Source organism: Chanodichthys erythropterus, chromosome 16, assembly GCF_024489055.1.
Source record: "Chanodichthys erythropterus isolate Z2021 chromosome 16, ASM2448905v1, whole genome shotgun sequence".
Taxonomy (NCBI): Eukaryota; Metazoa; Chordata; class Actinopteri; order Cypriniformes; family Xenocyprididae; genus Chanodichthys; species Chanodichthys erythropterus.
Genome location: NC_090236.1, coordinates 38122556 through 38194644, shown reverse-complemented (window position 1 = coordinate 38194644; position 72089 = coordinate 38122556). Strand labels below are relative to the sequence as shown.

Below are 72089 nucleotides of genomic sequence, written 5' to 3'. Positions count from 1 at the left end.
TATCGGTGACGTCATGAGGAGAGGAGAGGAGAGGAGAGGAGAGGAGAGGAGAGGAGAGGAGAGGAGAGGAGAGGAGAGGAGAGGAGAGGAGAGGAGAGGAGAGGAGAGGAGAGGAGAGGAGAGGAGAGGAGAGGAGAGGAGAGGAGAGGAGAGGAGAGCCTCACTTGCATTCATCTGGGAGCCTCGAGCACACTGGCACAGGTGTTCAGACAGGGACAATTCAGCTCCAAACATGAGTAATGAGCACTCAGGGGGAGTGTGTGCAGGTACACAACACACACACACACACACACAAGCGCTGAGATGGCAACACACTTGTGTTGTTTTCATACTTCTGTTCTTTCGGTGCGGTGCTGCCGAGAGTCACTGCAGATCCCTGCAGGTTCACCCTGAGCAAACGCGGCCTGTATATATTTACCAAAACAGCAAGACTGAGTCAGATTACAAAGCCAAAATCATTTCTAAAACTTTCATGAAAACGCTTTCTTTTTGTGAGGTTGTCCTACACAGCTCTTTTTTAGTGTAAATGGCAAAAAAAAAAAAAAAAGTGAACAAGACGAGCCGGTCGACATGAAAACATTGTGGACAGCAGAGAGGAAATAAAGGGCACCTGCGATTGTATGTGTGATCCGAAAGAGAAAGGCGAGGCGACAGATTGCTCCCAAATCCAATTAGGCCTGTGCTCCTTTTCCCCGTGAGTCTAGCGCACCGTGCTCTCGCTGAGAGGGAAGAGAGGAGGGTGGAGGAAAGAGGGGTTTTGGAGAGATAATGACTCAGACTGGAGAAAGACAGGAGAGTTAGAGAGAGGCTCTGTGTCAGCACCGAAAACCTTCACGCCTAGTAGCCCTGAAAAACCTCTTCAACGCCTGCAAGAGGAGCAGCTGGCTTCAAGTTCGGTCAGCACAAAAGCTGGGATCACTCTGGCTTTTACACAGACAAAGTGAGAGCGAGAAGGAGCAAAGAACAAGTCAGGCACCTATCAAAGCCCTTTACAAGGTGATGGCTACGGAAGTGCATGTTTGGATTCAGAGGCTCCAGAGGTAGATTGTTTTTTGCAGAAAACAATCATCATATTGAGCTTTGGTTCTCAGATAGCAGGAGTTAAAGGTGCCCTAGAATTTTTTTAAAAGATGTAATATAAATCTAAGGTGTCCCCGGAATGTGTCTGTGAAGTTTCAGCTCAAAATATCCCATAGATTTTTCTTCAATTAATTTTTTTAACTGCCTATTTTGGGGCATCATTATAAATGAGCAGATTCAGGGTGTGTGGCCCTTTAAATGCTGACGCTCCCCGCCCCAAGAGCTCGCGCTTGCCTTAAACAACATAAAAAAAGTTCACACAGCTAATAGGCTTGTTTGTGATGAGCAAATTCTGCGCAGAACCGATCACCGCGAGATGCATGCCGGTTATAAATGTGTCCGAGGGTGGTCCGCCTTGCTTTGATGTCATGCTGACATGTGTCAAAAACCTCTCGCGAGGGCGAGGCGGACGTGTCGGATTCTGCAGTCGAGCGCAGTTCCTCTCCACCGACTGGGTGGGGACGGGCGTCTGATATGAAAAATGACACATTCGTACAAATAAAAAAATATTTATTTAATTCAGCATTTTTGTGTGTATGTGAGTGAGTGAGTGAGTGTGAGAGATAGATAATGGTAATATAATCATACACATTATATTGTTGTTTTTCCTCAACATTTTAATGTGAAACAATATAAACATGGTAACCATATTCCGACTCTAGTGTACCTTATATGTACGTTACGTTCGGCACGATAACTGGCGCGCTCTGCTTTACTAGTGTTTTTTCCCGCTCGCTGCTTGAGCCTATAATGCTTTTGTTCTTTAGGCCTATATTTTTGTTTACACATATTGTTTAATGTTTTAAACTGAATGAAAACCTTAAGATATACACAACAAGTTTGTGTTTTATTACCTAATCATAAGTTTGTTCAGAAATGGTGACGACAACTTGAATAAAAAATAAAAATAAAAAACGTCTCTCATTTTCTCAAAATAATTGTAATTTAAAGCTGCTGTCTGCGATTTTTGGCCCTCTAGCAGTTAATAAACAGAACTGCACGCGTCTTGTGGAGGAACATTCTAGCCGGAGCTACTTTTCTCCGTGTATGTCTCATGGTATGTCTATGGCGAGTCACGAAGTTACATACTCTGCGGCGAGTCCTACCAGTCCGGTCTGAAATAGTCCGAATATAAACACTTATTATAGGTGTACCATAATGATTCAGGATAAGACAGAAACGCAGTTTGGAAAATGGATTCATGTTGTATATTCTCATTATATAATTTTTGTACATTTTTAACACAAAAAAAGTTGCGGACTGCAGCTTTAAATACATGAACATTCGTTTTTTTACTAGCCCAAATATTCGAATACAATATTTTGGAAAAATGCCCATCACTACTAGCCAGGCAAGTTCACGTAAAAGTACTCTGGACAAACTGTTAACTAACCTACCAGCTGCCTGGACACAAATATTCCCCAGCAATTTGATGAGATGACTTACACTTCGGTAAAGTTGGTTTTATATTCGCACATTCGGACATCCGTATTCAATAGTCTTGTTAATCACACTACATTCAGTGGACATTCACAAGTAAATATGCCATTAAAACAATACTTGCCTATTTTGATCGACTGTGAAAAATGTTGTAAGTTGTCAATCGTTGGTTGGCACTATCATGTCGCTGCTTAAAATTCCAAACATTAATTTATTGCACATTTATCGGAAAGTCTGAATTTATCAGAAGTCCGAATGTGCGAATATAAAACCAATTTTACCCAAGTATGACTTACTGTACTCATAGGATATGGTCCCACATGGATCACGATCAGTCTGTAGCCAGATGTGAGTGACTGACAGATGTCCTCCTCTGTAGCTAACTACTTCAGCGAGCATCTGAATTAGTGCGTGAGCCCGTGAATCACAGAATGTGTCGTTGGAATCAGAACATAAATATTTTTTGTGGCGGGAATATCTAAATCTTACCCGGATACAGTAATTCTATTTTCTGATTGGCTGTTCGGTAGCTATATTTTTTTTTATTAGATTAACTGGTGCGTGGCAGGGCCTTCTGAACTCTATGGGGAACTCGCTTGATTCCTCTAATAGCGGCGCAGCTTGTTGTGCATTATCCTGGAGATTTCTCTGCGTGAGAAATACAAGGTGTGGCGTGTGAGCGTGTGAACGGGATGAAAACCCTCAAAATGGATCATTACAAAGCGTTCATCATGCAGCATGTCTAATCACATAAGTACAGTGTTTATTTTGATGTTTACATTGATTCTGAATGAGTTTGATAGTGCTCCGTGGCTAACGGCTAATGCTACACTGTTGGAGAGATTTATAAAGAATGAAGTTGTGTTTATGAATTATACAGACTGCAAGTGTTTAATAATGAAAATGCGACGGCTCTTGTCTCTGTGAATACAGTAAGAAACTATGGTAACTTTAACCACATTTAGCAGTACATTAGCAACATGCTAATGAAACATTTAGAAAGACAATTTACAAATATCACTAAAAATATCATGTTATCATGGATCATGTCAGTTATTATCGCTCCATCTGCCATTTTTCGCTATTGTCCTTGCTTGCTTACCTAGTCTGATGATTCGGCTGTGCACAGATGCCAATATGATATCACACTATTTAAAGATAGTAAATAACATGTTGCAGTTAAATTTATGTTTATTTTACATAATATTTACAAAACGAGAAATAATTTGAAAATGAATCAACATGAAAAATAATTTGAACTTGAAAAATAAACACTCATTTTAAATATCAATTTCTTTATTCTGTTAATGTATTATAGTTTTTCTTATAAAAAAAATGTTTAAAAACATGACTAAATAGGAAGTAAACACCGTAACCAACAGTGCACTTAGTAATCTGACTTTTGCACTGAGAATCACAATTTCTCAAACTGTGTCTGTGCTCAGGTGCTGTCAAAATAAAAGTCCAGATTCTGACACTTATCAGCCAATGCAAATCATTAAAAATGCCAAATATTGGCCGATATTAGCGTTCTCAAAAGTCAAAATACCATCATTTCCCTCAAGCATTTTGAGTGCTGTTGAGCAAATTCTTCTGATTGGACCTCTGATTGGTCAATGTGTTCACACACTCAACAGATACACATGGCAGCATTTGAAAGCAGGCACCTATCAAGGGATCTGCTGCTTATAAATGTTCCCGTGTGTATCTGTGTAAGTGTTTGGTGAACAACATGTTTTTGAAGCGTTAATCATTGTAGCCAATCAGTGGTTGTTTAAGAATCCATGCAACAGCACTCAAAATGCTAGGGGGGAATGCTGATATCGTAATGTTTTTTTTTAAAATTTCAGTACAGACTTGGTATCAAAGTCAACACTAGACATATATTGGCCTTGGTTATATGTATCGGATGACCACTAGTTCATCTGATCTCGTCTTCTCCCCACTATTTCCTCTCCACTGTATTGTTAAATAAAACTCTATGATTTATTTGGTCCTGTTTGTTAACATGAGCATCTCACACTCCAAAGTAATTCACTCATCATGGGTTGTTGAGTCGTAGATAGAATAGTGTTGCTCATTAAATCTTTTAATGCCCCAACATTAATATTAATGTCTATCTGTCCCTTTTGTGCACTTTGGTAATAAGTCCAAATAAATGGTCAGCATATCGCTACGACATGGTGTGAAAAACCCCTCTAAGGTCAGCAATAACTCAAGCCTGACATCTGTGAGGGGTCCAGAGGATTCATATAGCTCCTCTCCATATTTCTCTAACAGATCATCGACTTCAGTTGGGATGTCATCCTGAGTGACTTACAACCCTTCAACAAAGCCCTGGGATTCACACGAACGCTTTAGATCTTGTTTTATTATTTCTGTGTTCCATAAAGACATGGAGAATTTGTTGGAGTTGTCAGAAAAGAGAAGCAGCTCTGAGATCAGATCCAAAATGTTGCGTTTTGCACAACTTTTCATTAAACATATATAGAGCATTTCCTACACAACTGTTTTTGCACCATCAACACTTGTATATAAAATATCGTAAAAGGTGGGTGCTGCAAATTTTTAATGGTAACACCTGAGTTTAAATGATTAGTCCACTTTCAAATAAAATGTTTCTGATAATTTACTCACCCCCATGTCATCCATGTCTTTCTTCAGTCGAAAAGAAATGAAGGTTTTTGATGAAAACATTCCAGGATTTTTCTCCATATAGTGGACTTCAATGGGCACCAAACGGTTGAAGGTCAAAATTACAGTTTCAGTGCAGCTTCAAAGAGCTTTAAATGATACCAGACGAGGAATAAGGGTCTTATCTAGCGTCATTTTCGAAAAAAAATGTAGATATAAACAAATGATCGCCTTCCAAGTAGTTCCGCCAAAACCGCACTTTCGCATTCGTTGCGTAAGTAGAATAAGGAAGGTGTAGGACATGCAGTGTAAGCTTTTTGAAGAATACAAAAGTGCGGTTTGGGTGGAACCACTTGGAAGCCAATCATTTGTTTATATCTACATTTTTTTTTTCCAAAATGACGCTTGATAAGACCCTTATTCCTCGTCTGGTATCATTTAAAGCCCTTTGAAGCTGCACTGAAACTGTAATTTTGACCTTCCACCGTCTGGAGGCCATTGTAGTCCACTATAAGGAGAATAATCCTGGAATGTTTTCATCAAAAACCTTCATTTCTTTTCGACTGAAGAAAGAAAAACATGAATATCTTGGATGACATCGGGGTGAGTAAATTATCAGGAAAGTTTTATTTGAAAGTGGACTAATCCTTTAAGTATCTTTTGGAATGATTGATTAATCAGGCTAAGCTGGTCAGGTGATGGTCCTTTTAGCGTGCAACCTGTGGGGACAACTCAAAATACAAAGACATGCTTCCCTGCCATTATTTTGCAGCACACTGCATTTATGCTGTCATCACATTCAAAACTTTATTTTTATTCTGCCATGGCGCTGGTGATTCAGCAGCATATAAAAAAGCAGTGCAGGAAAGACTGTATATATTTTTTTTGTCAATATGACAAAGGAATCATTCGTTGTAGCCATTTCTCCCTTGCCTATGTGCATCAAACAGCACAAACCATTTATCACTCACACCATCATATAGCCAGCCTCTCCGTGTCTCGTCATCGGTGAAATGTCACCTCTCACAAAAACAACCACTTCAATTTTAATCCTCATAATGTAATGGATTTCTGGAGTTCCAACCAGGTAAAACTGATTAGAAGATGCACAAAATAGCCAACCAATTTTTATCCGACTGTAGCAACTTTTCGTCTTGGATTGGCTCACATTGTGCGGAACATTCTCACACTGCAATTTACTAAATTACTAAAATTACTAAAAACATAATTCAACCATAATTTACTTCTCAAATAAGAGTCAATTTTACTTGATGCCTGTTAATTTTGAACCCTGGCTGAGATCTTTCTAAAAACCCTCTTATTACTCCTACAAAAACTGCTACACAGTAAACACATGAGATGAAAACACCCACAAAAAAAAGAACAAAGAGCATGATGGTGAGAGGGAACAAGGTTGCGGTTGTTAGTGGAAGTTCTGAGGCCAGGTGACTGAAAGCACCATTTTCAGCTCAGTTGCTAGGAATCTTCCCTATTTTTTCCTTTTATCTTCAATATCCCTATCTTCCTCTAACAGAGGAGAACATATTTTAACGGACATACTAAAAGCGAATCAAGTGTATCACTGCAGGCGAGAAGGAAAGATAATGCCTTTGACTGCAAGACGCACCATGAAAATTAATAACTGCTTTCATGTGGACAAGCTTCCACTTCCTCCGTTCTCGCAGGGCGGCACTGCTTGCCACTGAAGTGGGACTGCTCGCGGACAGCATCCGACTCCACGGGAAATCAAGCACTGAGGAGAGAGACATATCATATACAGCCCTACAAATACACCCCAAAAACACCCATTTGCTCTCTGCTTGTGCCTTTGTTGCACGACGTAGCATTTTACATTCCTGCAGCGGTGGCGAGAGGACCATGGCATGCACTATTGATTTCAGCTTCAGTCAGCACAGTCATATGACAGGCACCACACGTATGAAAACACTCAGACGGATAGTGGCTGTCTCTTTTTCATCTCTCTTTGTGCCAGTGTGCTCTCTCTCTCTCTCTCTCTCTCTCTCTCTCATCCCCAACAACTCACTCACACTGATCCGTTGAAACACAGAGAGATGTCGCACCTGCATTAATATTTTACGCTGATGTGTGCAGATCCTGGCTGTAATTAAAACTACCCAGCAAAGTGAATTCACATTATCTCTGTTTGAGTCCCAACAGTCACCGCATGTGTGTTTTCGCAAGCGAGAGAAAAGATCAGGAGCCACGCGCCCCGACGCTGCGCTTTTCCACCTGGGAGGAAGGAGGGGGCGGTACCGCAGCTGCTCCTATCTAAAACAAACACCTGCAGTTTGACAGCCCGGGTGTCTCCTGCACCCGCAGAACATTAACATCCTCCTAACTCATTTATGAGCCGAAGATAAAACTCCAAGCCTTCTCGGAGCATCCGAACAGCACAAAGGGCAGCACCTGCGTCTTGCATTCCCCCAGCGCGTTACAAGAATATCTACCAACGGCTCAATTAAAATTGGCTCTGTTGGTATCAGATCGGCACAGCACAACCTAGCCAGACAAACGAAGAAGATCAAATGGCCATTAGTTTGCAGCGTAGAAACTGCTGTTTTTAGTTCAGCTAGAAATAAAATAGAAAAGGCACGATTTGTAAAAGCATCAAATTTAGCCATATCCTCCACTGCAGCCTAACCACGCAAACAGTGACATAACTTCTGAGGAAATGCTTTGGGGGAAAGCTGAGCACTGCAATTTCATGGAAACCTCTCAAAATTGTCACATGTTTAGCTATAGCAACTAAATAATACATCTGCAAGGCATGCAATTGAGGGCACATGTTCATAGGCATCGTGTAATGGTTTAGACAAGGAATTACAGAAGGAACACATTGTACACTTCAAAATCAAAAGAAAATAGTTTAGAAATTGGGGTTTGAACAACTATGGAAGACCTAATCTTCACGCTACGCCACTGACATAGAACTGAGATTGTCAAAGATGCTAAAAGTCACATTCAATTTGGTAGGGTGTTTCTCTGTAATAGTAGCAAAAATCAAAAATCTGTTCAGTAATTTTTGTGCAGACTAGTCCAACAATCATCTGTGCCAATTTCAGTGAGAATTGGACAAAAGTAGGAGTAGCAGTGGGAAAGAAAACAATTACATGTTCCAAAATAGCAGCCAATAATAAAAAGAACTTTGTTTCCAAACAAAAAGGTTTAAAAAATTATAAACTGAAGAAGAAAAAAGGGTAAAACTAGCCTATTAAACTATTAAATTGGTGGTGGTGCTATGGGGTTTGTTCTGAAGACCCCAAAGTTGGTCAAGGGCTTTTCAGGACCAATCCAATTATCATTTTCTTATGTATGGGTAATAGGCCTGCAATAGACTAACACCTAGAAAAATAAGAAAACTAACAGATCAGTGCTCTTCAACTCCAGTCCTCCAGGCCAGATTCTCCAAGACTAATCTAAGCATGGCCTTGGTGATCTAGACCTTCAAAGTGGAGTCTTGGCAGTGCTCGGTACCCAGCTCAGAGATCTATTAAAGCCACTGATTTGCTCTCTCGTTTGGACTCTCTCGGCTGTCCTGTCACCATGGAAGGTCAGAGAGAGTATTTCCACAGATCAATCCGGAAAGATGAGATGTCGGTGCTTCTTTCCAAGATGCAGAGGGAATCTGCCAGCAGCTTGCGGCATGATCCAATCATCGCAGGTCATCAGACAATGCTTTTACTGCAAGTTGTACAAATGGCAAGCAGACTGAGAAAAGGTTCAACTTCAATGAAACATGGAGTATAGCACTGCCCTACAACGGCAAAAAGGTCAGAGCAGCATATACTGGGAAGATGTTGCCCTTAAAAAGGTGCTATGGTAAGGTGTAACTAAAGGAGGACAGGAATGAGTTATGTTTGCTGCTTCCATGCGGTTAGCTTGTTTTCAGCACAGCGTGTTCAGTGCGGCACAAAACCTGGGGTCAGTGAGTGACAGCGCTGCAAGGTCTTGACAATAAGTCTTGTTTAATAATAACAGCACGGCATAGATGTTTCAGAGACTTCTCTGGGTTTTCAAAACTGAGAATGTTCAGAAAAATGGAGGACAGGATCCGAACACTGACTACGCTACATTCAATCTCTCACACAGAGAGGCGGGTTCTGTCTCGCGGTCTACTGGAAATAATCCATCTTAAAGCGCGCCATTGTAAACACTGTGATTACATCCATTCACTCACATTCACTTCTAAAGAAAGACATGCATCATACTGGGAAACAGTCATGATCCGTCGCTCTGTAACATACAGCCATGTAAACGCCTACGCACACACTTGTATCCAATCACCATGGACTCCCTTTTCACCCAATAGCAAGTTGTCAGCTCACCGGCACCCAGTGCAGGCAATTAGAAGGAAAGCTGGAGGACAACGTCCCAGAATCCCTCTCTCTGGAACTAGAGCAATTTAATTGAGACTGAATCTCAGGGACTAGCCCACTTCTCAGAGACGGTCAGCAAATACGAGCAGGGTCCCAGTGCTCCACCAACAGCACCAGGCAATCAGCCGCAGCGAGGAGAGAAAATACACTCTATTTGTGGGTGGGAGTGTCCGTGTGTAACTATGACTTTGCAAATAAGTTAAAGGGATAGTTCACAATACTGTCATCATTTACTCTGCAGTCTTCTGTTAAACACAAAAGATTTTGAAGTGCATTTTCATCCTAAATATGGACATTTTTCAATAAATCTTCTGTGCTCCACAGAAGAAAAATAGTCGTACATGACATGAGGGTGCCCACACAGCAGGAGACTCCTAGACGGATCCGCATTCAAGTCGCCAAACCCGCGTGACTGTCTCATGCGTTTTGGCACTGCCCAGAGGATCAGCTCCGCCTCCAGGCGGCGCCGTAAATTCTACTGTCAATCAGCGAATCCTGAGCGGACCCATGTTGGATCCGCAGACACGCACGCACCTTTACTGTAATGGTTGTATCAATTTGCAGGTCCCAAATGGACCCGCCGTGGAGGTAAGGTTTTAATCGCGGATGCAGCCTTCGTTGCGGATCCGTCACTGCGTGCAAGTAACCGATACGGGTCCGTTCACGGATACGTTCCAGAAGCCGTGATACATCCGCGGCCGATCCGCCCCGTTCTTTTGCTGTGAGGGTGAGTAAAGGACAAAACCTTAAATTTTTATAGCACCCTTTATAGATGGGGTTCTCAACTCTGGCCCTTGAAGTCCACTTTCCTGCAGAGTTTGGAAATGTTTACACGACAACGATGTACTAAAAACTGAAAAGTTTTTCCTTTGTGTTGTTCGCGTACAGGTGACTACATTGTCGAAATAATCCCCGTTCACACAGATCAAAGAAAACGACTAAAAACACTGTGTTCTGCTGCCAGACCAGTAGATGGCGATGTCACTTTGTAAAGAAACACTATAAGCCTACAGACTGAACCAAGCATGCCACACGAGTCCTGAAAAGTGAGGCCAAAGCAGGTGGCTGGATACAGTATAGGTCATAAACCTCACCCTCTCCATGTAATGTAATGATGCAATGTTTTTCAAAGATGGCTTCTGTCATTTTAGGCAGTTATCACACTGATGTTAGTTAAACTGTTCTTTAAAAAGTTTGTTTTTAGTTAGTTATTTGATGATATAAAAACACGGGTTTTGACGTCAAGATTGACAGCTGAGATTACAGCTTTTTCCTGGATTTTCAGGAGGAGATTGGAGCTTTAACTTTAATTTATACATTTCCAGAACTGTTTACCTTACACCAGGGGTGTCCAAACTCATTAATGGAGGGCCACAGTCCAGCAAAGTTTAGCTTCAACCCCAATAAAACACACCTGAACCAGCTAATCAAGGTCTAACTAGGTGTACTAGAAACTTACAGGAAGGTGTTTTGGAGCTGGTTGGAGCAAAACTCTACAGGACAGTAGCCCTCCAGGACCGAGTCTGGACACTCCTGCCATACACCACATTATGAGTTGTTCTGCAGTATTAACCGATTCTTCTTCACTTACTACAATGGAAGAGAGTGAAGGTGAGTCATCCATCTTTTTTTACAGTCTACTCCTGTTTACATGTGGATAAAAACAGTATCGTTTTCAAAAACTTGCAATTTGAAACCAAGTTTTCAGGCCCCCAAAAAGCTGTTATCGTGTAAATGAACAGCCAAAACGCATGAAAAGTTTTTCGTTTTTAGTTTAAAGATGGTGTAGTGCAGGAGTGGGCAAACTCGGTCCTGGAGGGCCACTGTCCTACAGAGTTTAGCTGCAACCCTGATAAAACCTGCATGTATTCATGAATACCTTGCTGGTTCAGGTGTGTTTGATTAGGGTTGGAGCAAAACTCTGCAGAGACAGCGGCCCTCCAGGACCGAGTTTGCCCACCCCTGGTGTAGTGTAAATGGCCCCTTTAGCTCCAACTCTAATCAAACAAACCTGAACAAACTAATCAAGGTCTTCAGGATTCCTAGACAGCTACAAGCAGGTGAGTTTGATCAAGGTTTGAGCTAAACTCTGCAGGAATTGAGTTGAAAACCTGTGCTTTATAGTGCACACGCTTGCTTTGATCTTCATGATTTGGAAATGCATCCGAGCGGAATTACAGTTGTGCGAGTGTGTGTGTGGAAGAGCATCCAGTGTTATTCCTGTGCAGATTGGCCAGAGCTGACCCCTGGGAGAGACTGGTGCCATCTGACCAGCTGGCGGGAGAGCGCCACTGACAGGGCCCATCTTACCTCCAAATGCAGCTCTTTCCTGTCGTTCCCTCCCTTTCTTTTTCCCTCATCCCTCCCTGCCGCTCATCACGCCGACGCTAATGATGCATGCTGGGTAATTAAAGTTTAAATTAAGTTGAGCATTTGCATGGCATTCTGGCTTGAAGATTGGCATGCTCCTTGAGAAACCACATCGTGACAAAAAAAAAAGCTAGATCTCTCGAAACAAGAGACTAAGACAGATCTAACAGCTGCGGTCCACTTAGCAGAGTGTTTTCAATACTCTGCTTTGCTTCCTGAACAACGGCAGTGATGCAAAAAAAGAGAATGCCTTTGCTTTCCCACAAGCTTGATGTACTTAGGTAAGTTATGCATCTATTCCAGATCAGCAACCCAATTTATTTAGCTCTGGGATAACACTGTGCTTTCTCTGAAAAGGCCAGCATAAATCTCAGCCTGCTTTTACAGACCTACCCTTATTTGTCACTGCTGTCTTTCCGTTTTATCCCTTTCTTGTGTACTCCAGTGTGCTGAAGCCAAACTCAGAATCTCTCTTTTTCTCTAAGCCTCTGAGTTTTAGAAATGCTCTCCAATTCTCAGACACAATAACACACGGCCTTGCCAACATCAAAACAAGCCGATTGTTAATTAAAGCGGTCAAGCTCTGCATGTTACGAAATCCATCTGGTAGCACATGGCACTAACTACGCCAAGGTCGTTGCTTTGGTTCTCATACACACATACTGACAAAATGCATACTCTGAATGCGCGATCATAAGAGTAAGAACCAGTAATTCAACTGTATGATGCACTAACACTGACATTATAATATACTGATGTGAATGCGTCTAAAATAAAATAAACTGTTTTGCACCCAGAGATAAGCCAGGCTGCTAGTGAATTCAGTATTACAATAGCATTCTGATGTAATTTTGATGAAATCCTTCTCTTTTTTTTGGAGAGGCAGAGTTTTGAAGGCAATCTGCCAGACATATCACAAGGTTTGGAAGGTTTTCATCTGTCATATCATGCCTATGAAAGTGTTGAGTCATAATGTGAAAGGCTTGGATTTAATGACTGGTTTATAGTTTGCGATTCTGCCTCATATTTCTATTCTGTTCCTTCTCTTCTAATGGCATGCTCACCTTGTGCAGTTCTTCATGCATAAAGGAGTTTAATTTTCAACTCGTATTCATTGCGTTCAAAATTTTATGGAGTGCTAGAATCCAGAAAATTGATATGCAAATATTCAAGGTTCCGATTCCCTGATTCGCCAATCTGTTACACTGAAAGAGCCAAATATCAAGCAAGAAGTTACTTCTAAGGAAAGTAAATCAGGGCATGCAGGTAGGCCTACTGACAGACATTTCACTTGTGTGCTGACGAATAATTGAACTGCTCCATATTCATCACTGCCCCAGAGACACAATTAGACCTCTTATCTCAATGTTTGTGTTCGTACAAACACATTAGCAGCTTTTTCCATGAAAAAAAAATCCACTGCTTTACGCTCTTGAAGTCTTAAGGACTATGCAGCCATTGAATGCCTCATTGAACCTTCTGGTGAAGATTAAGAAGAAATGCAGTTACTACAAGTGTCGTAAATTAAACTGATCAAGCAGATAGATCACTAGAAATGTGCTATGAAGGTCAATGAAATATTGATGAGGGGAAATATCTATATTAAGGCTCATGCTGGGAAAAATCGCAGACTGTATTGGTTAGTGATTTAGCAAGGCATCACTTTTAATATTATTATTATTCTTTCACCCAAAACCTAAGTGCATAACCCATTGTGCTATAAACATGAATGATGGCTTATTGAGGAAAGGTGACTTTTGTTAAGGATTGGGTGTACGATGTATGCCTGGCTGGTGGCAAAATGGTCGGAACAATTGCTTTAGACTTGAAATAGGGGTCAGAGGGTTCATGTGTCCATATCAAAATGTCATAGAGACTTAGGAGGACTCAGACCAGAAGGGCAACATTTAGAAACACCCTAGCAACTTCATACACTCTAATAAAAGCTGGGTTAAAAACAACCCAAGTTGGGTTGAAAAATGGACAAATCTGTATTTCTCGCTTAAAATGAATCCAAAATATGCTGGGAATGAGCATTTATTAATAAATGTAATTAATAATAATTAAACATTTATTAAACTGCTTATTAATAAATGTTCACCTTTTGATTATTGTTGTTGCTTCTAGTAATTATGTGTCTGATTTTTAATTCCCAACCTATTTTGGGTTCGTTTTAAGCCAGCAATAGTCATTTTTAAACAATTGGGTTAAATAAAACTACCCAGCAAGTTGGTCAAACATTTAACCCAACTGCTGGGTTTGTCCATTTTTAACCCAGCAACCCTCGGAAACCAAATAGCAACATTCCCTAACAAAATCTCTTCTTGGGGCACCTGCCATATCACAACACCAAAATACAAACATATGGGGACAAGGTCTTTTGATTCATGTCCCCTTACAGAGGCGCATTAAGAAAATCTAGTCCCAACAGATTTAGGTGTCCTAAAAGAAGGGTCATCATGCATGTTAAACTCATACTGATAGAAAAAGAAATGGATAAACATGTACTCGATACGGGAAGACTCATTGCCACCCAGAAACGACACTCTCAGCCTTTCATTGCCAGTCCACATGATCCAATCCGTCTGTAATTTATCACACATCATCTAAAGCGTTGCACTCGTGCACTAACAAATAACTGAGCTGCTCCATATTCATTACTGCCCCAGAGACACAATTAGATCTCTTATCTCAATGTTTGTGCTCCCAAAACACAGTTTTTTCATGGGAGCAATGGAAAAGCTACTGCTTTATGCTCTTAAGCATGAACAGAACAGATAAGATCAGTAGAAATGTGCCTTAAAGGTCAATGAAATATTGATGATGGAAAATAGCTGTAATATGGATCATGCTGAGAAAGCGTAAATATATGATTCGCAGTCTGTATTGTGGTGAAAAATAGTAATCAAAACATCTAGACTGTTTGATCATCTCGTTGATCATTAAGAAAACGGGGAGAAGAAAGACAAACTTGTACTACATAAGGACACATTGCCAACCTAATAGAAGACACTCGTTGATGCTGTGAATTCCACAAACTGATAGTAATTGATCACATCTGATCTAAGACACTGATCCAGGTGTGTCTTTTCACGCGGTGACATTCCAAGTTGTCCGATCTGCCTTACCTTTCCCAGCCAGGATGCCGCACTGCCCGGAGAGCACCAGGAAAAGCATCGCTGTTATCACGCACATCTTCATGATGAGCCCAACACTTCGAACAGAATGCGATGACCTAATTCTTCCTCTGTTACTCTAAAAAAGAAAAAACACCACTCTCTCGCTTTATCTGTCCTTGAGCGACGGGGAACTGAAGTCTCGCTAGTGAACTCCCAGCAGCGCGCGACGCGGTCCGAGCGCACGAGGTAACGCGGTCTGTGTGTCTGCGCGTTGCGCGAGTTAAACCCCCAGGATCAGGCTGCTACGTCACTCCCCGAGCAATTAATCTTGACCTATGATAAGGCATTTATTCACGCCCTGTATAAATGCTACGCTGGAGAATTTAATATTTTATATTTTGATGTGATATTAGAAACTAATTTACATTTGCGCTTATTGATCGATTTGAAATGAGTTTTTTAATATTTCTATTTTATCAGACTGAGGCAGCACAGTGTAAACACACAGCATGATTTTGTCCAAACATCCTTCTCATTTATTATTGATATCATCATTATCTTAATCTAATGACAAGGCTTCTCCCAAGGTGGGCAGCTGTTGTCCTGTGCCTTCCAGGCACATTAAAAATTACTAACAATAACACAAACAAGAGTGCTGGGAATTTTTTATTTTTTTTATTTTATGGTTTATAATGTTTGCATTTCATTGGCTATGATTAAAAAATAATTGTTGTTCTAGGTGATTGTACAATATGAAACACTTTCATATACAGTAAAAATACAACAAAAACACACACATTTGATAGATAGATAGATAGATAGATAGATAGATAGATAGATAGATAGATAGATAGATAGATAGATAGATAGATAGATAGATAGATAGATAGATAGATAGATAGATAGATAGATAGATAGATAGATAGATAGATAGATAGATAGGTGTGTGTGTGTGTGTGTGTGTGTGTGTGTGTGTGTGTGTGTGTGTGTGTGTGTGTGTGTGTGTGTGTGTGTGTGTGTGTGTGTGTGTGTGTGTGTGTGTGTGTGTTCCTTCACTTTTTTATTAGTTATGTGCATTAGTGTTTTATGTTATTTTTATGTTTAATTAGCATTTATTGCATTATTTAGCCATACTTAAAAGGCCAATTTTTTATAGACATTGATTTTTCATGTAGGCTTCCATTTTATCACCTGTATTTGGTGTTTATCAATGGGTCATTGACGAATACGTTTTTTAAAAGTGTAAAAAACGATTTATTAAGTGTTAACATTGAGATTATGTGTTTTTTATAATCAATTAACACTGCCTTTGTCATTTTTTACAAGATGGACAAAATTTGTCACCAAAAAAGTCATATGGTTTAACCAAAATTTCAGTTTTACTGAATGACAATATTTTTAAACAATGCTAACAGGCTGATCTCTAGCTAGCTAGCAAAATAATAATAAAACATTTTATATTTAGTACAAGTTTTTAAAATATTACAACATTTTCAATGTTTTATAGCGATTGAACCGAATGACCTGATGTTTCGGGACATGGTCATGAAATTTTGTTACTTTCATGACCATGTGGTCCTTTGCAGGTGTCTGAATGATGTCACATCCTGTCACATGATATTGACCGCATGACTTGATCCAAAATGGTCTCTTTATATTGGTTATTCCGAATGACATCAATGAAATTTATTTTTCCGGACATTCTTTCTCATAACAAAGCAACGACTTCTACACATAATTTTAATGCCCTTTTGCACTATGTTGATATGATGTTATAAAATCATGCTGGTATAAAAAATATATACATTTATTACATTTTAAGATATTTTAATCTCAAATGAAGTGGCTGTATTGGCCTTTGGACGGTTAAACCGAATGACCTTTTGACACTTCAAAATCTTTAAAATATCGTTAAATGTAGCAAAATATAATTAAAACCTTTTGGATTCAATGAAAGAGATCTAGTTGTACTACCTTACATACTTTGGATGTCATATCTTTGTTTTTTATTATTATTATTAATGCCTTTGGACAAAACGAATGACCCGTCACATCATTGGCCCCAATATATTTAGGTACAAAAGCATCAAATGCTGGAAACCAAAGTTGTAAAATTCTCACGCTCGGAATTTAACAGAATTTATTCTGATTATGTTACATGTTGAAAAGTCACACTGATTTGAAATGCAGTCTTTTGAGCTGCAGTAATCCATTTTCTCTAGGACCATTTTCAATCCATATTAATTTCCTTTTTTTTTCATGGTTGTCCTTGAAAATTACCTGTCGTCTGTATCCTCCCATGCATTAACCATATGTGTACTAAATCACAACTTCTTTTCTGTAAAAAAAAAAAAACAGCCACTTCACATGCAGAGTGTATTCTCGACATCAAACGTTTTCATTTCTAATGGCGACTCGTGCCCTACCTAAGTCTTCCCCTCAGGTGAAGTGAGATTTGTCGGCTGCGGTGAAGAAGAGCACGTGTACTGTGGACTTCCCATGTGGCCAGGTTGACTGGAAAAGCTTTTAATGAGCGTTCAGCCATGAACTGAAGGTCTTCTCATTTCCACCCAGTACTACCTAGGTTCAATGGAAGATATCAAAACACTGTAAATAAAACCTTCCTTTAGGTAAAGTATTAAAACAGTTCAAATACACACAAATCGTGATAAAAAATATAATGTTTAGACACTGAGAAATGCAGAACACTTAAATAGGAATAGATTAAGATCTGCATTATGTAAATATGACAATATTTAGTGGGAAGTACTATAAATACTTGTATAAAAGTCAGTCTTTAAGATGCAGCTTCATCACAATTGAGAAAGAAAACTTTCAGGAATCCATTTAAAATTCTAACCCACAACTCATTTTATTCCCTATTTTTTCTTAGTTAAATGTCAATTTCGCCAAAGCCTGTGGGAATTTCTGATAATCGTTTTAGTTGCTTGAAAAAAAATGAGCTGGTTTAAAATGCCATATTATTTCCCCAGTCTTCCTGAAACCTAATTTACCTGCACAGCTGATAGATTGGAAAAACCATTTGCGCTCATTCATTCCAATCGTTTGGCTTGTTGCATTTCAGGGGATGCATTCTGTTGAGTAAATTTGCTCTAGGTGAAAGCTTCTTCACTCTTTTATCAACGCATCTGCAAGTCTAAACATCCAGCACAGAGCAGACATGAGAGGAAGGAGCCGCGTTCTCTAAGTTATATGAGAGGAAGCTGCTCACGCTCATGCCTGAAGCAGGTTAAGCTGCCAGTGTATTATGGATGATGTACACAGTTTCGCAGAAGTTTTGCAGCAATATCCTCGGCTTCGGATTGCGATCTTTAATTACTCCACCAGCAGGATCTTAATACATCAACAGAAGCAACAACATTGTATTGTCACTGCTTTGTTCACTGTTCCAAAGCTTTGATTTTAGGGCGATAAGTTCTGCACCACTGAGGAGCCCTGGCGATTATGCCATTAATGACTTATGATGACCTTACAAAACTGGAGGCAGCAATGATACAAGGAAAAAACTGAACTTTTACAATGGGCTAAATGTGGAAAGTACCAACGACTATAGATATAGAAAGATGGTTCACTATTATGAATGGGAGAAACTCAAAGTCCCTTTAAGACAAGTAATTTCACTCAGTGGCCATCTTTGCAGGCATGCAAGTGCAGCTCCTATCTCTTGGGGAAACATCAAATTCTCCAAAGCTGTTTGCCAAGCTTTTGATTATATTTCATATTTGAAATCACCAATGAAATCTAACAAAAACTGTCTCATTAATGTAGTTTTAGGGTTTCAGGCTGGATCAAGCTAATGCGCATGCACAGTCCTAAATGCGCATCTATTCCGCGGACTTATTCCGCAATATTGCGCGTTGCACTTTCTCCCATTCAAAACAATACGAGATTGACGCATCTTGTATTATTAGTATTATTTTTATTTACTATATTATTATTATTTGATTTTAATAATGCTTATTATAGCATTATTATTACTATTATTGTCTTTGGAGAAACTGCAATGCGCAAAATGGCAGAATATATCCCCGCCTTCTGAGTAAAAGAGCCAGTCACTGATTGATAAAGTCATTGTGTCACTGCAGCTGCCGTTAGAAGCTCCGGTTCCCATAGAAAACATGAGACTCGCACTTGTCTAGCCTGAAAAATAAGCTTTTTAACGCCATTTGAGCATAAGAAACAACATTTATGGGACGGTTCATGTAAGATTTTGTTGCTGATTTGAAATATGTTATTTAATTGATTCAATGACTCACTACTGCGCTTCGTTCCTGAATGAATCACTTGCTGCATTACAATTCACATACTATCCGTACTAAATAGTATTCAAAATTAGAATGAGTGCATCCCAAATCGTAGTATGTTGAAATGAGTATTCCAAAGATATCCGGATGGTCTACTTTTTACGGTTAGAATCCGAAGTGGAGATCCGTGCAGGACTACCACGCTTCCACAACAAAACCTGCCTAATTGCTAATTGCTTGGCAGTGTTGCCAAGAATTGGGCTACTTTTACACTGTTGCTGCTGGTTGTTGTTCATGTCCACAGGTTGAATCAACCTAAATTAATATGATATTTAGCTCTTGGAATGCAACTTTATCCCCCTGGGAACGCGATTTTTACCATGGGACCCCCTGAAATGCGATTGGGCTAGTTTTGGGCTAGTAATTGGGCGGGTTTTGTTGTGAAAACCTGGCAACCCTGTTAAAATTCACATTTTTGGAGGGGCTCCCCTGGTAAATTTTGCATTCCAGGGACTAAATATCACATTTTTTTGGGTTGATTCAACCTGCGGACATGAAAAACATCCCACGGCAACAGTGTAAAAGTAGCCCAATTCTGTGGGAAAACCGCAGACTTGGCAACACTGATCCGTGCCCACTCAAACGGCTAATATTGCCCACAACCCACTGCGCGTCGACTACAAACACGAATAAAAATTGTTAAAAACTACAAACATGGCGGATATATTCTTGTCTGACGGTTAAGAAGAGAAGGGATTTGAGTGATTATCAGTATCTAACCTGACAAAATGATATTTATTCAATGTTATCTACATTATATTTCATCTGCAACAGCATTGTGAACTTTTGCAATGATACATTTGGCCATTAACTTTTAAATGCATCATTATGCAAATTGCAAACACATGACAAGGGTTCTCTGCACATCTCCACACATTAATCTTAAACATTTTGTTTAATTGCATAGTTCCCAGATAACACCAGCTGTCTAAGTGATAAATTTAATAAAAAGCCGTTTTAAAAAAAACACTAATCCAAAACGAAAAGTCTTAAGAAAATGTGTAGCCTAACATTTCTATATAAATATAATTCATCTGTTTTAGTTTAGTAATTTTAGGCTACTTCAGCCTAAACCAATTTATTGCAGATTAAGGTTAAGTTTTTCATCGAATATTTATATTTTATTTTATTTCAGCTTTATTTTATTTACCAAAAACTATTTTTAATAGTTTGACACAGTGAATTCCCAGCGCGCCGGACTAATCAGATGCAAAGACCGTAAGTAGTTGTTGTATTAAATTCTAAACATATGTACATACATTGATAACAACATTCCAAGACACCTGACACAAAGATTAATACCTGTTTTCATTAATGATATTCAATCTTTGTGTCTTATTACCCACATCTCTCCACTCCCATAATATTCTACAGACATAGCTGTAATATGTCTTAGCTGTGTCTTTTGCTATTATGAAGCTCTCTAAATAATTAATTCCAATTCTATTTAAAATCTTATGAGAGCAATCTGTTCAAATGAAGTCTGAACTCCTCTCTTGCAGGAATCACTTATTTAGGATTCTCAGTAGAGGTGATGCATCATCCACAGATATTACATTTTTTATTTGCTTTATGTGTTTTTCACTGCCTCGGTTAGACTCAGAATCCATCATTTGCTCATGGAGTCAATCTTTTTAGCACCTTGGAGAGTTCTCAGTATTTGTGGCAGTACTACTACCTCCCAAGAGGGGTCACCCTATGCGTTTAATTACTGCCTACTTGAGATCACAAACGAGTGAGTCAGTAATAGAAATTAAAAGAGAGACATTCTCTTTTAAACAGCAGTGATTTGTGCTCTCAAATGTTCTTGTTTAATATTGTATCTGTAGCCACACGTGATGCAAAAATGCAGGCTCAAAAGGAATAGATGGTATCGACAAGGCCAAACAGTCTGCATGATGTAATACAAAGAATATGACTCCATTAGTGTGGCACAACATTAGTCACATTAGCTCAAAGTATAGATCTTTACAGCCCATTTCCTCTTTAGTAGCTATAATTAGGGTAGTTTTGTGCAAAGTGCCTTTTTGAAGGGCAACAGAAAGTCTCCTTGAAGGGTGATTAGAAAAGGGTTTTTCTCTCTCCCGCAGGTTAGATATTTATGTTAAAAAGGTAATACATAATGCATGAAGGGCTAAGAAAGGAAAAAGAGAAGGTGGATGACGATGTATATCCATATCCTTAGAGACTATGTTCCAATAGAGTCGTTATCAATGTCTTTTGTGGCCCATTAGAGTCTGTGATGTACAGAATGAATATAATTCACTTCACATTAGGTCTTTAAACGGATAATGGAGACTTGCTTTGAGAATTGTGCCCATTGAAAACTTTAATCATCCTCAAGACGCTCCATCAGATAAACTGTTCATATCATTTGACTTTGAACGAGTCCTTGTCATTAAAGGTACAGCTAGAGCGAAGGAGGTCGGTCATTATGATTAAATACAGTGTGAAATCAATAGTCTCTCTCTTATTATTGAATGTAGGCCTGACCCTTTGGCAAGCCGTTTTGACATTTATTCATTCTCAGGATATGAATTGTTGACATCAAGAACTTAATTGTTGACATCAAGAACTTAATTGTTGATATCAAGAACTTAATTGTTGACATCAAGAACTTAATTGTTGACATCAAGAACTTAATTGTTGATATCAAGAACTTAATTGTTGACATCAAGAACTTAATTGTTGACATCAAGAACTCTATTGTTGATATCAAGAACTTAATTGTTGACATCAAGAACTCTATTGTTGATATCAAGAACTTAATTGTTGACATCAAGAACTTAATTGTTGAAATCAAGAACTTAATTGTTGACATCAAGAACTTAATTGTTAATATCAAGAACTTAATTGTTGACATCAAGAACTTAATTGTTGACATCAAGAACTTAATTGTTGACATCAAGAACTTAATTGTTGATATCAAGAACTTAATTGTTGATATCAAGAACTTAATTGTTGACATCAAGAACTGTATTGTTGATATCAAGAACTTAATTGTTGACATCAAGAACTTAATTGTTGACATCAAGAACTTAATTGTTGATATCAAGAACTTAATTGTTGATATCAAGTACTTAATTGTTGACATCAAGAACTTAATTGTTGACATCAAGAACTTAATTGTTGATATCAAGAACTTAATTGTTGATATCAAGTACTTAATTGTTGACATCAAGAACTTAATTGTTGACATCAAGAACTTAATTGTTGACATCAAGAACTTAATTGTTGACATCAAGAACTTAATTGTTGACATCAAGAACTTAATTGTTGATATCAAGAACTTAATTGTTGACATCAAGAACTTAATTGTTGACATCAAGAACTTAATTGTTGATATCAAGAACTTAATTGTTGACATCAAGAACTTAATTGTTGACATCAAGAACTCTATTGTTGATATCAAGAACTTAATTGTTGACATCAAGAACTCTATTGTTGATATCAAGAACTTAATTGTTGACATCAAGAACTTAATTGTTGAAATCAAGAACTTAATTGTTGACATCAAGAACTTAATTGTTAATATCAAGAACTTAATTGTTGACATCAAGAACTTAATTGTTGACATCAAGAACTTAATTGTTGACATCAAGAACTTAATTGTTGATATCAAGAACTTAATTGTTGATATCAAGAACTTAATTGTTGACATCAAGAACTGTATTGTTGATATCAAGAACTTAATTGTTGACATCAAGAACTTAATTGTTGACATCAAGAACTTAATTGTTGATATCAAGAACTTAATTGTTGATATCAAGTACTTAATTGTTGACATCAAGAACTTAATTGTTGACATCAAGAACTTAATTGTTGACATCAAGAACTTAATTGTTGACATCAAGAACTTAATTGTTGACATCAAGAACTTAATTGTTGATATCAAGAACTTAATTGTTGACATCAAGAACTTAATTGTTGATATCAGGAATTACATTTCCACTAGTAAAATCTAGAATTCTTGATATCTGTAATTGTATTTTCACTAGTGAAATGTCACCATAGGCTGCCATTCAAATTCAATTGTTGATATCAATAATTGATTTCTTACTTGTTGAAATTCCAATTTCACATATCAGAAATACAATTAAGTAAAGTAAAAATGCTATTTTATTATAATTAATTACTTCGTTACTAGTGCAAATATCTAAGAATATCAAGAATGTGATTGTTACAAGTAAGAAAGCCATTTTAGATATCTGAAATTATATTGATATCAGAAATGCATTTTCAGATATCAAAAATATCTAGGCCTACTATTATTACTAGTATCAATTCAATTGTTGATATCAAGAATAGACATTTCAACTAGTGACAACTGAATATTGATATCAAAAATTAGCATTTTTACTAGTAAGAATTGTATTTCTGATATGTGAAATTGGAATTTCAACTAGTAAGAAATCAGTTATTGATATCAACAATTGAATTTGAATGGCAGTCTATGGTGACATTCACTAGTGAAAATACAATTACAGATATCAAGAATTGAATTGTTGATATCAAAAACTGCCAATGTCACTAGTGGAAATGTAATTCCTGATATCAAGAACTGAATTGCTGATATCAAGAATTCATATCCTGAGAATGAATAAAAGTAAAACGGCTTGCCATATGACCCCTTCTGTCATCGCCACTAGTGGCCGCTGACGCACTATAGATAGGAACTGTGTTTTCAATCTCAATGTTCTGGGGGACGTTAATAGTGAAACATTCTGCTAACGATATAGCATGTAACATTTGCGTAAACTTGGAAGAAATCTTTGGATAAGGTACACATTTACCTTAAATATTTTGTTTAATTGCATATTCGTCGGATATCGGCAGCTGTCTAAGTCATGAATTAAATTAAAGCTGTGTTAACTGTTTACTAGAAGCTCTCAAGTTTACTGTTAGTGATTTTGCTGATATCCAAACTGTACTGACCTTATGTTTTTGATGTGGTAGTGCTATTGAAGTGCCCTTGAGTGTTAACTAAATTAGAGTAATATCATTCAGTATCAAAGTACATCAATATAGCGTCTAATATCATCAATGCCCTATGATTGTATCATACATGCCACAACTGCTACAGTTTTCCATTGTATCTTTTCATTCACATGGCCAGCTTTTACAGATTTCTTTTATTCATGTGTTTTTAAGTCACTTTATGTGTTCTTGTTTGGTCATTCTGACCTGTTCACAGTGTTATGTCCTATTTTTTCCCCTATTTTGTAACCCCTACATCATTAAACACACATACACATATCTTTGTTGTCAGGAATTTACACAATATGTATTCTGCATCCATCTGTTTACCTATTATTTTAATAAATAATAGTTGTATGTTTACAGGGTATGGTTTAGACAGTGTAATTTTGTCATCAAAGAGTGGCTTGTCCAGTGTGTAATTTGCACTTGTTGCTCTGTATACCTTGGCTTGACTTGACAAACAAAGTGAAGGAGTCCAATGCTTACAGAACAGTCTATTTTTACACTATTTAAGTAACTAAAGCTTTTCAGTGTGCGATGAGGGCTTCCTCAGGTATTAAAGATAGAAATGTGGTTGACAGCATCATTAACATACATCACATATGTACAAAAAAAGTCATAATTATTAGTCACACGCTTCACATTTAAACATGAAATCAAAGTCATGATGTTGTTATACTGTTTTGCTTTTTGCAATAGTTTCTATTATATGATATTTGTACAGGAATTTGACCTGCAAGCATAATCATAATTAATATAATAATAGTATAGGAGCCAAAACAATTAAAAAAAACATTTTTATTCATACATAATTCATTGCAAAGAGAGTAAAGTCCATGCTACTGTAGCATATTTGGTATTAAGTATTGTGCTTTATGTCATCTCTTCATTAATCCTGCTTGATTGTCTCAAATATGCATAGATTACATAATTTGGTCCTAAATAGTTTTCCCATTTCACTGCAAACCATTTAGTTCTGTGCTCATATTCCAAATGTTAGCTGCTTATTGATTAAGATTTTTCTTTATTGTAGTGTTCTCCAGTATAATATGGTGTGAGACACTGAAATGGCTGGCCGTATTCCTCTGGTTTTGCTGGCCTGTGGCTCTTTCAATCCCATTACCCACCAGCACATGCGGCTATTTGAGCTGGCCAGAGACCACATGCACCAGACGGGTTGGTTCCACCTGTTCATTTACTTGAAACTGGCCATCATCTGTTATCAGGCCAAAACTGGCCTCCTTTCAACTGTCCCTCTGGGCCTGTCGCATTGAAGTGATTTCTGTTGTTATATTACTGCATTTTGAATTATTTTTGTTTAATTGTAGTCTGAAGTATGTCTAAAGTGTTAATTTAGTTTTTATTTGAGTTTATTATACTTTTTTAATTAGCTTTTATTTTTTTATTAGTAGTTTTCATGTTAATTTTAGTTTACATTTTAGTCACTTAGTTATAATTCTGACTTTGTAGGAAAAAAATCAGAATTGCGAGTGAGATATAAACTCACAAAAGGGGATTTATAAAGTCAGAATTGCGAGAAAATGTCAGAATTGAGGGCTGACTTTTTAAATATTTTTTTTTTTTGTTAAAAATATTAATTGAGCTTTATAACTTGCAGTTGCGAGTTGAAAATAGTTAGAATTGCAAGATGTAAACTTACAATTGCGAAAAGTCTGAATTATGAGATAAAAACGCAATTTTCTATTTTTTATTCAGTGGTGGAAACAAGCTTCCACACTTTTGTCATTTTTATTAGTATTTTATTTTTATATTTCTATTTTTGTTTCATTTATTTTTATTTCAGTTTTAGTTATTTACAGTTAAGTTAGTGCTTCAACTTAAACTTATTCCAGTTAAAGGTCATGGCAACATTTTTAATTTTAGTTTAGTTTACGTTTTTCAACTAATATTTATTATTTATTTTATTTTGGCTTAATTTGAATTAACAAAAACATATTTTTGCTATAACAACCCTTGTCTAAACCTGTTATTGAATACATATTTATTTTATGCAGAGGCTTTTTTTGTATAAGGCTGTAAGGAATGATCGACAAATGCAAAATGTAAATGTTTAATGCTCTTAGCAGTGCTTTTGCATTAGATACATCAGCTGACCTGTGAAAATGTACTTGCATAAGCTCATACCCAACGTTTACAAGCAAGAGGATTTGTAGCTGTTCAAACACTGAATCTACACTGCAAGCAAGCATTTTAAGTTAGATTAGAGTTGGAACATTTTGTTGTGTTGCACTGCTAGCTTGCAGTGCAGACATGATGTAACTGCACCTCTCAACGGCCTCAACATGGTGCTGGCACACTGATTTTTTTGCTTGTGTTTATTTACTGTACAAAGTGTACTCCAATACTTTCAGAAATAGCATGACAAGTTGCCAAATAGCTTGCATATTATATTACCTCAAGAGTGTCTGGAGACTTGTTTTTGGTTCGTTGCCATTTTTATGAAAAATTAAAACAGACTTTTAAAACTTAATTTTATTAATAAATTCTGTTTTATAATTTTTTGCATGAGCAGCTAAATGAGAAAATGCAAACAATTGCTGTGTGATGTGAATTCATCTTGACTATGCAAAATTAGAACATTATTTGGCAAAAACATTAAGCATTCAGCTACTCATTAGAGTCTGCCTGTGTATGCAAAGCCTGTGTTAATTTGTGTGCGGTGACTTGGAAACTTTTGTAGGGCTGTTGCACTTAAGGAATCAATGTCTATTTAATAAGCCACTTATTTACATTCAAAGCAGATGCTTTAAAGGTGCAGTAAGTGATTGATATTTGCAGTAAGAGATTGATACACTTGATAAAGAGTGCCCCAGGGATGACGCGTTTTTGTAGGCCAACCCGGAAGTTAGCAGCGCACGGGTTCCCTCGACTGAAAGCCTATTCATTTTTCCCATAGACTTTTGGAAAATCGCAAAAAATAAGCTCTGTGTTTAACAAAGGGTTATGACACTTACATGTTTTGTCTATCAAGATAATCTTTACAAGTGAACACAACATTTATACATTTTGAAGCCTAAATAAAGTTGTCAGATATAAAAGGCTAACAGTAGGCTATAAACGTACTACAGCACACAATGGTTGCGGATCAACGTCGTCACCACCAAGCTTCCTCAAACTTTATTTAGAAAACAACTCTATTTAAAAACATGCTCACTGATTATATATGCGCTGTGTATGAATACTTATCCACTTTTTCATGAGAAATGCTGTCCAAATGTCCTGTTTGTCATGATGATGTCTAAAGTCCCCGCCAAAGGAAGTAGTCCCTTTTAGCAATTTGTTAGCAACCGCCGAATTTAAGACACAGTAAAAGTTTAAAAAATCACAAGTGGGTTATAACTGGTGTGTTTTATGTCATAGATCAAAACGTAAAAGTATTTAGATGCTTTGTTTACCACAGACCTTATTTCAGGCGGTTTAGCAAAAACCCATTCAAAAAACCCATAGACTTTACGCGTTGGAACCGGAAGTCCTAAAATGCTAACTCGCTTCCGGGTTTTGCCTACAAAAACGCGTCATCCCTGGTGCACTCTATTTCAAATCAACCCAAACGAACTCCCTCCCTTCATTGCCCCGCCCCCAAAAGGCACAAACATGCAATGCAAGAATTGATGTCTCTTTATCATAGCTGAAACCAATCAAAATAATGCTTGAGCGAACAACAAGGAAAAACAATGACACTCAAAATTGTTCATACAGCTAACATTACAACAACAGCATCTCTTGCCTGGTTCTGTGAAAGAGCAAAACCAGTGTTATTCACATATGGATCAGAAACAACACAACCTCAGAGTCTGTTTTCAGGCCTTCCCGCTCAGGTTTCTCCAGCACTGGAAAGCTTTTCTTATATTAACACTGGTCTTAAAGGAACACTCCACTTTTTTTGAAAATAGGCTCATTTTCCAACTCCCCTAGAGTTAAACAGTTGAGTTTTACCGTTTTCGAATCCATTCAGCCGATCTCCGGTTCTGGCGGTACCACTTTTAGCATAGCTTAGCATAGTTCATTGAATCTGATTAGACCGTTAGCATCGCGCTTAAAAATGACCAAAGAGTTTTGATATTTTTCCTATTTAAAACTTGACTCTTCTGTAGTTAAATCGTGTACTAATGCTGTGTGCACACCAGACGCGACTTGCGCGAATAAATCGCGCTATTCGCGCGTAGTTGGGCGCTTGAACATTTTGAGTTTACTCGCTTCATTCGCGCGTGAAAATCCCTTCACAACAGACGCGAATTCGCATCATGAGAGGGGCTCTCCCGCTCCTTTATGTGTCCCAGACTCTCCAACTGCTTTCTGCACACTTCCTCTGAATAAACACAACTTGTCAGTGGGGAAATAATTGTAAAATACAGCGAATAAGCTCAATTGGTCGTCTTTAGTTGGCTTGTAGTCTTAATATGTATGTATATATATGTATATATAGCTCAAATTGAGTAAAGACAGTTTTTAAAATAAGTTTTTTACAACTTATCAGATTGTCCGACCTCCTCACTCACTTTCTTTCAAACACGATCCTTTTTATTTCTGTTTCTATAAATGTATGAAGATGTACAGCGACGATGATTTTGTCCTCCATTGTTGTTTCAAATTTCTGCCTCAGCTCGCTACGTCACGTCACTACTAGAGCAAGCTCCTGATTGGTTAACGCGGCGTGGAAATTCGCCAAAGTTCAGATTTTTCAACTTGCAGAACAACTAGAACAACTAGAAAATCAACTAGAACAACTAGAAACAACTAGAAAATCGCAACTTTTCATTTTCTGTCGGTCTTATGGTGCGTTCACACCGGACACGAATGAAGCGGTAAGCGCGAGTGATTTACATGTTAAGTCAATGCAAAGATGCGACTTGCAAAAAAGTTTTTTGCGAGTTGCAAAAAATCGCAACTTTTTATTTTCCGTCGGTCTTAGTACACGATTTAACTACAGAAGAGTCAAGTTTTAAATAGGAAAAATATCAAAACTCTTTGGTCTAATCAGATTCAATGAACTATGCTAAGCTATGCTAAAAGTGGTACCGCCAGAACCGGAGATCGGCTGAATGGATTCGAAAACGGTAAAACTCAACTGTTTAACTCTAGGGGAGTTGGAAAATGAGCCTATTTTCAAAAAAAGTGGAGTGTTCCTTTAAAGCTCTTGTCTGATCATAACCCTTCTTCACTCTCTCCTCCCCACATCATGAGTGGACACACCCCTCACTGCTGATTGGCTCACTCTCTCTCCTCCCCCATCATGAGTGGATACGCCCCCTACTGCTGACTGGCTCACTTTCCTCCTCATCATGAGTGGACATGCCCCCCACTGCTGACTGGCTCACTTTCCTCCATCATAAGTGGACACACCCCTACTGCTGATTGACTCACTCTCCTCGCCCATCATAAGTGGATACGCCCTAGGGGTGTCACGATTCTCCAAATCCTCGATTCGATTACATTTTCGATTCTAAGGTCACGGTTCGATTTGATTCTCGATTTTTACATTTATTTTTTTTAAAGCACAGGTTGCTATGCCATTTTTCAGACTAGACTTTTATGCAATATAATCACCGTAGCTGTGAGATGCGTTCTACTTGGGATTGGAGTTTTCCACCACCGAATAAGGTCGCATGTCTGCGGCTATGAATACTCCTAACGCACATAAGCATAGCTTGCAAACTGTTGTTTTTTTTTTTTGTCGACAACGCAAACTTTGTCAACATAACTCACTGGAAATCCAAAATACTTCCACACCAGCGACTTCAGTGAAAGAGGAGGGGGTTCGAGTTCTGTCGATGATGGGTCTCCTGCATCTGCAGTTGCCATGCTATCTTTTGAGTGGCTGTTAGAGGAGGTTGACTGGCAGTGTTTTTTTTCCGCTTGGCAAGCAACCGGACGCGACATGGGGGCGCGGCAGCATCGACAATTCCATTTTTTAATTCGAAGTTCGAGATTGTGACTTAATTTCGGTGTATTTCGATTTAAAATAATAATACTTAATACGCCCCCTACTGCTGATTGACTCACTCTCTCTCCTCCCCCATCATGAGTGGACACACCTCCTACTGCTGATTGGCTCACTCTCCTCCTCATCATGAGTGGACATGCCCCCCACTGCTGACTGGCTCACTTTCCTCCATCATAAGTGGACACACCCCTACTGCTGATCGGTGCTCTCTCCTCCCCATCATGAGTGGACACACCTCCTACTGCCGATTGGCTCACTCTCTTTCCTCCCCCATCATGAGTGGACACGCCCCCTACTGCTGACTGGCTCACTTTCCTCCATCATAAGTGGACACACCCCTACTGCTGATCGGTGCTCTCTCCTCCCCCATCATGAGTGGACACGCCCCCTACTGCTGACTGGCTCACTCTCTCTCCTCCCCCATCATGAGTGGACACGCCCCCTACTGCTGACTGGCTCACTTTCCTCCATCATAAGTGGACACACCCCTACTGCTGATCGGTGCTCTCTCCTCCCCCATCATGAGTGGACATGCCCCCTACTGCTGACTGGCTCACTTTCCTCCATCATAAGTGGACACACCCCTACTGCTGATCGGTGCTCTCTCCTCCCCCATCATGAGTGGACATGCCCCCTACTGCTGACTGGCTCACTTTCCTCCATCATAAGTGGACACACCCCTACTGCTGATCGGTGCTCTCTCCTCCCCCATCATGAGTGGACATGCCCCCTACTGCTGACTGGCTCACTTTCCCCCATCATGAGTGGACACACCCCTACTGCTGATTGACTCACTCTCCTCCCACATCATGAGTGGACACACCCCTACTGATGATCGGAGCTCTCTCCTCCCCATCATGAGTGGACACACCCCCTACTACTGATTGGCTCACTCTCTCTCCTTCCCCACCATGAGTGGACATGCCCCCTACTGCTGATTGGCTCACTCTCTCTCCTCCCCCATCATGAGTGGACACACCCCTACTGCTGATCGGTGCTCTCTCCTCCCCATCATGAGTGGACACGCCCCCTACTACTGATTGGCTCACTCTCTCTCCTCCCCCATCATGAGTGGACACGCCCCCTACTGCTGATTGGCTCACTCTCTCTCTCCTCCCCATCATGAGTGGACACGCCCCCTACTGCTGATTGGCTCACTCTCTCTCTCCTCCCCATCATGAGTGGACACGCCCCCTACTGCTGATTGGCTCACTCTCTCTCTCCTCCCCATCATGAGTGGACACGCCCCCTACTGCTGATTGGCTCACTCTCCTCCCCATCATGATTGGACACGCCCACTCCTACTGCTGATTGGCTCACTCTCCTCCCCATCATAAGTGGGCACGCCCCCTACTGCTGATTGGCTACAATTGTGTTGGGCAGCTCAGTCCGATCCACTTTCAACAGTGTTTCTCAGAAATCGCATACTGCACCTTTAATCCAAAAGAGGTGTATTACATTCATGGTTTACATTTTATCATTTCATGCATTTCCCAGGAATCGAGCCTATGTGGTTGGCATTGCTATACTGTTTGAGCTACAGGAACTGTGGCATGCTTTATATTTGACATCTGATAATGATGTATTTGACTCAATTTGGGTCAGATATTTTGTCTTTTTCCATCTCGCAGGTCTGTATCGTGTGGTGGGTGGCATTGTATCTCCTGTCGGTGATAGTTATGGTAAACAGGGTCTTGTTGCTTCGAAACACAGACTTGCTATGGCCAGACTGGCCCTGCAGAGCTCTGACTGGGTTTCCGTAGATGACTGGGAGAGCCAGCAGGTGGATTGGACAGAGACTGCGGTGGCCATGAGGTGAATATGCAGTATCTTCATTGGCTTCTTACCATGACTAATGTGAATCCTTTATCCCGTCAAAAGTTTGATGAGACAAGAAACTTTTTGGAGTCTTTTAACACAACTGGGACACTGACTGTAAAGGAAACATTAACTGGTTTTGACAGATAGGGTGCTAAATCCTGATTGCATCTCCATTATCGCAGGAAATGCTCTGAGGTTCAGAGCTAGAGTCATCTTTGATGAAAAGCACTTCAAAAGCACTGTTCAAATTTTTTTTCTGGTGTTATTAATATGAAATAATATTATGCGCCATATAGTTACGGCTGATGTTGAGTTATCCTTCACTTCAATGAACTGATGTAAAGAGTCTTCTATCTCACATGAATTCTCATTTATATAGTGCATTATATACAAGAAAAGCAGGTATAGAATATAGGTATTTGCTCTTTACTGTAGAAATATTCCACATTGCCATTATATCTGTGAATTCACCTTGCATCACCTTTTATGAAAGACTTTACAAACTCACTGTCATCTTAGAAATGTCAGAGCTGAGCTAAAGCCAAAACTTTATAGGAGCCGAATCCTTAAATTCCCGGTGTATGAGATATCAAATAGCCAGGCGCTGACGTGACTCATTCCAGTCCTTTTATCCATCATAAGATCCACGGTTTCCATTCTCCTCGGATTCTGCCTCAGAAAATACGAAACACCCTGTCATCCTCCAGTATTTGGCTGCTAGTGGTTTTCATTTTTCGCCCATGCCAAATTCTTGTCCCCTCTTTTTGCCTTGATGGGCCTTTCCTCCTCTTGAATCCCTTAAGTGAGAACAAGAGACTGTTTAAGACCCCTCTGAGCTCTCAAATATTTTTAACTGCTAGCTATACCCTTAGGTGGCTAATTAATACTCCGATGCCAGGAAAGAGGATGGCTGCTTTTGCGCCAGGGGCCCGTGCCAGGGCTTTGTCTTTCTAGTTTCGTAATTTACTTCTTGGCACAACTGGACGAAATTCACAATTGCTTGGGTGCCCTTGCAGTTGACCTATGTGTTGAATTACCAAGTTGAGTTTTTGCGATTTTAAAGGACATAAGTTGCATCCCAAATGACGCACTATACACTATGTACTCATCCATGTAGTGCGTGAATTGTATAAGCTTATTTTGTCATTTAACATCAGAGTCTGACAGTGCATGAAGTGTTCAACATTCCACACTTCGTTTTTTTCAGTTAATGTAGTGCATCATCCAGGAATTTAAAGTTTACTTTTTCTTTTTGGAATATTCAGTGTGAACACTACTTGCACTATTTATACTTAAAAATGTCATAGAATAGTGCATAAGTACGCAAATTGGGACGCACCTATTGTTGCATACAGGCTCTGTTCTAAACCTCAGTGAGCACTGTAGGCTATGTAGGCAGCATTTTAAGGTGCACTCATTAAGAAATTGCAAAAAGTAGACATCTTATAAGATACCTTCTTTTGGCCAAGTTCTTCCAGCATTGCTTGTGCAGAAATGTTTCTTGAGCAGCAAATCATCATATCAGAATGATTTCTGAAGGATCATGTGACACTGAAGACTGGAGTAATGATGCTGAAAATTCAGCTTTGACATCACAGGAAAACTGTCCATGCATCCGTACATCCATCCATCCATCCATCCATCCATCCATCTGCCCTATAAACACTCAAGTTTTCAATGCATTTCTTAAAATAAAAAAAATAAAAATCTTTTCAGCTACCTTAAAGATTCTTTAAGATTCTTTCACCCTTTCATGCTCTTATACCCTAATGTCCACTGTTCACTTTATACATTAAACACTCACATACATTACCAGTTAAATGTTTGGAAACATTACTATTTTTAATGTTTTTGAATGAACTCTTATGCTCATCAAGGCTGCATTTATTTCATAATAAATACAGAAAAAACAATAATATTGTGAAATATTATTAAAATTTTAAATTATGGTTTTCTATTGTAAAATACTTTAAAGTATAATTTATTACTGTGATCAAAGCTGAATTTTCAGCATCATTACTCCAGTCTTCAGTGTCATACTCAGTTATTATCAATGTTGGACACAGTTGTGTTGCTTAATATTTTTTTTGGAACCTGTGATACTTTTTCAGGATTCACTGATTAATAAAAAGTTAAAAAGAACAGCATTTATTCAAAATATAAATCTTTTCTAACAATATAAATCTTTACTATAACTTTTGATTAATTTAACACATCCGTGCTGAATAAAAGTATTAATTTAAATTACTGAACCCAAACTTTTGAACGGTAGTGTATATTGTTACAAAAGATTTCTATTTTAAATAAATGTTGATATCTTTTAACTTTTTATTCATCAAAGAATCATGAAATAATATTAAGCAGCACAACTGTTTCCAACAATGATAATAAATCATATTAGAATGATTTCTGAAGGATCATGTGACTCTGAAGACTGGAGTAATAATGCTGAAAATTCAGCTGTGCATCACAGAAATAAATTATATTTTAAAGTATATTCAAATAGAAAACCATAATTTTAAATTGTAATAATATTTCACAATATTGTCGTTTTTCTGTATTTATTATGAAATAAATGCAGCCTTAATGAGCATAAGAGACTTTGTTAAAAAAAAAAAAAAGTAGTAATGTTTCCAACTTTTGACTGGTAGTGTACGTGTGTGTGTGTGTGTGTGTGTGTGTGTGTGTGTGTATATATATATATATATATTTAACAACTGTTGTACTCAGTAAGTATCTCCCTGTAATAGTTACACACTCCTACGCAACACCAAAGCTGATTACAGTCTCTTGTGAGAGATTGGAGAAGTTAAGATGTAAATCTTTAGGTTCATGTAATTCAGAGAGAATGTAAAGCTTCTCCCATGTTCATAAGCTGATTATTTAAACAGTATAGTCATTCATGCTCACTGTTGCTTATCTCTCTAAACACAGGTACCACTATGGCCGCATAGCTGCTCAGTACCACCACAGCAAGGCCCCGCCCACAAATGAGCGACCATCCTCTGGTAAGCCCCGCCCACCTCTCAGTATGTCTTTGTAAATTGCCACAGAAACCTCTCAACACAATTCGGTTTCCTCTGAGCCTCTTCTCCGGCCCAACAGAGCATTTTCTGTCTTTGCTAATCGCTTTAGATAAGTCCGGTGCATTTAAAACAGGCTGTTGTCTTCTCTCTGGCCAGCACAAGCGCTCTTTTTTTAACAGTGCTTTTATTTGGGGGTGTTGTAGAGGAGCATGCTAATGAAGTCTAATACCCTCCACAGGGTGACTGGGCTTAAGACGAGCGTGCTCGGACTATTAATGAAGCTGAGATTAATAGCCAGGACAACTTTAAAACAAGACAAGTGCCAAGAATGATAGAACACATGCACACGAAAACCCTGTTATCTTAAAACCTTTCACAGGATGCCTTGATTCTTTGCAAACCCCTTGTTTTGACTAAGTAAACTGAAGATAACATAAAGGAACTCCTCCTCATCCTTCTATTAGAATGATAAATAAACATATCCATTGGAATTAACCTAAAAGATGTTGAAAATCATCGACTTTTTCAGAAAGGGATCCGTTTAATCTTATATTTCATGTTGAATTATCACAAGGATTATTTTTTATTCAAATAATAGAACAAAAACAGAGAAATTTGGCGCTTGCTAAATTAAGCCATTTATGTTTGTCTGGAAATATTAGTGTTTGTATTGAAATGTGCACAATGCTTTTAATTACTGTGTTTTCATGAATGTATCCATTATTAGAGTAAGTCTGAAGAGGGTGGTGTTTCTCCAGCTCCTTGCAGTGTGCACATACATCGCTTTAGGTCTATGTTTAGTCACACGGAGGAGAAATAAAGAGCTTTAGTGGGCCTGCAAGGTTCATTCCCTGCCCCCTGCAATTCATGTCTGATTAAACAAAAGCCAGCTCAGAGACATATGTTATAGCAAGAGAATTAGAGTTAAAAGCATACTATTGATTCTTTCATATGCTGTAAATATCACCGCTGAGGTCGAGCCCTAGCATTGCTGGCCATGAAATGATTTCTAATGAAGCGTTGAGAAAAGAACAAGAGAGTTTTTGCAGGTTTTCATGCGAGTGTCAAATATATCATTTTGTGTGTGGGATGTTTTGAGCCACCATAACGTTTTAAAAAAGACTGGGAAAGCATTGTTTTTTTTTTTGGTTTTTTTTATTGTATTAGCAAATGATACATTAAAGGAAATATGCAAATCAGTTAACAGGCACAAAATAAGTGCTGAACACAATTTCCACAATGCATTTTCCAGTATTCCAGAGTTAGGGAGGATGCAGAAGGTTATGATAATTTGGCATACTTTGTTGGTTGGTACAGTATCGCTCTAACACTGCAGATACTATTATACTTATTGCTTATGTGCTATTAAAGGATTAGTTCACTTCTGAATTAAAATTTCATGATAATTTCCTCACCCCCATGTCATCCAAGATGTTCATGTCTTTCTTTCTTCAGTCGGAAAGAAATGAAGGTTTTTGATGAAAACATTCAGGATTTTCTCCATATATTGGACTTCACAACGGGTTGAAGTTTCAGTGCAACTTCAAAGAGCTCCACACGATCCCAGACGAGGAATAAGTGTCTTATCTAGAGAAACAATTGGTAATTAAAAAAATAAGAAAAGAAAAATGTATACACTTTTTAACCACAATATACGTCACGCGTGACCTTTGCAATGTGATTACGTCATGCGTTGTGCATCGTAGAGCAGTCCAAGATGAGCATTTGTGGTTAAAAAGTGTATACATTTTTATTTATTTTTTTTATAAAATGACTGATTGTTTCTCTAGATCAGACCCTTATTCCTCGTCTGGGATCATGTAGAGATCTTTGAAGCTGCAATGAAACTGACATACAGACCTTCAACCCTTTGAGCCCCAGTGAAAATGTCTTTTCGACTGAAGAAATACATAAACATGACATGGGGGTATCACTATTGACACTGCATTAAGATTAATATTGACACTATTGTCTTTTGTAAAGCTGCTTTACAGCTGAAATTGAAGTTGTTTCAAAGTTGATGAATTTTTGCAATATTAACATTTGTTTTTTTACTGTGAAGCTGCTATGAAACGATCTGTATTGTATAAAGCGCTGTATAAATAAATTTGGCTTGTTTTGACTTCTAGCTTTTATTTGTATATTTTCATTTTTTCTTTTTTAGTAAGTTTGTTATTTGTTATTGTCATTTTCTAAAATAATTTTAATAATATTTCTGTATAGCTTTAATACATTAAGTTTCAGCTAATATATTTTATTTTGATTTGAAAATATTTTTTAATAGTTTTAGTTAACATTAACAACACTGTCTGTAACAAAATTATAGTGTTGGGGGTAACGCATTACAAGTAATCAGATTACTTTTCCCAAGTAACTAGTAAAGTAACACATTACTTTTAAATTTACAACAAAATATCTGAGTTAGTTTTTCAAATAATTTATTGCTGTCATTTATTGACTGACAGCTCTCCTGGGAGTAAGTGCGGAAGCGTTGTGTGTGCTGTGTGAACATGATGGTTATTCTAGACTAAATGTGATTTACTTCTCCTGCATCCTATTCTTCTGTATTCCAGAATGGCAGCACAGCTGAAAGACTTGTTTGAGCTGCGCCCTCTACTGTACAGAAGTGAATTTGCATTTCCTTCAGCCTGAGGCTTATTCTTTTCACTTTTGGTGTGAAAGGACCTTTACATTTGCCACAAATAGAACTTTTTTGTTGTCATAGTAGTCCAGCCATGATGAGAAAAGTTATAATTAGTTATTTATTTATTTTATTATTTTATTCAATATTGTAATGCATTACTTTTAAAACTTTCCCCAACACTGATAGTAATACAGGTCTTGTAAGATACGAGGGTAAATAAATTATGACATTGAAAATTGAAAGCTGTGAATGAGCAATCACATTTATATTGTTCAGAAACACTTGGTTTCTTTTATTACAGACTCATTAAAAAGGTGCTGTAAGCGATTTTGTATGAATTGGCACTTAGAAAAAATCTCTTTTTAGATATCACTGATTTAGATCTTCTAAATGATGGTTTCCGTCTCTGTGAAAGCCCTAGGCTCTGTACACTGCTATCATTCAAGTTAAGCACTATATTCAGATTCATAAGCAGTTGTCAGTTTGTTACCGCTTCTTTTGACAACCTTGACAGTTCTGTGATGAAGTGCTGCTGCTGCCCTTCTGCCCCATCTTTGATAACAGCAAATAGTACTTATATATAACCATTGAAAAGATGAAAATGACAATAATATACAATCAGTAATGTGACCGATTTCCCCCCCTACAGACGTGCCACAGTTGAAGCTGCTTTGTGGAGCGGATTTCCTGGACACGTTTAAGGTGCCTGGTTTGTGGAGGGACGATCATGTCGAGGAGGTGGTGGGCCGCTTCGGACTGGTCTGCGTGAGCCGTGGTAGCCTGCAGCCAGACCGGGCTATACATGAGTCCGACTTGTTGTCCAGGCACCGGCAGAGAATTTTCCTGGTTCGGGAGTGGGTACACAATGAGATCAGTGCTACAGAGATCCGACGAGCCCTACGGAGGGGCCACAGTGTTAAATATCTCTTACCAGACTCTGTCATTGATTACATACGAGAGCACAACCTTTATACCCAAGACAGTGAGATGAAGAACAAAGACATTAAACTAAGACCTCTTACCAAGCAAGCAATACAAGACTGATGTAAGCTGTCGGGAACCCATAGCCTGAGGTGGTGTAAAGACCAATTTGCACTGAACCGACAAACGCCGACCAATGGGACAGACACTGTCGGGTTTTGTCGGATCAATGTGTTACCCCTGTCAGCATCTGTTGCTGTTGGTTGGTGCTTGTTTTCGCTGATTGAACATGTTCAATCCATGTCTGTCAGTGCAGTGTGAATTGGCCTTTAAGCATGGTTGCAGGAAATGGGGGTGCTGTAGGAATTTAAGACGACACTACTTGAAATAAAGTTTTGCCTTCCAACATTTTATTAATTTTCCACCTTTATTTATAAAATTACTCTAAAGATTATTTTGTTTTTATATGCTGTTAAATCTGGTGTCCTGAAAAGTGAAGCAAAAATTATTTGATCACCCCAAGTGGCTGGTCCCAGTATAGGTCCAACACGATCACATGAGAATGCATATCAATAATACGTGTGTGTAATCTCGTAGAATGTATACGCCAAAATGAGTTTTGGCGTGCATATGATATGCACTTTATGGCGTGTATATGACATGCTCTTGGGTATGATGGGGGTAGGGGGGTTCATGCGTATAACACGCCATAAAGTGCTATTGATATTATTATTGATGCGCATTTACGTGTGATCTGGCTCTATTGGTCACAAACCCCACCCTCTAATGTAATCTAAAGGGACGTGAGGCAAACTAAACAATCAAATTACACAATTCCAAAGATGGTTTCTGCCATTTTAGGTAGTTTTTATCAGGCTGATGTAAGTTCAAGTGTTCCTTCTTTTAAACAAGTTTGGTTTTATTTAATTATTTGATGCTATAAAAACGGGAGTGTGACGTCATGATTGACAGCTGAGATTGACAGTTTCTCTGAGTGAAATAGTCACTGAGGCACCAAAAGAATTTTTTTTGGAGCTTTAATGGGAATTTCTACATTTCCGTAATTGTTTATTTCAGACCGACATTGTTCTGCAGTAAACTGTACTAACTGATTCTGCGGGAGTGTGGGCGGGACCTTGATATCGCGACTCCACGTTCACTAATGCGCAAATTCAATACTGCACAGATTCGAGTAATGAATCGGCGCAAAATGTTAGCGCCATATTGGGACATTGGCGGCTTCACTTTTTGTGCTAAGAGCACCCCCTAGTGGTCATTATATAAAACACAAAGGAAAAACTTGCGTGAGATATTGCTTAATAACTTAACAGCTTTAACAAAAAAAAAATACACAAAATTCTGATAAAAGTGTTTTCCAACAGTATTTTTGTTGGATCTGACAGGTTTAATCAGGATGTTATCCATGTGTCTAGAACACGTCCTAGCTGGTGTATTTAATGAGTTATGTCATTATCAGCAGAAAAAAACCTCTCTACAAATGCATGTTAATGGCTGCTTATTTCCCCACTCTAGCTAGAAAATTACAGCTGCGCAAATGGATTTTTAAACGGCAATCGCATTTTTTAGTATTATAAAATAAATAGATAAATAAATAGTCTACAGACAAATGAAATCAGGGACACTGCTTACGTCTTACAGGACAAAGCTCCCTGTTTCACGACTGTTTCGCAAAAATTCATTTGTGCACCCTGTCTGACAAGAAGTGTTGTTTGGGCTGTTTAATATTAGGATTTTGTTTGAAATCCCACACCATGGCACCGCCCCATAATATTAAATCCAGCACCCCCAATAAAATATGTCCCTTTAAGGTGCGGTCACATTTACCGTTGTTCAGCGAATTTTCACGGGCGAAATCCAGTCATTTCAATTGGAATCCAAGCAATCGGGAATATTGCGTCAGGGCCAAAGATTTAACCACCACAGTTCAAGTTTGTAACATGAATTGATGTGTGTCGTTGACCGACAGAAAGCTGCTTGATTTGCAAATGACATCTCTGTGAGCAGTGCTTTATACATTGCTAAACTAATAATGGATGAAGGACCTTTTTTGCCCCTTGAAATTTTGTTTAAAAAGTTGTGGTCACATTATCGAAATTTCAGCAAAATTGTCGGTAGTGTAGAGATGTATATAGAAGTCACTTTCAAATCAAGTAACTACGTTGATCAGCACGGCAAATTAGTTTGACCAACTTGAACATGAATTAAATCTGTGTGGGAAAAATGTTCGCCCTCATGCGAAACTCCCGATCGCATGGATTCTCACGGTGCGTGTCCACTGGCGCAGAGTAGAGCGAGCGTTTCATTCCTTTGGAAGTTGAGTTTCACACTTGCACGGTGCATTGCGGGATTGACAGCAGACCGGAGAAAGCATTGAGAGCGACCAAGAGCATAAAAAGGTTGAGCAGCTCTTGACTATTCAAATATCAAGTGAAAAACGCAGTCGGCAGCCAATCGCTGTAAGGTTCAGGTAATGATGTCCGTCTTGAGCCTTAAAAATATGCAGGTTTTAGTGGATTTATGTGGATTTTAGTGGATGCTGGATTTAGTGTAAATCATTGTGTACACATTGGACGTTTTCCAGTTGTTATATAATATAATAAAATTGGGCAATATAATCATCAGAGATGCACGTTTGGAAATAGGCAAGCTTTGTTTTTCAAATGCCCCAAGTAAAGATATCCTGTCAATTTTTCTAAACCCAGCCAGTATAATCACAATGAAAGCATCCAAACTGCAATATTTAACACGTATATAACAAGTGCAAAGCGTCTAATGTGTAAACAATGATTTATGCACTAAATCCAGCATAAACTTGCATATTTTAAATTCTCACGACAGACGTCACTATCTGAACCTCACAGTGATTGGCTGCTGACCGAGTTTTTCGCTTGAAATTCACATAAATGTGTGAATTTCCCAAACTTTTGCCACTCTCGGACGCTTTCTCTGGTCCACTGCCAATCCCACAATGCACCGCGCAGGCATGAAGCTCAACTTCCGTAGGAATTTACTGTAAACACTCTGTTATTGGGATCTGCACGATTCTTATTTGAATTCGGCCTCAAAATTTCGCCAAGCAACTTTAAATGTGACCAGTCACAAGAAATGGCAAAATATGTCTCGCAAGAGTAAAATTCCCTCTTGCCTGTGAAAGCAGCTTTAGAGGGGTTTCGTATTTTGTCTTGTGTAAAGTGAGCATTATCCATGACCATGGTTTCCTAGTGTAATGTGTGGAGAAGGATTTAGGAATTTATCCTGTCTCTGCAGGAGTTAGATTTGCCAGATCACTGCAGAGCTGTAGGTCTATGTTCAGCAGGTCTGAGATTTGTTGACTTTTGCTGAATGTCACAAGGAAGATAAATAACAGAGCCTTTACACTTTGGAGAGCAAACATTGCCTCTTCCATTTCCATTTGCACAGAAAGCGTCATTCATGTTGTCAGGTCCCTAAAGACGGCACATCAAGCTTTGTCGGTTGGGGCGAAAGAGTTTCTGACAAAATAAAATAGAAGAATGTAGTCTGGGATATTTGAAGTGATCTCTATCTGAATCGTTTCTTGTATCACCGACTGCGAGTTTTGGCTCAAACGCTGCTTTAAGGGTGGTTTTTGCGATGTTGAAGCCCTCCCGCTGACAGTGTTTGAGTGTGGAGTTTGGATGTTAATGCCTTTGTTTCATGCCGTCTCAAAAGAAAAGCTGGAGAATTAATTCAACAGAAGCGTCCCTCTCTTCTGCATGGCCCCTGCTTTGCATAGAAGAGCCATGTGTGCCGATTCAAAGCATCAGGCAGATGAAACGAGTGACAATTGAGTTGAATCTTTTATCAAGCACAAGATATGCATACAAACAAATAGATGCACACAGTCTACGGAATAAAAAGTTCATCACCTGCAACAATGAAAGATTTCAAAAGAAGGATGTATTTTATGTGTGAGTGAATTTGTTTATTTTTATCTATAAAAAAAAAAAAAAAAAAAAAACTTTTCATGTGTTTTTAACATTTTTAGCATGTTGCCACATTATATGGGGTAAGTTGTCACAATGAAACCTAAAAAGATGATTATCATTTCAGTAAAATTTGGAAAATTATAAAACAAAACAATTAAGCTGCAAACACATAATGCACACAAAGACATTAACTTTATTCATTAGACGTATAACATTTAAAACTCATCTGAAAAACAGCTATTGAGATACAGTTCTTGTGACAACTAGCCCCGGCTGTGTTCCAGGTCACTGCTCTTCTCCACAGCTCTTGATCACAGAGTTTATGTGACGTAATTACATGGCGTGGTATCGTGTCCAAGTCTGCGTGATGGATCCAAACTCTAGAGGCGGAGAGACTGTTTCCATAACGGTATCCAACAGAACACAATGTAATGCATAAGTAGTCGGATTATGACCGTTTGAAAAAGAGCCGTTCTCTCAGATGAAAAGCATTTGGAGAACAGCGAAATCAGATCTTCTTTGAACAAACCCATCAGTAGAGTTGATCAGAAATGGCTGCTGATTATAACGGCTTCTGGAAAATGATCTCCAACGAGAACTTTGAAGAGTACTTGAAAGCTCTGGGTGAGTTTTACAGCATTAGATCCTAAACCTTCTGGATAGCACATCTGACGCTGAATTTTGTTTCAATAATATTTATTCTTTAGAACTTTGTGTTTTAAGTGGATTTCATGGATTAGACAATATTCAACTCTAAATTATGTAACAGAAATATTAATAGAGTAATTTAAAAATTCTGGAGGTATTTTAATCAATGCATGGAAGGCAGATTGGCACCATCTGGTGAAAGAAATCATATGTAATTTCATAGTATTACCACTAGGGTTGCAAAATTCCGGGAATTTTCAAAGCTGGAAACTTTCCATGGGAATTAACTGGAATATATGGGAATTAATGGGAATAAACAGGGAATTTGCAAAATTGCAGGTTAGCCTTAAAAGTAGTTGTTGCATAATTTTGATTAAAACAACCATATTTATTTGCAATTTTAGTTCCCTGCACATTCCTTACTGCAGGACTATTGAGGCCACGCCCCCTGCATGCACTCCCCCAGTCCATAACATCCACATTTGATCAAAATACAGAAAGAAAAAAAAAAACAGTAATATTGTGAAATATAACTACAATTTAAAATTATGGTTTTCTATTTTGATATACATTAAAATATAATTTATTCCTGTGATAAAAGCTGAATTTTCAGCATCATTACTCCAGTCTTCAGTGTCACATGATCCTTCAGAAATCATTCTAACTAATTTGATACTCAGTTATCAATGTTGGAAACAGTTGTGCTGCTTAATATTTATTTAAAACCTGCGATACGTTGTTTTTTTTTTTTTTTTTTTAGGATTCTTTGATTAATAAAAATTTAGAGAACAGCATTTATTTAAAATAGAAATCTTTTGTAACAATGTACACTACCGTTCAAAAGTTTGGGGTCAGTAATTTTTTTCTTTCTTTTTTTTTTGAAAGAAATTAATACTTTTATTCAGCAAGGATGTGTGAAATTGATAAAAAGTGATATTTTGAATAAATGCTGTTCTTTTTAACTTTTTATTAATCAGTGAATCCTGAAAAAAGTATCACAGGTTCAAAACAAATATTCAGCAGCACAACTGTCTTCAACATTGATAATAACTGAGTATCAAATCATCATATCAGAATGATTTCTGAAGGATCATGTGACATAAATAACATAATTGCGAAAAATAAATAATTTTTATTTCATGTTGTGACCAAACAAAATGTTTATATATGTTTTTATATGATACATTTTATATAAATATAGATTTATATAAATTTCCCAAACTTTTCAAATAATTCCCATAAATTCCTGTTAAGTTTCCAAATTGTAATATTTCAAAAATTCCCCAGGTTAAGTTCCCATGGAAAGTTTCCAGAAATTTACTGGAAACTTTCCGCCCCTTTGCAACCCTATACCACTAGAAGAGAGAAATATACATAGGGCTGTTTATCCCCTATTTGCTTATATAATCATACATAATTCTTTACCATTATTTAGTTTTGTATTTGGACATAAATAGACATCAAATTCTGCTTCATTGTTGTAGATTTCACCACAAAAATTGCTCTGTAAATTCATATTTGTCCTTGTCATTTATGACGGTCTCTTTTTTCCTTTTTCTAATGGCGGTCATTATTGACTGTGAAGATCGCAAGTGTGACCACCATTAAGCCTTTTCTAATCGTTCAGATAGCACAAAAGTACCAGAAAAGTCAACAAGTTTAGTACTATTCTGGTGACGCAAATAATAATAATAATTATTATTATTATTATGGTGACAGAGGACCTCTATGGTGAGAAAAATCTGTGGACATTAGTTCAGCAAGATGCTGTGTAGTTTTAATGTGATAGACTTATTTTCGCAGGTTGTTATGGTTACTTATCATGGGAAATTGTTGTTGTAAGGGAAACGAAATGGCAGTTTTCTACTACTTTTGTCATTTTCTCCTTTAGATGTTGTTGATTACACTAAGAAAAATGTTGCAAAACTGTTTTGGACACGAATCGTTGTATTCCTCAGATTACCATGTAAATATGGTGCATGTCTCTGGTAATCATTCAGTTGAAATACAACGTTATTTCCATCTGAAACCATCACTGTACTATGCTAATGCTGGAGTACCTTTTTATAAGTGTATCCTGCGGGAAATCCACATTTTCTCATGGGGTATAATTTTCTTTTCCAGATGTAAATGTAGCTATTAGAAAGATTGCCACCTTGCTGAAGCCTGATAAAGACATCACTCAGAACGGAGATCACTTCATCATCAAGACGCTCAGCACATTCAAGAACTACAACATGGACTTTGTGGTTGGTCAGGAGTTTGAGGAGGATCTGAGTGGAGTGGACGACAGGAAATGTATGGTGAGCAAACCTTGGAGGCTTAAAGAACTTTAAAGGGTCAGTTCACCCAAAAATGACATTTCCGTCATTAATTACGTCGTTCCACACCTTTGTTCATCTTCAGAACACAAATTAAGATATTTTTGATGAAATCCGAGAGGTTTCTGATTCACAAGAGAAAGCAATGAAATGACCACATTCAAGGTCCAGAAAGGTTTGTTAAAATAGACTGCAGTGGTTCAACCTTAATGTTATGAAGCGACAAGAATACTTTTGTTCGCAAAAACAAAACAAAAATAGCCACTTTATTCAACAATCTCTTCTCTTCTCTGTAAGTCTCCTATGCTGTTTATGTTCAGCACTTCCAGGTTCTACATCAGAACGCTGGCTTATTATTGGCTGGCATCACATGCATGCCTCGTGCTGCTCACGTGATCAGCGTCAGCCAATAATGAGTCTGCGTTCTGATGTAGAACCTAAAAGCGATGAACGTAAACAGCGTAGGAGACTGAAAGGGAAGAGAAGAAACTGTTGAATAAAGTCATTATTTTTGTTCTGTTTTTGCGCACAAAAAGTATTCTCGTCGCTTCATAACATTAAGTTTGAACCACTGCAGTCACATTGACTATTTTAACAATGTCTTTAGTACCTTTCTGGACCTTAAATGTGGTAATTACGCTGCTTTCTCTTTGGGATCAGAAACCTCTTGGATTTCATCAAAAATATCTTAATTTGTGTTGTTAAGATGAATGAAGGTCTTACGGGTATGAAACGACATGAGAGTGAGTGATTAATGACAGAAATTTCATTTTTGGGTGAACTAACCCTTTAATGCTATTTGACTTGAGATGAACTTGCAACATTACACATGACACTTGATGTTTATTCATTGCAAGAACACTAGATGTTGAAACTAATTTTCTCATAAGATCTTCTCATTCATAACATTTCTGATAATTTTCTTACCTAGCTATTTTATATAAATGGGCCTGCATGGTGTATTATATCTATTTTCAGAAAAATCTTATAACATTCCAGTATAAGTAATAATTCTCCATTTGTATGATTGCATTGCCCTTGAAAATCACTAACTGTGCATGTCATTTACAGTTCACAATCTCAACTAATGAGAAAAGGGGAAAGTGTGAAATGAGAGCAATAATTGGCTCTTTAATCTAATAAGAAGTGTTACTCTCGTTCCTTTCATTTTCCTCTCACTTTTCCTTTCATTTGGAGAAACTTGCTATATCTAGGACCTGCTCTATTGCAGAGATAAATCTGGTCCCTGCTTAACCACTAAAGCCATAAACATATGCAGAGTATTCTTTATTTTAGTTTTGTTATAGTTTCTATTGCATGAGCATTTTGTTAGTTGTGCTGCACTGGAAGTGAACTCTATGAAATCTGAACATTGCTCATGTTCTGATATAACTCAAAAAAGACCTGTGAAGTTTTTCCTTGAGTTGCAGTCAATAGAAAACACTTGAAACGCAGCGTTTAGTAAAGATGTTGTGACCCGGTTTGCTCTGAACAAAAATCACTCGCCTCATTCAGTCCACACAGTGCCAGGCATTGTGTTATTTCATTCCAGCCTCTGAAAGCAGGCAGAGGAACGGGCATTTTCAACATACTTCTCTTTGTGCGGCTTGTAATTGCGGTGCAAACACTTTTGCAAACCTGGGTCAAATTTAATTTTCTCTTTGTGCCGACAAAGTATAGACGTGCTCTTCTCTTCCAACTGCTCTTGCAAAATCTCTTCTGCTTCCCTGTGTTTCTTTGCAGTCGAACTGTGAAAGTTAAAAAATAAACCACCTTCTCTGTTATGCGTTATAGACCACCATCACCTGGGATGGAGATAAACTGGTGTGTGTGCAGAGAGGAGAGATCGAGGGGAGGGGATGGACCCATTGGATTGAGGGAGATGAACTTCACTTGGTTAGCCACTTCTCATGCATTTCATTTCTAACGTCCTTGATGGTATTCCCTATCTGGTATGATAGTTTCGCATACATCTAGTATAATATCAGAAATAGCCGAAAGCATATGCAGCATCTCAGAAATTGTTAGTTCACCCTAGAGCTATTGTCAAATCTCAAAACTTGACGCACATGAAAAGCCACAACACTGACAGACTGATTATTTTAATACATTTGAACTTAAAATAAATCTAATGGGCGTCAAACACCATCATTATGATTTGATAGGATTTTTAAATGAAGTTGATGGGATTGTGATGGGTGGAGGTAATAACAACAGATGTTTGGCTTCAGCTGTGCGTTTGATCATGAATAATAAACCAAACCTCGTTTCTGACTGTAGCATTACCGAAGAACTGGACATTGCTGACACCATCTGGTTGTAAATTATACATGCTAAAAAAAGAGCACTGTTAGGGAACATGGACCAAGTTAATTATAGGGTCTTTCCGTGTCAAATAAACCACATTTCAGAAACTCCCCGGCTCAAATTTTTTATTTTGTTCATATTTTTTTCTGTAGAAAGACAAACATAAATAGTGATGAAAGCCAAAATATTAAATGTCACAGATGTATATTTACTGAGTAATCCACTATTTTGTAGAGGGGTTAGGATGACAATTTTCACCTGAGATTTGGAGCCAGATTAGAGGGGTGTAAATATGACTTTAGAAAGATGACAGCATCAATATTTTATTTTTACACAGAGATTGAAGGTCTGTTAGTAAAATATGTTGACTTTAGCAATCTTTGTTGCATTATATGCCAATGGTGACTGTTCAAAAATGGCAAAAGTACTTCTTGTGCACATCCTTTTACATTCTAGTTCTTAACAAACTTTCCTCTTGGTGTCTTCATTTTTTAAAGGGTTAGTTCACCCAAAAATGAAAATGATGTAATTTATTACTCAGCCTAATGTCATCCAAACCCCTAAGATCTTCATTAATCTTCAGAACACAAATTAAGATATCTTTTGTGTCTCATTGAGGCTCCATTGAAAGTAAGATAATTAATACTTTCAGTGCCCAGAAAGCTGCTAAAGACATATTTAAATCAGTTCATGTGACTACAGTGGTTCAACCTTAATGTTATGAAGCGACGAGAATACTTTTTGTGCATCAAAAAAACAAAATAACGACTTTATTCGACAATATCTAGTGATGGCCGATTTCAAAACACTGCTTCATGAAGCTTTACGAATCGTTTGTTTCAAATCAGTGGTTTGGAGTGCAAAAGTCACGTGATTTCAGTAAACAAGGTTTCATTATGTCATAAGTGTTTCTAAATTTCAATAGTTCACGTGACAAACCACTGATTTGAAACAAAAGATTCGTAAAGCTTCATGAAGCAGTGTTTTGAAATCGCCCATCTCTAGATATTGTTGAAAAAGTCGTTATTTTGCTTTTTTGGTGCACAAAAAGTATTCTGGTCGCTTCATAACATTGAGGTTGAACCACTGTAGTCACATGAACTGTTTTAAATATGTTTTTAGCAGCTTTCTGGGCATCTGAAAGTGTTAATTTTCTTGCTGGCAATGCAGGCCTCACTGAACATATCATCTTAATTTGTGTTCTGAAGATGAACGAAGATCTTACAGGTGTGGAACGACATGAGAGTGAGTAATTAATGACAGAAATTTAATTTTTGGGTGAACTAACCCTTTAAAGGCCCTTCATATCTCTGGGATTGAACCATCAAGGGCCTTTAAAATGAAGATACCTAAAGGAAAGTTTGTTAAGAACTAGAATCTAAAAGAATTCTTGAGTTACAGGCGAGCAAACTTGAGGCAAAAAAAGCACAATAGGTGTGTTTTGCCTTTTTGAACGGTCACCATTGGCATATAATGCAACAAAGATTGCTAAAGTCAACAGATTTTACTAACAGACCTACCAATCTCTGTGTAAAACTAAAATAATGATGCTGCCGTCTTTCTAAAGTCATTTTTACACCCCTCTAATTTGGCTCCAAATCAAATTGAACCCCCCTCTACAAAATGGTGAATCACTGAGTAAATATACATCTAAATATACATTTAATATTTTGGCTTTCATCACTATTTATGTTTGTCTTTCTACAGGAAAATATGAACAAAATAAAAAATTTGAGGACCTCTGGTTGAGTTGACACAGAATGACCCTATAGCAAAACAAAAAAAAACTACATGATTTAAGATATTTTGAGAAAAATGTCTCAGTGTTGTTGTTTTAAACCTCACTGACTTTCATTGTAGACATACTTCAAAATATCTTTCTCATTCCAAGGAGAAAAGAAAGTCATGCTGGTTTTGAATGACGTGAAGGTGATTAAATAATGACAGAATTTTGATAATTAGGTCAACTTTCCCTTTAAGCATGTTTTCTTTGCTTGCAGGAGCTGCGAGCCGCTGGGGTTGTGAGTAAACAGGTCTTCAAAAAGGCTTAAACCTGTACCGACATTGTAAACTAGGAAAACCCCACACTTCAAAGTACATTTTCTAGCATCTCTCCATCTATCTTTCTGTCTGTCTCTGTGCACCATCATCTGTGCTATTGTGAAAACCAGACAAACACCATCTGTGATAGTCTGTCACAATCTATAAGTGCTTGTTTGTTCTGATCCTCACAGAGGAAGATCTCCAGCGACTTTCCTTCTTAGGCGCCGCCGCTCGTCGTTTAGATGTTATTTACATTAGTGGTATAGAGAACACTGGGACAAACTGCTCTGCAAGTGAACCATCAAACAACAGGTGCGTCAGGATATTGTCTGGGACGCAACAAGAACGGTCCTCAGATTGGGAGCTTCTGTGTACAAAAGTAATGAGACTCCAGAGAGGATGTGCTGAAGGAAAAATGATGTGACGAGTCTGAGTGCCGCCCGGATGCTGTCGCTCTGATTGAAGAGCCTGCCGGTCTCTTGGGTTCTGAGCATGGCAGGGTTTTGCTTTCCTTCCCATCATGCTTCTGTGACTGTGCACACAAAAGAATACATAAATGCATTGCTTTTGCACTTCATATGCGTCTTAATGTGTTTGCTTGAACTTTTTATCAAAGCACTAGTTTAATAAAGCCATACCAGCAGGAATGTAAATTCAATATCGCTGCCGGTTTTGTGTGTATTTAAAAAAAAAATCCAGGTTGGCATGTTCACTTTTCATTATTGCTGAGATATGCTTCACTGGTTCTGAAAGTACTACATGAATATTAAGTGAACAAAGCAGCATACTTACATCCACTTAACAAGAAAACGAACAGCATATAATTGGCAGTGTGTTGATAACTATAGACCGCCGACCAGTAAAGTCTGCAGACATTCATTTTCCAAATTTGGCCCAGAGTCTATCAACGGCTTCCTGCCAGGTGTCCCTTTTAGCTAAAAATGTGCATCCATTGGCAGCCCACTCAGTGTCCACTTCTTTTTTTTCCATGCTAATGGCTCCAGATATATTTTTGGGGTCCTAATTTACTTAAAATAGTGATCTGTTTGTATCAGTAACCCGGACCATGTTTAGCACATCTTGAACCTTTAAACCTGTGACAGATTATGCAAGCAAAATAATAAATTTTATACTGTTTCATACTTACTGACCTATTCTCACTAATAATCCCTTTTAGCTTCAGAGGAAATTAACCATTGCAAAACTATATTCTTAGGTTCAAAACTTGAAGGTCCACTGAAGTGCCTTGAAACGTGCAGTATTTTTCAATGTGTTGGCGTAATTTCAACTGAAACAGGAAGACAGGGCGGGACATATTGAACAGCTCCTCCCCTTTTTTTAAAATAGTCAATAGCGTTTCGTTTATATCACAGCTCAGCCAGAGCCATTGATCTTGGTAAAGCCTCAGTTTCCTACTAATCCTCCTAAACTGTTTCTCCTCCTAATCTCCTCCATATTGCTTTAAAATACAGCATTCTGTGCAGAATTCACATGGGTCTGAAACATTTTCTGGCCTGTGCCGACTCATGTGATCCACTGTGTGCTCTCATGTCTGTGTGCACACTAAGGCTGTTCGCGTGACACTAATGTGAATCCAGACTTCATTCACCTAAATAGAATCATTCCCCATCTCCTATATAGTGCACTATGTGCCATTCACCAAGCAGAAAATAGTAAATGTGTCAACAAGTGACCGATTTCAGCTGCAGCTTCAGCATCTATTTGTAATGTAGGGGGCGGGACTTTAGATTCTAGAGAGCATTTGATTGGACAAAAAATCTGACGTGAAGCTGAATCACAGCGTGATGTCATCTTCGGAAGTGAGAGACTACGATTTGAATGCTTATATCTTCTAAATATGAATTTTGTCATTGTTCTGGAGCACACTATCTTTATATATAAGAGTAAAGCTAAAATATTCATACTAAGAGCCAAAAAACTTCAATTTTGATTTCATGGGGACTTTAATAAAGACACTACCAAACCTGATGATGAACTTATCATTACTAATTGGATTTGGGACTTATAATGTGGGGCTTCATGCAGACAATTCTCTGAATCTGCTCCTTTTCACCAGTGTCAAAGAATCCTCGCACTTTAATTCAAAATGCCATCTGATTACAACAGCTATTGGAAAATGATCTCAATTTAGACCTCTAATGAGTACCTGAAAGCTCTTGGTGAGTCAATTACCAGTTGAAAAGCCAGGGAATCTTCCGTAGGCTTAATTAACATTATCATTGCACTGCACTATAAAACCTTTGGAACATAATTGCATTACTGAGTTGGGTTGTATAATCCCTCTAATTATTAATTAAACTCAAGAGATATATTTTAATTTTTATAATTGAATTTCACTAATTGTATCGATATAAATCTACATGCATACATTCACTCACTCACCGGACACTTTATTAGGTACACCTGTTCAACTGCTTGTTAATGCAAATATCTAATCAACTCAGTGCATTTAGCTTCAAAATTGGGAAGAAAGGTGATTTATTTGACTTTAAAAGTGGCATGGTTGTTGCTGCCAGACGGGCTGGTCTGAGTGTTTCACAAACTGCTGATCTACTGGGATTTTAATACACAACCACCTTTACAGAGTGTTTAGAGAGAATGGTCTGAATGAGAAAATCCAGTGAACGGCAGTTCTGTCTGTGAAAATGCCTTGTTGATGCCAGAAGAGAATGACCAGAATGGATCCAAATGATAGAAAGGCAACAGTAACTCAAATAAGCACTTGTTACACCCAAAGTCTGCAGAAGAGCATCCGGTGACACTCCTGTCAGCTGAGAACAGCAAACTGAGGTTACAATTCACACAGACTCACCAAGATTAGACAATTAAAGATTGGAAAAACTTTGCCTAGTCTGATGAGTCTTGATTTCTGCTGCAAGATGCAGATGGTTGGGTCCGAATTTGGCATAAACACCATGAAAGCATGGATCCATCCTGCCTTGTATCAATGGTTCAGGCTGCTGCTGGTGTAATGGTGTGGGGGATGTTTTCTTGGCACACTTTGGGCACCTTAGTACCAATTGAGCATCATCAACATGTCCATCCCTTTATGACCACACCATCTTCTGTTGGCTACTTCCAGCAGGATAACACTCCATGTCACAAATCTCAGATCATCTCAAACATGCTAATGAGTTCACTTTACTTAAATGGCACAGTCACCAGATCTCAATCTAATAGAGCACCTATGGGATCTGGTGGAATTAGAGATTCACATCATGGATGTCCAGCTGACAAATCTGCAGCAAATGTGTGATGCTATCATGACAATATGGACAAAAATCTCTTAGGAATGTTGAATCACCTTGTTGAATCTATGCCACGAAGAATTAAAACAGTTTTGAAGTGGCCGTTGTGCAGTATTAGAGGTAATGCATTACAAGTAACGTGAGTTACGTAATCAAATTACTTTTTCAGGTAACTAGTAAAGTAATGCATTTTAAATTTACAAACAAGTTACTTTTTCAAATAAGTAACACAAGTTACTTTGTTTTCCCATTTGACTGACAGCTGAATAGAAGGTGTGAATTTGCATTTCCTTCAGCCTGAGGCTTATTCATTTCACTTTTACTGTGAAAGGGATTTTACATAAAAACAAACAAACAAACAGCCTAGCCCAGATGAGAAAAAGTAATGCATTACTTTCCATGAAAAGTAACTAAGTAACGCAATTAGTTACTTTTTTAAGGGAGTAATGCAATATTGTAATGCATTACTTTTAAAAGTAACTTTCCCCGACATTGCCAGTGAGTGTATTCATAAAAATAGTGTATGTATGCACATATGTGTGTAAATATGTCATATATAAATTGCCTGTTTGTTTTCGAACAGTCTTTGAAATATAACACAGAAATAACAGAAAATAATAAACACAAACACTGTGAGTTAAGTAATCTCATTTTGATTTTGGCTCTGGTTCCTGGCAGACACAAATGTTGCTATTAGGAAAACTGCCACCGTGATGAAGCCAACAACGGTGTCTCTGAGAATGGAGATCACTTCATCAATGAGACGGTCAGCTCTGACGGCGTGACATTGCCTGGAGTTTGATCTGTCAGGAGCTGATGAAAGTATTTTGATTAGGATACCTATTTCTTTTTTATTTCGATTTAAATATATAATAACTGTGTAACATTGATTTCAACATTTGAATTAGTGCCCTTGTTTTCTTTCTCTATTGATATGCTAAGGAAATTGGTAGAGGCATCAAATCATAAATCTATTAAGCATATCAGAAGCAATACACTACATCTATAGTGATATACTCTGCATAGTTATGATGAAAATACTACTCATCATAATTATAGGCCTTATTCATCATTGTCATCATTATTGCACTGACAAGATTACCAAGATGTGTTAAAAAGATAAGAGCAGATGGTTGCTGTTGTTTACTTTTGTCTTGTTTATCTCTTGTAGGAATAGAGCTCCTGGCATAAGAGAAAAACAGGTCATCAAGAAATTATGAACCAAGGTCTATAATAAAAGCATTCCCCTTGTTATATATATATATATATGTGTGTTCATCCATAGAATGAAAAGATAAATGCATACACATGTCTATTAGATTTGGGGGCTGTTCACACAACACCATTTTCAACTAAAATCTGAAAACATTTTATATACGTTTTGGCCGTTCATTTTTTGGGGGGCCTGAAAACGCGAATGTTTGAAAAGTGCAAGTTTTTGAAAATGATTCCATTATTGTCTCCATATAAACTACAAAAACTCAAATTTATGAAAAAAATGACATCATGCACATGCATATTACGTGTTCAGTCTGTAGGCGCATAGTTTCTTTACAAAGTGACATCGCCATCTTCTGGCCTGGCAAGAATAACAGCCTTTTTAGTCACTTTCATGGATCCGTGTGAATGGGCATCTTTTTGACAACGATGGAAAAGCTTTTCTGGTCTTAGTACATCATTGTCATGTAAACGTAACCTTGGAGTAGATCTAGTGTTTACCCTACACTGAAAAAAAATTATTGTAACATCTAAATTAGGGTCAGTGATGAATAAGGTTTTTAAAAGTGTAAAAAAGCATAATGGAGACATAATAAATAAGATTTATTAAGTGTTAACAATGAGATTATGTGGTTTTTATAAACAATTTTTATAATCAACACTTCTTTTGTCATTTTTTTACAAGATGGACAAAATTTGTCAACAAAAAAAGTCATTTGGTTTAATCAACATTTTAGTTTTACCGAATTTACACTTTTCATATTTTCAAACAATGCTAACAGGCTGATATCTAGCTAGCTAACAAAAGGACAATCAAACATATTATAGTTAGTACAAGTTTTTAAAATATTACATTTTCCATGTTTTATAGCGATTGTACCAAATGGCCTGATGTTTCGGGACATGAATTTTTCAAATTTAGTTACTTTCATGACCATGTGGTCCTTTGCAGTTGTCTAAATGATGTCACATCCTGTCACATGATATTGACTGCATGACTTGATCCAAAATGGTCCCTTTATATTGGTTACTCCGAATGACATCAATGAAATTAATTTTTCCGGACATTCTTTCTCATAACAAAGCAACGACTTCTACACAAAATTTTAATACCACTTTGTACTCTGTTGATATATGATGTTATAAAATCATGCCAGAATAAAAAATATATACATTTATTAAATTTTAAGATATTTTAATCACAAATGAAGAGGCTGTATTGGCCTTTGGACGGTTAAACCGAATGACCTTTTGACACTTCAAAATCTTTAAAATTCATTTATATGTAGCAAAATATAATTAATACCTTTTGGATTCAATGAAAGAGATCTAGTTGTACATACTTAGGAAGTCATATCTTTGTTTTTTATAATTATTTTTAATGCCTTTGGACAAAAAAAAATAAAAAAATGACCCGTCACGTCAATTGTCCCCTCAACTGGTTAAATTCAAGCCAAAAATATTAGTCACATCACTGAATCCAACTTAATACATTGATTTATACCAACAAAGTTATTTCTTATGCATTACATCAGGTAGAAATAGATTTTTAAGGTAGCTATTGAAAGCTACCATTTTTTTCTGTGTACCTAGCACTGGAAGGTATTTTAAAAGCACAAAAGGAGGTGTGTGTAACAAGAAATGTGGGATTGGTATCTAACTCCTCATATGAAAGGCAAGGAGAGCACAGACAAGAAGAAAGATGATGAATGTAGTCTGGCTCCTGCAGCTCTCATAAACAAGCTTGATGGAGAGGATGTTGGACCCTGTGTATTGTCCCATGTGTACTAAAAATGTGCCAACAAAATGAAAATGAAAAAGAAAAAACTGTGATATAAAGAAAGATGGAATGAACCTGTCTGTGTGCTGGTTTTCGGTTTGTTTGTGTGAATAGTAGTCAGAGTTTCCAATTACCAGCTGCATAACTCCATGGTCAAATATCTCATAAATCTATGAAGGTAAGGTGAGAGTTTCTTTAAGTTAAGACTTATGAGTCTGATGTGATAATATACTTCAAAAATAAGCATTTCTTAATTAAAACAGCGGATGTGAAGGAACCAGTAGGTTTTAGGTCATGCAGCATTGGTTTAGTGTACTAAAATTGTAATAATTTAGAGTTATACATGTATGCAAACTATTTTGGCAGGCAATACGCAGTGTTTATGTTACATCAAACACAATTAATGCTTCTGTATAAGTAGGATATCCAGGATTACCGATTTACAAAACAACATAATCTTTTTCTCATGCCAAAGCCACTTATATCAGCCTTATGGGGCTTGTTTCAAAAATCAGAATCTGATATCATAAGTTTAAATCCTCTTGATTTTTTATACATTTCTTACTTATCAATAAGGCCTGTAGCTTTTAAAGATAAAGGGTCAAAGAGAGTTCTTTATTGCTCTGCATGCTTCTATCCATATTATGCATGAGTTAGATTCAAACCTGATGATTTAGAAATAAAGCCTTAGGCTAATCGAGATTAATTGGTAAAAGATGGGATGTGTGCCAAAGCTGTATTTGTGCCTGAATCACAAATTAATGTCAGAATCTTCCTACATTTCAACAGAGAAATGTCTTTTCAGTTCATTTAGTCCAAAGGTTTATGCAGTAGAACGGTGTAAATCCATGTGAATGATGTAACGATTGTCCCCTACCATTAATCCATATGTTCCATTATCTTTGATCCTCAAGTGTTATGCACATTGTGGGAGTGTTTTTCCCTATACAGTTGTACTGAGCACATGTGTCGCGGTAATGAGGCTGATCCGATTATTATGGTGGTAATAAAATGCGGTGCTGATATTCAGAGAGCTGCACAACAGGAGCTGGGGAACGATCAGACATCAGGACTCCTCTAAAAACACATTTTCAGGACACGAAGAAAATCACAGATTTCACAATGCCTGCTGATTATACTGGATACTGGAAAATGATCTCCAATGACAACTTTGAGGAGTATCTCAAAGCTCTCGGTAAGTTTTTTTTTTATTCTTTGAAATGTTCTGCAAGGGTATGTATGACATTATTTATATATTTTATCGCTTAAAAATCAATTAGATTAAAACGTTTATTTCAGACCTTTTTCTTGGATGAATCACGTAACGCTGGTGGTGTGGAGTTGATTCATGAATCATTCCAGTGGCTCGAATCCTCGGTAGATTCGTTCAGAGCCCGTTAAGTCGGTCGTTACACCAAATGGCGTTAAATGAGTTGAATCATTCACACTCAACCGATTCTTTAAAGTCGAAATTGACTCACATGCTCTTCATATCAGTCAGACTATCCTTGTTCACAAACGAGACGACTTGTTCAGTACCGCTCCGACTCGTTCACTGAAAATACCGACTCGTTCGGTGGGCGTATTCGTTCTGCCCGTCCAACCAATGAAATATGCGCCTTCGCAGCCCGCACTTGGATGCCATTGGTCGTGCTATTGTCAATCAGAGGCAGGACATTGTTCATACCAGAGCCGTTAAATATGTTTGTCAACGGCTCTGGTTCATACACTTAAAGGTGCAATACGTAATATTTTTGCAGTAAAATATCCAAAAACCACTAGGCCAGTGCTATATATTTTGTTCACTTGAGTACTTTCAATATCCCAAATGTTTGCAACTATTTGTAAATAGTGAGAAAATTGCAATTTTAACCAAGGCTCCGGGACGTGTGAGGAGTCGCCTGTCAATGGCGTCATACCCGCGTTACCCTCGGTTTCCGCTTTTATTTTGTAGAAACCATAGAAACACCAAAGATGCTTTAATATTTACATGTTTTAATAGACAAGGGAACAACTGTTTGGATATATTTATAGACAGAAAACTAATTGTTGTTGTTATATAGCTCAACACGTTTAGTCTTATTGTTTAAATCTATTTTGTCAAGTAGATATCATAGCATAATCAGATGCTGCTTTATTTTTAGCAACAGTAATACAGCATTTTCCCCATCATACAATATGTTTTAAAATTAATTGCATGCCATTTATCAACACAAGCCATCCAGCATTTAATATGATATTGTAAAATGGATCTATCTTACTGCAGTGTGTAACAGTGTCTCACAGCAGCCGGCGAGTGAACGCACAGAGTAACGTTATAACATCATTTTCAACAATCTCTCAAATGTATCTAATATGATAAACAGAGCTGCGTTACCTCATACTCATGACCGGAAAAGCGGAAGCAGCGCCGGCGACTGTGTCATAATAAAAGTCCCGCTGCTCGTGAGGCGTGTGTTGCGCAAGCGCTCCAGCTCCTCGTTCAGCTCCACAACACTCGCTCCTGCTCTGCTTCACACTACAGTAACGTTAATAATCGCATCCATGAACATGATTTCTTCCCAAGTCCTATCCCTATTCTTTTGCACCATCCGTTGAGATGGAGACCACATGTCCCAAGATTCCGCGTTCAAACTTGGCGTCATCAAGCTACGCTTTTGTTTTGAATAGGTCTCTAGTGACCTCTAGCGGACAAAATTATTACATACTGCACCTTTAATTGTTTATTAAAGTTAAATTAGTAGGAAATTTAATTAAATAAGTTAAAACATGAAAAAATACTATTGTAATTAATAGTAAATACTATTGTGTTTTTGAACAATACTATAGTAAATTCTATACTGTATATATTATACTATTTACAACACTTTGTTAATGAATGCTACAGCATACTGTGGTATTCACTATAGCGAACTGATAAACTGTAATAAATACTTTAGTTTTTACTTCAGTAAACTTTAGTATACTGTAGTATAATATACCTATGTAGAAAACTTAGTACAGTATTTGGTAAAGTAATTTGTTTTTATTACTATAGTTATGTAACCACAGCAACTATAGAATTACCACAACAAATTAATTCAAGTACTTTACTATAGTGTAGTTCAAAAACACTATAGTATTTTCTATAAATTACTATAGTATTTTTGCTATATCTAAGTGAACAAGTGTATCCATAACCACTTAACCATTATAAATCTTGCATTGATTTATAAACAGGTCTGTTAAACTGGCTACTAATTGTAATTTTCATGTTTCTTTCTTCTCACAATTCCTGAAGATATTAATGTTGCTATCAGGAAAATTGCTGTTTTGTTAAAACCTGACAAAGATATCACCCAGAATGGAGATCACATTACCATCAAGACTGTGAGCACATTCAAGAACTATGACATGGACTTTGTGGTTGGTGAGGAGTTTGAGGAGGATCTGGGTCCAGTCGATGGCAGGCAATGTATGGTGAGTCTACCAACATCATACAATAAGTATAATCCAGAAGAATGAATCACAGTGATGGAGAGAGAAAACTGATGAGACAAATTCCAGTGTTTGTCTGCTGTTTTTTCCTGTCTTTGCCGTAGAAATGGCCAAAATAGCTTTTCTTTCTCATTTGATTTCTGTTCACTTGAATGGCTTATTTTATTGTAATCTCCTCATATCTACGTGGAATGCAGTTAAGTACAGAAATCCATTTAAAACTGCAATGGCTGAAATATGAAGTTAGAGCACCAAAGTTTTATCCCTGTTTTAGTAATTCAGATGTTCAGCTTTTGATGGCTCTTTTTAGCTGACCTATTCCAAACATGAGAGAAAATATTTAAATGTTTAATAATGCTTCAGAGTCATAAAAATATTTATAAGGCATATTTATCTGGAAACTTGTTTCTGCCACTGAATAAAAAAATAAAAATAAAAAGGTAACTGCAACTTTTTTTCATAATTGTGAGTTTATATTTCCAATTCTGGCTTAATAACACGCAATTGCAAGTTATGAAGTCAGAACTGTGAAATATGAACTCAAACAGTCAGTCTTTTTTCCTCAGAATTGGACTTTATAACTCGTAATTGCAAGATGCAAACTCACAATTGTGAGAAAAAAAAGTCAGAGTTGTGAGATAAAAAGTTGCAATTATCTTTTAAATAGTTTTATTCTGTGGCAGAAACAAACTTCCATATTTGTCTGATAAAAAGTAAGACATGAGCAGAATAAATGAATAATAAATATTATCACAGAAATCGTATACAAAGCAGCCAGTTCAAAACTGTATGTTTTATATTAGAAATCATTACTGGTTACAATCTTACAAGTCACCATGAATTCTAAATTGACAAATCTTGTTTTATGAAATTTCAATATACTTGTTATAACTGATTTATCCATGCACATCATAATATTTTTTAATTCAAGTGCCCTTGTGGTCATTAATCAAAATAACTTTCCCTCCCACTTTCAGCAACATCTCTTCTCTGATGATGTGTTTACTGGCTCAAGGGCGGGGCAACCTGTCACTCACATGAGATCAACCAATAGCAAACCACAACCATCCAATCAATTCCCCATAGACAAAATCAAGTCCCGCCCTTCATTTTTTTTTATTGGAATAAAATGTTGTATATAATCTGGCAAATGATATATTATGAACAAATCCCTCTGTAAAAAAACCTTTATAGATAGGAATAAAACTGTAAAGTTTGGTGTAAATGCTTCTGAAGTGGAGATATATGGTTCAGTGCAGTAGAAAAAAAAACTCATTTTGAGAAAACTGCCTTTAAAAATATGTATTGTAATTGAAATCTATAGTCACAAATAGATAAAATGCCAAAAAATAAATGCTTAAAGGTGGATATTGGATGTTTTCTCACCACTAGTCTGAAAAAAACACTTCATTAAAAGCCAAAAAGCCCAAAATCGAAAAAGCAGCGTTTTAGCCTGTAGTGTTTCACCTTAACAATACAAATGTATTGTTAAATACATTAAAAAAATAAAAACAATAAGCGATGTAAAATACATTACCCTGAAAATAAATTGGCTACTTTAAAAAATCAACTACATGGACATGAAATATTAATTGGAGTTACACTACTGTTTTTACTGTATTTTTCATAAATAAATTATGGTGAGGATATTAGTTATGAATGGGAGAAACTACAACGCGCAAAATGGCGTAATACTTCCCGCCTTCTAAGCAAAAGAGCCAATCGCTGATTGATAAAGTCATTGCGTCCCATAAAAACCTAAGATTCGCGATTAGGCTCGAAAAATACGCTTTTATAACGCCATTTGAGAATAAGAAACAACATTTATGAAACAGTTCATGTCAAATTTTGTTGCTGATTTGAAATATGTTTTTTAATTGTTAGTTCACCAAGCAGTTTTTGATATTTCAGGATTCCCTCATTCAGATAGACAGGACTTGGTCTTGGATGCCCGAAAGAGCTGCTCAGAGGCGTTGCAAATATAGTCGCCGAGTGAACAGACTTTCCTTGAAAGGGACTTTAGTATAAGAGACTTCTTTCAAAATTCATTGTACAACCCTTAAACTTTTGAACTGTGGTGTAAAATGATTCTTAGTTCAGATTCTTGTTCTAGAAGCCCTTTTACTTGGATATACGTGACATTAGGGAAGAAAAACTTCCGTTTTATGCAGACATTGGCAACATCCATCCATTACAGTTTCACTGGTGCTCAGGGGTAAAACCTTTTCAAAAAATAAAGGATTTAAAGGATAAGTTCACTTTCAAATGAAAATTACCCCAAGCTTTACTCACCTTCAAGCCATCACAGGTGTGTTTGACTTTCTTCTTTCTGATGAACATAATCCAAGAAATATCCTAAATTTATAACGGCAGTGAACGGCATCAATGAGTATGAGCTGAAGAAAGTGTCTCCATCCATTATAAACGTACTCCACATGACTCCGGGGGTTAATAAAGTCCTTCTGAAGTGAAGTAATGCGTTTGCGTAAGAAAATATCCATATTTAACGAGTTATGAAGTAAAATATCTAGGCTCCGCCAGAACGCCTTTAACTTTATTAACCTCCCGGAGCCGTGTGGAGTACGTTTATGATGGATGGATGTGGATGGAAGCACTTTCTTCAGCTTTAAAATGCGACTACATATGCAATGTCTGTCTTCTTTCCATCATTTAATCCACAGACCACCATCACCTGGGATGGAGATAAACTGGTGTGTGTGCAGAAAGGAGAGATCGAGGGCCGGGGCTGGACCCACTGGATTGAAGGAGATGAACTTCATTTGGTACGTAATGTAAACTATACTAAACCTGAAACGTCTTTTCTTACACACTCTCATTTGCCCCTATTTAACAATGACTTTGTTTCTGGAAACCGTGAGTTAGAGTAAAACATATGGTAACTAATGACACAAATGACATGTGCTCACCAGTGTGTATTAGCAGCTCGTTGTGCAGGGGATGTTATTATCATTTCAAGGCTATTGTGCTATTGAACTCATCTAAAACATTAACAACAGATGTTCAATCACATCTGTGCAATGTTGCACTTAATTACCGCAAGCAACCCCTTTGACAAAAGGGTGTCGAAGGTCTGTTGAAGAATATATTTAGGCACACAGCACCACCTGCTGGTGAGAAGTGCAATTTGTAGAGACACATGGATGTGTTTTTTCCTGCTGCAAAGGATATAGATTGGTGAGCTTTGTCTTGGAAAATCTATTTTAATTCATAATCATGTTCTGTGTATTTTCTATGCAGGAGCTGAGAGCAGCGGGAGTTGTGGCCAAGCAGGTTTTCAAGAAGTCTTAAGCTTGTATAGTTGCGCCTCCTACTGGAAAAAACACAGAAACAACCACCAGATAGAGCTGTGTATCCATTCATCCTCTCATTATGATGTGCCTTTCTAGACTCCTCATCAGACAAAGTTTATTCCAAATAAGCAATTACTTTAGTGGATATTTATGAACACCTGTTAAATTCATATGTGTGTGGGTTTGGTATGTTTTGGTACCATAAGACTAGCTTCATAACTGAGAGCTTTACTGCTGTCTAAAAATACCGCCTTTAACATCTGAGGTCTGTCTGAGAGAAGACGGGTCTTGACCCCACAGCAAATCGAGCTCCTTTCTTGTTTGTAGAAGCAGGAAGAGGATGATGATGATATGATGAGGGTCTGTAAACCTGCACTGCTGCATCTCCTGTAGATCATGTGTGCTGAAAGTGTGACGTATCACAACTGACAAAATAAAGAAAACTGATGAGGATAGTGAATGTGCATGTTTTTGTGTTACCAGTTTATTTTCTTTGACAAAGTTTCAACGTACATTTTTTACATGACTAAATAGTTGAGGAATGAAAAAGACATATATACTATTTATCATACTGTTACAGTGACTGTTAATAGGCAGAAAAGTTCACGCTTTTGTTCACAGTACTTGTGGTTCAAGGCACATCAGTCAAGAACTTGTTTCTTAAAAACTTGTTTACACACCACTCCACAGACCCGCATTTCCTGCAAAATAAAATTAAAAATAAAATGATTTTTTAGTTAAAACTGCAATTTTAATACATATTTTTATTATTTTAAGGCAAGACACTGTAGGTGAATAGAGTTAAAAAATAAACTAATAGATATCACCATATATCCCCAGTGGATTGACAAAAAAAAATATTACAAGTTTTCTAAAATGTCATGCTTAGATATGCAAATGAGGCATTATTTACTATTAAAAATGTGCTAATTTGCATAAATGTCTAGTACAAAAATCTGAACATTGGATGAACTCAGGTTGAGAATTCTTGCTTCATTTTTTTTCTACAGAGGGGATTTTGTGTATTTCTTTTTATCACTCCATAATTCAGAAAATACTCTGAACAGTCAGAAAAAAAAAAAAAATCTTTGGAATAAAATGTTGTATATAATCTGGCAAATACTATATGAACAAATCCCTCTGTAAAAAAACCTTAAAACTGTAAAGTTTGGTGTAAATGCTTCTGAAGTGGAGATATATGGTTCAGTGCAGGAGAAAAAAACTCATTTTTAGAAAACTTTAAAAATATGTATTGTAATTGAAATCTATAGTCACAAATAGATAAAGTGCCAAAAAAGAAATGCTTAAAGGTGGATATTGGATGTTTTCTCACCACTAGTCTGAAAAAAACACTTTATTAAAAGCCAAAAAGCCCAAAATCGAAAAAGCAGCATACATTAAAAAATAAAAACAATAAGCCATGTAAATATACATTGCCCTGAAAATTAAATGGCTACTTAAAAGTAAAATCAACTACATGGACATGAAATATTAATTGGAGTTACACTACTGTTTTTACTGTATTTTTCATAAATAAATTTTGGTGAGAATATTAGTTATGAATGGGAGAAACTACAACACGCAAAATGGCGTAATACTTCCCGCCTTCTAAGTAAAAGAGCCAATCGCTAATTGATAAAGTAATTGCGTCCCATAAAAACCTGAGACTCACGATTAGAAAAATAAGCTTTTATACGGAAGAGGATTAGGGCCAAGCAATAATAAAAAATAAAACCATCTCAAGATTAAAGTTGTTAAATTTCATGAAAAAACTTGTTAAATTTCGAGAAAAAAGTCAAAATAAAATGGTGAGAATAAACTCATTAAATTACGAGAAAAAACTCGTTAAATTTCGAGAAAAAGAGGCGAGATAAAATGTTGAGAATAAACTCGTTAAATTTAGAGAAAAAAGTCGAGATAAAATGTTGAGAATAAAGTCATTAAATTACGAGAAAAAACTCATTAAATTTCAAGAAAAAAGTTTAAATAAAATCTTGAGAATAAACTTGTTAAATTACGAGAAAAAAACTCATTAAATTTTGAGAAATAAGTCGAGATAAAATGTTGAGAATAAAGTCATTAAATTATGAGAAAAAACTCGTTAAATTACGAGAAAAAAAATCATTAAATTTCGAGAAAAAAGTTGAAATAAAATGTTGAGAATAAACTTGTTAAATTACGAGAAAAAAACTTGTTACATTTTGAGAAAAAAGTTGAGATAAAATGTTGAGAATAAAGTCATTAAATCACAAGAAAAAAACTCATTAAATTTCGAGAAAAAAGTCGAGATAAAATGTTGAGAATAAACTCATTAAATTATGACTTTATTCTCAACATTTTATCTCAACTCGAAATTTAACTAGTTTTTTCTCATAATTTAATGAATTTGTTCTCGTAATTTAACAACTTTTTTCTTGTAATTAATGACTTTATTCTCAACATTTTATCTCGACTTTTTTCTCTAAATTTAACAAGTTTTTTCTCTTAATTTAACGAGTTTATTCTCAACATTTTATTTCGACTTTTTTTCTCAAAATTTAACAAGTTTTTTCTCAAAATTGAACAACTTTAATCTTGAGATGGTTCTAATTTTTTATTATTGGCACTAATCCTCTTCCGTACTTTTATAACGTCATTCGAGCATAAGAAACAACATTTATGAGACAGTTCATGTCAGATTTTGTTGTTGATTTGAAATATGTTATTTAAATGTGAGTTCACCAAGCAGTTTTTGAGATTTCAGGATTCCCTCATTCAGATAGACAGGACTTGGTCTTGGATGCCCGAAAGAGCTGCTCAGAGGCGTTGCAAATATGGCGCCGAGTGAACAGACTTTCCTTGAAAGGGACTTTAGTATAAGAGACTTCTTTCAAAATTCATTGTACAACCCTTAAACTTTTGAACTGTGGTGTAAATTGATTCTTAGTTCAGTTAGTTTAGTGGTCATTATGCACAAATTTAACAGAGAGTTGAGTAACAAATGAAGAATTCCAGACTGTTGTATAATGAAGTCAGTAAATAGATTTCAGCTTACACATTTTAAATAGGTTTGCATTGCAATGTGGAACTGCTGCGTTAATGATGTTATCTCATTAATTACACTGTTGACTACACCAATAACAAGATGCAGCCAAGTGTGACCTCTCTCATAATACAACAGACCATGTCCTCTTATGAACTGTGTCCTTATACAAACTTACCACATGTAACTCGTCCCCTTTGACCCATTGTGTCCAGCCCCTTCCCTCCTTTTCTCCTTTCTGCACACACACCAGTTTGTCTCCCTCCCAGTTTACCGTGGTCTACAAAACAAGAACAGATACACGTCAGAACTGACTGACAATCCACACACAATAGAGAATGTTTTGTTTGTTTGTTTTTACTAAAAACATAACTCAGTGTATTTAACACAACCTTTTAACATCACCTTATTTTTTAAAGTACAAGGCTTCAGGTGTCAGTCACTTTCTGTTTTTTAGTTGTACATTAGTATTATTTTAATTTATTATCAGAATCACACTGGTTTGTAGCGCAAATAGTTTATTCATTTACTGCACTTTGTTATACTTAATAGCTGCTTTAGAGAAGAGGAAGAGTTGTTGTAGTAGAGTGTTGTTGTCATGCCGTCATTTTACACCAAACGAGGGTCAATTCAACACAAAAGATGAACATGACGGCACATGCTAGTGGATGAGTTGAATCAACTCCACAGCAACTACATCAATTTATCCACTAACCATTCAGAAACGTCTAAAAGTTGTAACTTCTTCCTGAGTCTCTCCATCAGTGTCGACTCCGGTTTGAACAATGTAAGGCTGAACACTTTCCTCATTTTGGCTGCGTGAGATTCTCCAGCTTTGTTGTTGTTGAGCTGTTAAAGCTCCGCCCTCTTCTGGAAAGGGGGCGGGAGCAGCAGCTCATTTGCATTAAAAGGGACACAAACAAAAATGTCATGTTTTTGCTCACACCCCAAAAGGGGCAAATTTGCTATAATGATATAATGCTATATTGATCTGTGGGGTATTTTGAGCTGAAACTTCACAGAGACATTCTGGAGACACCAGAGACTTATATTACATCTTGTAAAAGGGGCATTATAGGTCCCCTTTAAAGAGTTCTGGCAGGCTTTTCATATAACCTTTCCCACTATGGTATAATTTTATGTATTTAGTTTTAATTCATTTTAATTTGACTTAAATTTTAACCCCAATAAAGCTCTCATTGTAAACTGAACGTAAACACTGTACAACCATTCCTAAACTAGTTGACCTGACATTCCCGGAGCACCAGGTGTTTGCGGCATTAACCAAAACCCTCATGGATTTAAGATTCAATAGGTCATTGTATGTAAATCTCAATCTAATCCTATTTAATGACATAATCACTGAGTCATCCATCACAGTAACCTAAGGAAAAACAGTTCAAAATAGTACTGCACTCTTAAAAATAATGGGGGTTTTCGCAGCAATGCCATAGAAGAACCATTTCTGGTTCCCCAAAGAATGATTTTTACTTAGTGTGAAGAACATTTAATACACTAAAGAATGTTTTTCCACTATAAAGAAACTTTTTTGCAATGGAAAGTTTCCATGGATGTTAAAGACTCCTCATGGAATCATAAAGAACCTTTATTTTTAATAGTGTAATACACAAAAAGGTTAAGTTTTCCAGTTCTGATCTTATATTTCTGTTTTAACCTATACGTTCATATATAAGGAGGTCACTTACCATACATTTCCTGTCATCTACACCAATTAAATCCTCCTCAAACTCCTTTCCAACATCAAACTCCATATGGTAGTTCCTAAAGGTGGTGAGAGTCTTGATATTAAAATGATCACCATTCTGAACAATCTCCTTATCAAAGATGAGATAGCTGGCAATTTTTCTGATGACAAGATTCACATCTGTAAGTTGAATACATATAAAATTGGTCAAACCAAAGCCGTTTATGGTACATGAGCCGATTTTTAGTGTATAGCAAACTATAATCAGGTCTGCCAGAGGTACTAAAACTTTTCTCTTGAGTACAAAATACAAGCATGTATTTCCGTTTCCAACAGAATATATTATAACATCTCACATACCTCTTTCAGCAAAGGAAATTTCACAAGGGTATAATGAATAAATAAATAGAAAATGAAGTATAATCCTACCGAGCGCTTCCATGTATTCATCAAAGTTTTCATTACTTGTCATTTTCCAGTATCCATTCATGTCCACAGGAGACATCTTTGCTGCTTTTTTGCGTTTGTCCTCTGCACTGATGTTTCAACATCAAGGTGCATTGAGGTGTCTCAAATCACAAGGCAAGTTGTAATCCTAAAGCCAATTAGGGCCTTTGGATTATCTCAAAGAGCATTTACACATGTTGTGGGACTTCTGCTGTGGATTGCTTTCTCCTTTTCTCTTTTTTTGCACAGGAGCTCTGTCACCGGGAGTAAACTCCAATGGGTGATGCATCTCATAAACTCATGTCAGTCACTGCATGTGAACAGACAGATATGTCAGTTTGTAATTGTTTTGATCTCAGCCTGTCAGAAGCACAACAGTCAGTCAAAGCAACCATCACAATGCTGTCAATCCGGCTTCCGTTTACGCCTTCAGACTCCAGAGCACAAACAGGAGGTGAAGACCCGTCAGTAATGAGGTCAGTCTTCCTGACTAAATTACTCTGAAGTGTTTACAGTGGAATGTAGAATAAAATATACATGGGATTCCCGAGATGTTTATTTTTCAGAACAAGGCTTATTTCCTTTTCCACCAACCACAAGAGAGTGATTTTGTCATCCAAACTTGTCTTGGTGTATCTACACATCCAAATTAGGGGGTCCATAAAGGGTCTTAAAAGTCTCTTATGCTCAGCAAGGCTGCATTTATTTGATTAAAAATACACTAAAACAGTAATATTGTGATTTTGTCACATTATGTTGGTGTTTTGTTTCTGTTTTCATGGACTTTTAGTTTGTATAGCTTCCTGTGTTTCCTTCTCTTGTTTCTAGTTTGTGTTCATTTGCTGTCATGGTGATACATTGTTTTGTTTATTGTAGTCAAAGTCCCTTTAAGACAAGTCATTTCACTCAGCTGCCATCTTTGAAACGCCTTTCGTTCATGCAAGTGCAGCTCCTACACTGTAAAAAAAATCCCGTTGTTTCTACGGAAAAATACCGGCAGCTGTGGTTACCAGAACAATACTGTAAAAATGACATCTAACCGTAAACATACTTACGGAGTTACATGTGAATTTTACATTTTAAATCTGTTAAATTTACGGTAAAATAACGTATTTCATTAACTGGTATAATGTTAATTTACCAACCTAATGAAGTACTAATATCTGTTTTGTACCTTTATAATACACTGACAGTCACCAAACACAGTGGTGATGAGAATCACATGATGAATCAAAGTTCATCACAAGCAGCTTTTCCACAAGCTGAGGAGGACAATACTAATATATAGAAGGTGCACACAGTGTCATTCACACACACACTAAACACCATCATGGTAACATGCATGAAATTTTAAAAATGCAATAAACATTAATTTAACAACATTAGATGTAACATAAAACCCTAATGTACATAACTGATTAGAAAAAAATGAGAAAAACTAAGAAGAAACAGAGTTATTTCAGCGAAAATATATCAAATGTGAAGTGTCACGCAGGGAATTGTGGGAATGTCAATATACGGTTTTTCACTGTAAATTTTACAATGAATTGTTATTTTTCACGTCCAAAAACTGTGAATTTAACGGTATTTTACCGTAAAATGACATTAAATGTACCGTTAGATCTATTACAGTTATTCACCGTATATAGTACGGAAACTTTCTGTAAACCAATCAACAGTTTTTCACCGCAGCATTTTTACAGTCTTTTACTGTTAAAATCACGGTCATTTTTTACAGTGTATCTCTTTGAATGGGGAAACATCAAATTCTCCAAAACTCTTCGCCAAGCTTACCATTACATTTTTTATTTGAAATTACCAATGAAATCTGACAACAACTATCTCATAAATTTTGTTTCTAAATGCTCAAATCATGCCAAAAAATTGCATTTTTCAGGCTGGACCAAGCTAATGCACAATTAGAACACTAGTGCTGCGTTCCAATTCAATTCAATTCACATTTATTTGTATAGCGCTTTTCACGATGCATATCGTTTCAAAGCAGCTTTATAGAGAATGCATGTTAACATCACATTTTAAAGAATGCAGTTAGCAAATAATGTAATAATTTAGGCAATTAATTTACAATCACTGTTAGCATTTTAACTGAAGGTAGAAGCAATGATCTCCTGGAAAAATGAATTACATATTAACAATAATTAGGATATAGAAATTGGGCAATGTGCATGTTGATCCAGATGATTGCGTCTTCTGAAGTCCTCGCAGGAGTTGGCGCCGTCTCTTAACAGGTGTTGGTCATCTGAGGTCTTCTTAAGAGGCTGCATCCAAACTGAAGCTGATGTCCTCTCTAGTCACCTCAGGACAGGTGTCCCGATGCAAAACAGAAAAGCAAATGGAGAATAATTAGCGTAGCTGCTGTTCATAACATTAGGCAAAGATAGTCATGTGCAATTGATCTGGTATGAGATGCATTATGTGAATGCTTGGCTAAAGAGATGCATCTTTAATCTAGATTTAAACTGGGTGAGCGAGTCTGAGCCCCGAAACATTATCAGGAAGGCTATTCCAGAGTTTCGGAGCCAAATATGAAAACACTCTCCCTCCTTTAGTGGACTTAGCTATAGGTACAACCAGAAGTCCAGAGTTTTGTGATCTTAAGGAGCGTGAAGGATTGTAGGGCGATAGAAGATCAGTTAAGTACACAGGAGCTAAACCATTTAGAGCCCTATAGGTCATTAGCAATACTTTATAATCGATACGGAACTTAATAGGTAACCAGTGTAGAGATGATAAAATTGGTTATATGATCATATTTTCTTGACCTGGTAAGAACTCTAGCAGCTGCATTTTGTACTAATTGTAGCTTGTTTATTGAGGTAGCAGGACAACCAGCTAATAATGCATTACAGTAATCTAGTCGAGACGTCATGAAACCATGAACTAACTTTTCTGCATCAGAAATAGATAACATATTCCGTATCTTAGAAGTGTTTGTGAGGTGGAAGAACAGGCAGATCCGAATTTGGATTTTCCTACCTCATTCTAGGAAATAACATCTGGAACGCCACTCAAAGTCAGACATTTGGCACATGAACTCGGGGTACATGGTACATGGGGTACATCAACCCTGACCTCAGTGAGACGTGTCATTTGACACTCCCAAGATACTGGCGCGTCCTGCTTCCAATGAATATGAACGTAAACACAAACTTTAAAATTAGACATTAAGTTCATGTAATGTTGCCTTCGTTTTTGCTTTTCATCAGCTGTTTTCAAAGCGATGTTATTTTATTCTATTTTGCCATAATTGACACAAAACATGATATGCTCTCGATGGCGACATCATGTGGTCAACATGTGAACGTGATGAGTGATGACTGAAACTCACTGATGTCTGAAGTGGGAGATTTAATTTGGCATATTCCCAAGTCCAACCTCGTCTGGAACACGCCAGCAGGGTTGCCACAACAAAATGCACTCAATTGACCCTTCACAAAGACCCGCCCCCCTTAGTTACTGTTGCTTTGCCCAACAAGCCATGGCACTGTCATGCCACACAGAGTGAAAAATACATTATGGAGCATAGAGGACACTGACAACACGTCGACAGACAAGACAAAGCAAGTTACTTATGATATCAAACAAAGTCCCAGCTTTCACACAGTGTAGTTTTTTAAGAAATTTGAATAATAAAACCCGTTTTGTGGCTCTTTAATGTGTCGTGACAGATTGCTGAAGTGCCTCAGCTCAAGCGGCTCGTGAACAGATCATCTCTTCATCGTTCATTAATAGCATCAAATAAACATGAATGAACATCAGAAGGAATGCAAACGCAGAAAGACATCACACCATTTTTCAAGTTCAAGTCCACTGAGGTTAGTTAATCTTCT

At 37.2% G+C, this 72089-nt stretch overlaps 5 protein-coding genes across 6 annotated transcripts in view; 3 read left to right on the top strand and 2 right to left on the bottom strand.

The window, feature by feature from the left end:
• Positions 1 to 15122, bottom strand: part of clstn2a (calsyntenin 2a) — a 269756-nt gene extending 254634 nt beyond the window's left edge. Inside the window, exon 1 of the mRNA XM_067363156.1 lies at positions 15050 to 15122. Coding sequence (XP_067219257.1) covers positions 15050 to 15122 — 73 coding nt within the window. The remainder of the gene's footprint in view (positions 1 to 15049) is intronic.
• Positions 15123 to 24063: 8941 nt separating this feature from the next.
• nmnat3 (nicotinamide nucleotide adenylyltransferase 3) lies at positions 24064 to 39253 on the top strand. Of its 2 annotated transcripts, XM_067362738.1 has the most exons (5): positions 24064 to 24146; positions 25379 to 25521; positions 31942 to 32125; positions 35066 to 35139; positions 38451 to 39253. In XM_067362738.1, exons 2-5 carry the CDS (start codon positions 25413 to 25415, stop codon positions 38843 to 38845), a joined length of 762 nt encoding a protein of 253 aa, XP_067218839.1. In that variant the 5' UTR covers positions 24064 to 24146; positions 25379 to 25412; the 3' UTR covers positions 38846 to 39253. The 2 variants fall into 2 exon arrangements, with proteins under 2 accessions (XP_067218839.1, XP_067218838.1); XM_067362737.1 differs by lacking the exons at positions 24064 to 24146; positions 25379 to 25521 and having other exon boundaries at positions 29496 to 32125.
• Positions 39254 to 43183: 3930 nt separating this feature from the next.
• LOC137002832 (retinol-binding protein 1-like) lies at positions 43184 to 50017 on the top strand. The gene is made up of 4 exons (XM_067362739.1): positions 43184 to 43314; positions 45463 to 45641; positions 47454 to 47555; positions 49967 to 50017. The coding sequence occupies exons 1-4, from the start codon at positions 43242 to 43244 to the stop codon at positions 50015 to 50017; spliced, it is 405 nt and encodes a 134-aa protein (XP_067218840.1). The 5' UTR covers positions 43184 to 43241.
• A 7381-nt stretch (positions 50018 to 57398) lies between these two features.
• Positions 57399 to 63062, top strand: rbp1.1 (retinol binding protein 1, cellular, tandem duplicate 1). The gene is made up of 4 exons (XM_067362844.1): positions 57399 to 57471; positions 59557 to 59735; positions 62435 to 62536; positions 63012 to 63062. The coding sequence occupies exons 1-4, from the start codon at positions 57399 to 57401 to the stop codon at positions 63060 to 63062; spliced, it is 405 nt and encodes a 134-aa protein (XP_067218945.1).
• A 583-nt stretch (positions 63063 to 63645) lies between these two features.
• Positions 63646 to 68723, bottom strand: rbp1.2 (retinol binding protein 1, cellular, tandem duplicate 2). The gene is made up of 4 exons (XM_067362825.1): positions 68221 to 68723; positions 67793 to 67971; positions 66265 to 66366; positions 63646 to 63765 (listed from the first exon to the last, which is right to left on the bottom strand). Exons 1-4 carry the CDS (start codon positions 68294 to 68296, stop codon positions 63706 to 63708), a joined length of 417 nt encoding a protein of 138 aa, XP_067218926.1. The 5' UTR covers positions 68297 to 68723; the 3' UTR covers positions 63646 to 63705.
• Positions 68724 to 72089: the final 3366 nt, after the last annotated feature.

Coding starts and splice junctions, on each gene's coding strand:
- nmnat3 (XM_067362737.1), top strand. CDS start 31,773: ATGGTTTACATTTTATCATTTCATGCATTTCCCAGGAATCGAGCCTAT. Junction 32,126..35,065: donor GAGACTGCGGTGGCCATGAG/GTGAATATGCAG, acceptor CTCTAAACACAG/GTACCACTATGGCCGCATAG. Junction 35,140..38,450: donor AAATGAGCGACCATCCTCTG/GTAAGCCCCGCC, acceptor CCCCCCCTACAG/ACGTGCCACAGTTGAAGCTG.
- LOC137002832 (XM_067362739.1), top strand. CDS start 43,242: ATGGCTGCTGATTATAACGGCTTCTGGAAAATGATCTCCAACGAGAAC. Junction 45,642..47,453: donor TGGACGACAGGAAATGTATG/GTGAGCAAACCT, acceptor TATGCGTTATAG/ACCACCATCACCTGGGATGG. Junction 47,556..49,966: donor AGGGAGATGAACTTCACTTG/GTTAGCCACTTC, acceptor CTTTGCTTGCAG/GAGCTGCGAGCCGCTGGGGT.
- rbp1.1 (XM_067362844.1), top strand. CDS start 57,399: ATGCCTGCTGATTATACTGGATACTGGAAAATGATCTCCAATGACAAC. Junction 59,736..62,434: donor TCGATGGCAGGCAATGTATG/GTGAGTCTACCA, acceptor TTTAATCCACAG/ACCACCATCACCTGGGATGG. Junction 62,537..63,011: donor AAGGAGATGAACTTCATTTG/GTACGTAATGTA, acceptor TTTTCTATGCAG/GAGCTGAGAGCAGCGGGAGT.
- rbp1.2 (XM_067362825.1), bottom strand. CDS start 68,296: ATGTCTCCTGTGGACATGAATGGATACTGGAAAATGACAAGTAATGAA. Junction 67,972..68,220: donor TGAATACATGGAAGCGCTCG/GTAGGATTATAC, acceptor TTCAACTTACAG/ATGTGAATCTTGTCATCAGA. Junction 63,766..66,264: donor AAGGGGACGAGTTACATGTG/GTAAGTTTGTAT, acceptor TTTATTTTGCAG/GAAATGCGGGTCTGTGGAGT.